The sequence below is a fragment of the Bufo bufo genome, chromosome 10 (assembly GCF_905171765.1).
Source record: "Bufo bufo chromosome 10, aBufBuf1.1, whole genome shotgun sequence".
Lineage (NCBI taxonomy): Eukaryota > Metazoa > Chordata > Amphibia > Anura > Bufonidae > Bufo > Bufo bufo.
This window is the reverse complement of record NC_053398.1, coordinates 121,267,771-121,339,859: the sequence shown is the minus strand read 5'-3', so window position 1 is coordinate 121,339,859 and position 72,089 is coordinate 121,267,771.

The window sequence follows — 72,089 nt, the reverse complement described above, 5'->3', positions numbered from 1 at the left end:
ATTTCATTGTAGCATATTGTTTGCATACTGGAAATGCAGAATATAATATATTTAAGGATCAGAAATCAGCCTGCAGAACATTGCAACATTTCCTACATAATCTAGTAAGTATTCCTTACAGCAGTAGAAGAGAAGCCTCGAAAATGTCATCAGGCAACATTTCCTCAGATATGAGATTCATAGCTTGTTCTCATTGCTTGGTGAGCACTAACCACTGAGCGACACCTGAATATTTACACTTAAAAACACAATAATTAACTCGGTTTGAGGTTTTTGTCACATGAGTTACGTGGGATATCAATTCCAGCTGCTTGGCGAATGACTGCAACAGGACTCCATTCTACAGGAAGACGTTCAGCTGATTGGGGATGCGCCGGAGAGTTGCATTTAGCTCTAAAAACATTTCCCTGTGAAAGAAAAGAAAACCATCTCTAACTACGAGTCATTACGTTCCCTCTTCTGTCAGGTTGTTTAATATTCTATTCAGCTGTTCCTCAGTCATAGCTTTTGCTGGGAACACTGTGAGGATCAATTTGGTTTTAGGTGTAGAAAATGGTCTAAATGTAAGCCAGCAATCCAGTGACACAGACTTAGGGCTCATGCACACGAATGTGTGCCGCCCGTTCAATGCATTGGGGACCGATACAGATCCATTGAACTTGAATTGGTCCTTGATCTATCCGCACCGCAGATTCTCATCATCCACTAAAATGTGGATAAGTCCAATTTGGAATGGTCCCCCTTTTCCCAATGGGTTCCATAGTAGCTGTGCTGGCTGCCTCTATGGTAGGTTTGTCTTTGTACATTGTACTGTAAATTAAGATCTTCTACTTAAAGGGGTTCTGCACTTTCATTTAACTGATGATCTATCCTCTGGATAGACCATCAGCTTCTGATGGGCGGGGGTCCGACACCCGAGACCCCCGCCGATCAGCTGTTTGAGAAGGCAGCGGCGCTCCAGCAGCGCCGCGGCCTTCTCACTGTTTACCGCAGGCCCAGTGACGTCACGACTAGTATCAACTACCATGGGCGGGGCTAAGCTCTGTTCACTTGAATGGAGCTTAGCCCCGCCTACACTAGTTGATACTAGTCGTGACGTCACTGGGCCTGCGGTAAACAGTGAGAAGGCCGCGGCGCTGCTGGAGCGCCGCTGCCTTCTCAAACAGCTGATTGGCGGAGGTCCCGGGTGTCGGACCCCCGCCCATCAGAAGCTGATGGTCTATCCAGAGGATAGATCATCAGTTAAATGAAAGTGCAGAACCCCTTTAAAGGACATCTGTCAGCAGATTTGTATCTACTGTATCAAACTGGCTGACCTGTTGTATGTGTGCTTGGAAGATGAAGGCATCTGTGTTGGTCCCATGTTCATATATGCCCGCATTGCTGAGAACAATGAAGTCTTAATAAATACAAATAAGCCTCTAGGAGCAACAGGGCACTTCGATTGACAGGCAGTATAAACATCATCACATCTTGCCCTGACTTCTCCCATAGTCAATTAAAGTGCAGGGTGGTGGCAGTTGCAGAGAAAGCAGAGCCGCTAGGTGTAATGGTAACGTCCTGTTGCTCCTAGAGGCTCATTGGCATATATTTAAACATAATTTTTCTCAGCAATGCGGGCACATATGGTGAAAACCTGCTGACAGATGTCCTTTAACTACTGTATGAACAATAAGAATCCCCTATGGACATCATGAGGATCAGGGTATTTATGACACACTAGACACTATCCATGTATCTATATATCACTGTTTTTGTTGTTTCTCTATCTTTCTGGTATTTGTTATATCCCATATCTATAGGGTTTTAACAGGGATACTCTAGGAGTAGGCACGTGGACAGGGAACCTCCACCACTAGGGGGCAACCCTGGGCTGAGGATAGACTAGGGTTTTACAGGGTAAGTATCCCCTGTGGTTCCCTGATCATCCTCTTTTTGATTTATCTTTTTCCCGTTGCCATTCCATTTTTTCTCCTCTGGAGGATTACATCACTTATTATTAGTTATTAGTTTATCATTAAAGGTATTTTTTAAGTCAAGTTCATTCTCTATACTTTACTTTATTTATGACATCCAAGGCTCCTGGTTGGGCATATAAATAACAGTGCCCCCTATAGCTGTGGTTACCGGTCAATAAAATATATCAAAGCTACATACAAAAATGAAAATATGATTGACTATGATGTGGTATTGCAAAGTATCATGGTCCCAAAGTGCAGAATAATGAATGTATAATTTGGACTCTTTTTATAGAATTGCAGGTAGAATTACTGTGGTTGTCCGACCTAGGCATCAACAACCCCAATGGTTCTAACCTGTGACCCATTAGACAATAAATCACCTGTCTACGGTCCTTCCATGCCCATATTGCTGCTCCTTTCTGGCCTTTTCTGGTCACTACAGGACTAGGGCCTGGCTTGGTCCAGTGACCACTGATTTGCCTCAGAGGTCATGGCACCAAGCCTTTTCCTGGCCATTTGGGGACCAGAACAGACAGCAGCAGCATGAGAACATTGGGATAAGTGAGTTTCTTTTTTATTTTTTTTTATAGGGAACAGGACTAGAGATGAGCAAATCGATTTGTCTCATCAAGCAGAATTCAACACCTGCGAGGTCTGTTCCTGCAGGTGAAGATGCTCCCACTGCCACTTGATTGACAGGACCATACATTTCATCCAGCCCAAAAAATCTTGCACCTGCATCACTGCTTCAAATAGCAGCACAAGCGCTGAGGCTCTACTACCACTACGGGAGCAGTGACTGCCAGGGGCGTAGCTATAGAAGGTGCAGAGGTAGCAGTCCCTACCGGGGTGAGGGCGCCCAAGGACCCTTGTGCGACATTAGCAGACACTGGTATTATAGAAAGTACATGCAGGTCAAGTTACACCTTTGGCTGGAGCGGAGGAGTTAGGTCATGGGGGTGGAGGTGCCGTTTGAATTTTTGCCTCAGACAGCAAAAAGGCTAGGAGCACCCCTGTCCCTGACCACTGAGGGAAGGAGGGTCCAAGATGAACTCTTGCACCAGGGCCCTTGAGCCATTAGCTACGCCCCTGGTGACTGTGCATGTGCTGCTACACTTCCAGGTAGTGGCGAATGAACAGTCACGGCTCCGGAAGCAGAAGCAGAGCTTCTCCACTTGTGCCGCTACTTGGAAGCATCTTCACCTGCAGGGAAAACCACTTGGAGATGTAGAGCTCTGCTTGATAAGACAAATCGATTTATATCTCTAGTTTGGATAATTAAAGGCCGGACAACCCCTTTAATGAACCTTTTAATAACCTTTGGTGCATATATCCAACCCCCTCTCTACAAAAAGTATTCACATCATGTTCTCCTTAAAAGAATAAACAATAGTCTATGACACAATGCAATAAAAAAATCAATTTCTAATACGGCTTCCGAAGCTCACACATTTCAGAGAAAGAGGATTTAGTCTCTACTTCATTACTCTAAGTTGCTCTGCGGATGCTGAAACTTTGGGGAACAAATAATTACTTCATATCCAGTTGCAAGGAGCAGGTCAATTTAAATGAAACACATTTTCCAAGTGACAAAGCAAAATTATTAGGTGCTTGATTAGAAATTCTCTCTGCCTAACGCACAGCTTTGATATGGGATCTCTCTTTAAAATTCCACATTAGCAGTTATTCTGCATTGTTCCCGAGACTCCACTAGGAACAAACAACAGGCTTGCCCTCTCGCGTGCCATCCTGCTCCACCACCTGAATTCTTATTAGCTCCAGAAAATGGCGGCATCCCATTATGCAGATTTGATTACTGATTTAATTCATTCATCCATTAATTACACAGGAAATGAGATTGAAGTAGGATACGAAGGCACCAAGCTGCTTGGAAATCAAAGGTTCTTGTTTTTTCTCTTCTAGTTTTCTTTTACTTCTTGTTTGTTTGTGTGGTGGGAGGAATACTACGGTATTGTGATTGGAATTACATAAACTCTCGTGAGGTGGGTGACAGGGTAATTAAAAAAAGGTCTACTCTTAACATCGAGGAAGCATGTACAGTAGAGGTAGCCCTTGTGACTGGCTTGGGGCCCATAGACTTGAGGATGGGTGATACGAAGCTTTTGGTCTTCTTGTCCTGATGTAGGATGTGGAGGAGACCCTGTGGATATTGTTTGGTCTGCTTTAAAAAGCATCAGTCAGAAGAATCAAATGTATATAACCGGGCAAATTTTTCGGTATGGTTGATTCTGCTGAGCATACTGTTTAACCTTATCATGCCTCCAAATAGAACTGCCGCTCGAGAAAGCCAGCTCTTCTGAGCTTACCCAGTGAGTGCCAGATGTCAGCTGATACCAACCCACATTGACCAGAATCGGGGATAACTCCAATCCCGGTCCGTTAATTTTACAGTCAATTGAAACCATGAGATCTGAAAGGTTAGTTAGAAGGAAGGGGCTTGTGGCCTGCCATGGTAAACTCATGGCAGGAGGTCTTAAAAGGCAAAATCACTATAGATTGCAATAGTACACCAACAATCGCATCTTCAAGTCCCCTAGGGGGACTATAAAAAAAAAATGTAATATAGTTTTTAAAACCCCAAAGCCCATCAATGGGTTACATGATGCAAGAGGGGCAAGTCACCACTGCGATGCGGCCAGCCATTGGCTTCAGGAGGTTTCAAACTGGATGTTGTCACAGGGGGAGGTGAGGTAAAGGAGCAGGAACCCAGAGGCAGGGAGAAGGTAACTATACTTCACTTCACAGGCCCAGCAACATGGGGACAATCTCATCTTGAAAGTATTTATCCTGTATGGTGTACTCCGCCCCAAGATCAAGAGAAAATCAAAATGGACAATTGTTTTTTCATTACCTCTCCCCTGAAAATCGTTGAAGAAAAAGTGATCAAAACGTTGTGTGTGCCTCAAAAGGATAAAAACTACAGGTCACCCTCACACAACTCTATAGGAAATATTTTAATAAAAGTTATGTGTTTCAAAATACTTTATGACAGGGCAAATTAAATTTAGATTTTTTCCAAGAATTTTTATGTTTATAAAAGTAGTAAAGCACAATTAAAACTATATTAATTTGGTATTGCTGTAATCACACTGACTCTCAGACTAAGGGCTTGTTCACACGACCATTGCCCCTCCGTGTCCGTGCTATGGACTGCAAATTGCGGTCCGCAATGCACGGGCACAAGCCGTGGGGCTGTCGCATGCAGATAGCGACCCCATTCACTTGAATGGGGTCTGCGATCCGTCCGCTTTTGTGGTGCGGAGGCATGGAACGGAACTCCATAGTGCTTCCGTAGGGTTCCGTTCCGTGGTTCCGTTCCGCTCCGCATCTTCAAGCGAATGGGTTCGCATCCGTAATGCGGAATGCACACGTCCGGTGCCCCGTGTATTGTGGACCCGCCGTATGCGGGCCGCAATACGGCAACGGAGGGGCAACGGTCGTGTGAACAAGCCCTAAGGGTAGCGTGTCATTTTAGCACACAAGGAATGCCATAATAAACAAAACCCTTAATACAGAATTGAGTTTTTTTTTTTTTATTGAACCTCACAAAGAATTTTTCCTAAACCAAACGTGTATGTGTATAGGAGAGTTGGGAGGGATTGTTGATGGCCGAATAATCGTTTTGCCAACAGCTATAATATGTGTATGGCCACCCTTAGGCCTCTTTCACACGGGCGTCATGGTTTTGGGCCGGATAAGATGCAGGTGCGTTGCGAGAAAATGCGCCATTTTTCCGCACGAGTGCAAAACATTGTAATGCGTTTTGCACGCGCGTGAGAAAAATTGGCATGTTTAGTACCCAGACCCGAACCCGGACTTCTTCACAGAAGTTCCGGTTTGGGTTAGGTGTTTTGTAGATTATATTATTTTCCCTTTTAACATAGTTATAAGGGAAAATAATAGCATTCTTAATACAGAATGCTTAGTACAATAGTGCTGGAGGGGTTAAAAAAAAATAAAAAATTATTTAACTCACCTTAATCCCCTTGTTCGCGCAGCTCGGCTTCTCTTCTGTCTTCATCTTTGCTGTGCAGTAGGGATTTTTTTTTTTAACCCCTCCAGCGCTATTGTACTATGCATTCTGTATTAAGAATGCTATTATTTTCCCTTATAACCATGTTATAAGGGAAAATAATAATGATAGGGTCCCTATCCCGATCGTCTCCTAGCAACCGTGCGTGAAAATCGCACCGCATCCGCACTTGCTTGCGGATGCTTGCGATTTTCATGCAGCCCCATTCACTTCTACGTGAAAAACGCACAATATAGAGCATGCTGCGATTTTCACGCAACGCACAAGAGATGCGTGAAAATCACCGCTCATGTGCACAGCCCCATAGAAATGAACGGGTCCGGATTCAGTGCGGGTGCAATGCGTTCACCTCACACATTGCACCCGCGCGGAAATCTTGCCCGTGTGAAAGAGGCCTTATAGTTATGTGTTCTTTGTCCGCTTGGAGAAGGGGTTGGGGATCTTTAGGTTTTTTGTCCTATTCAATCTTATATCTATGCTACATGATTGTGCTCCACATGGAGAACATAAAAATGTATCAAATGGAAACATGTCCTTTTGGAACAGTAATTTCTCCTGAAGGAATTTATTACTCCAGATACAATACTAGTCAATGAAAGAAAAAAAAAAACATCACCTAGGGCCTAACATTATGCAATTTTTCTCTAAATAATGTTTACTGGAAAAATAAAAAATAAAGCAATTATAACATCTACAAATGCTATAAAGGGATAGCTGTATCCACACCAGCCAGCAGCTAACTTGATGAATCCACAAGACTCCCCGTGTCAATCTGATTCCTGCTATACCCTTGCTAGTTTTCGGAAGTCTTTCGCATTCTGACTGTTGCAGTGCGAGAACTCTCAAGACTCCACAGAGGGACAAGATTAGCATGTAAGGAGAGAAGTAATTGGAGCAGTATACAATCTCCAGGGGCTACTGAGCTCAGCAAGGCTAGACCAAGTATCATCTGTTAGTAGATAGTAAAACACCAGACAGTGGATGAATCTGCAGGCCCTGGCCAGGTGCCAAAATCAACCCAGTGTAAATAAAACTGGAACCACGACTGGGTGGTTTTTTTTTTCGTAATGGCAATCAACAGAAGCCCTCCTGGTGGGATTAAAAAGTGAGACCCCTCCAGACTAGAACCTTATTGAACTTTTTTTTCTTTGTACCTGAGTAGATAAATAAAGTATGAACCAAATACAATACTTGGTCAAATATAGGTAATAACTTATTTATAATGTTTATATGCCTGGATAATAACTAAGTACGCATTTCATGCCTAAGACAGGGCATCGTAAATAGAATGCAAATGTCCAACCTGCAGAGCAAGACCATGTTTGCTGTTTACTGGTGGTGTAGCTTTCATAGAGACAGGTCACGCTGATGCTCCTCTTGGAGGTACTGTGGGATGAGCTACCAAAATGTACCTTTTCCTAGTGCAGAATTTGTGTACATTTCTTATTAAACTCTATAATTCTCCTTTAATTCTCACCTGTTATCATGATGTCTGTTTTCACTACTACAGGGAGTGCAGAATTATTAGGCAAGTTGTATTTTTGAGGATTAATTTTATTATTGAACAACAACCATGTTCTCAATGAACCCAAAAAACTCATTAATATCAAAGCTGAATATTTTTGGAAGTAGTTTTTAGTTTGTTTTTTGTTTTAGCAATTTTAGGGGGATATCTGTGTGTGCAGGTGACTATTACTGTGCATAATTATTAGGCAACTTAACAAAAAACAAATATATACCCATTTCAATTATTTATTTTTACCAGTAAAACCAATATAACATCTCAACATTCACAAATATACATTTCTGACATTCAAAAACAAAACAAAAGCAAATCAGTGACCAATATAGCCACCTTTCTTTGCAAGGACACTCAAAAGCCTGCCATCCATGGATTCTGTCAGTGTTTTGATCTGTTCACCATCAACATTGCGTGCAGCAGCAACCACAGCCTCCCAGACACTGTTCAGAGAGGTGTACTGTTTTCCCTCCTTGTAAATCTCACATTTGATGATGGACCACAGGTTCTCAATGGGGTTCAGATCAGGTGAACAAGGAGGCCATGTCATTAGATTTTCTTCTTTTATACCCTTTCTTGCCAGCCACGCTGTGGAGTACTTGGACGCGTGTGATGGAGCATTGTCCTGCATGAAAATCATGTTTTTCTTGAAGGATGCAGACTTCTTCCTGTACCACTGCTTGAAGAAGGTGTCTTCCAGAAACTGGCAGTAGGACTGGGAGTTGAGCTTGACTCCATCCTCAACCCGAAAAGGCCCCACAAGCTCATCTTTGATGATACCAGCCCAAACCAGTACTCCACCTCCACCTTGCTGGCGTCTGAGTCGGACTGGAGCTCTCTTCCCTTTACCAATCCAGCCACGGGCCCATCCATCTGGCCCATCAAGACTCACTCTCATTTCATCAGTCCATAAAACCTTAGAAAAATCAGTCTTGAGATATTTCTTGGCCCAGTCTTGACGTTTCAGCTTGTGTGTCTTGTTCAGTGGTGGTCGTCTTTCAGCCTTTCTTCCCTTGGCCATGTCTCTGAGTATTGCACACCTTGTGCTTTTGGGCACTCCAGTGATGTTGCAGCTCTGAAATATGGCCAAACTGGTGGCAAGTGGCATCTTGGCAGCTGCACGCTTGACTTTTCTCAGTTTATGGGCAGTTATTTTGCGCCTTGGTTTTTCCACACGCTTCTTGCGACCCTGTTGACTATTTTGAATGAAACGCTTGATTGTTCGATGATCACGCTTCAGAAGCTTTGCAATTTTAAGAGTGCTGCATCCCTCTGCAAGATATCTCACTATTTTTGACTTTTCTGAGCCTGTCAAGTCCTTCTTTTGACCCATTTTGCCAAAGGAAAGGAAGTTGCCTAATAATTATGCACACCTGATATAGGGTGTTGATGTCATTAGACCACACCCCTTCTCATTACAGAGATGCACATCACCTAATATGCTTAATTGGTAGTAGGCTTTCGAGCCTATACAGCTTGGAGTAAGACAACATGCATAAAGAGGATGATGTGGTCAAAATACTCATTTGCCTAATAATTCTGCACGCAGTGTAGTGTTGAGCGCGAATATTCGAAAAAGCTAATTTTTATCGAGAATATCGGCACTTCAAGAATTCACAAATATTTAGAATATAGTGCTAATTATTCGTAATGACTAATCGTTTTTTTTTTTGTTGTTGTTTTTTTTTAACACAGTACACATCAGGTGATCATCCCTCCCTTCTTCTAGCTTGTGGGCCAATGAAAAGGCTTTGTCTGAGCTTAGCAACATCCCTAGCAACCAATAGCAAAGTTGCCTACCCCTTACTATATAAGAACCTCCCCAGCAGCTATTTTCTAAAGTTTACTGCAGTTATGAAAGAGACAGCAGCGTCATTGCTGCGCTCTGTGCTTTGTTGTATTACATTAGACAGTTAACTTATATGTATAATTCCTATAGAGGGAGATAGTCAGTGTAGGTTAGATTGATCTATAGTGTAGCTGATAGGTTCCAGTGCAGGGTGTTAGGCAGTGTAATAGGTTCTGCTGTCTATACAGACATGCTACAGACATAGTGCTGTGATGTTACACAAGTTGCACGTATTGCGAAAAAATATGCGCATCATTAATTGCCGAAAATTTGCAAGCGCAAATATAAAGCTATTCTAATGTTCTGCCGTGCCAACCATTTTCTCCAGTCTCAGGAAACTTATACCAGCTTGAAAAATGTAGCCAAAGTGACCCGCGCCGGTATTTTGCGCGCATTACGCAAATAATACATTGCCCGTTTTCGCAATCAAGAATATAATCTCGAATTCGTGAATATACAGTCAGGTCCATAAATAGTGGGACATCGACACAATTCTAACATTTTTGGCTCTATACACCACCACAATGGATTTGAAATGAAACGAACAAGATGTGCTTTACCTGCAGACTGTCAGCTTTAATTTGAGGGTATTTACATCCAAATCAGGTGAACGGTGCAGGAATTAGAACAGTTTGCATATGTGCCTCCCACTTGTTAAGGGGCCAAAAGTAACGGGACAGAATAATAATCATAAATCAAACTTTCACTTTTTAATACTTGGTTGCAAATCCTTTGCAGTCAATTACAGTCTGAAGTCTGGAACGCATAGACATCACCAGACGCTGGGTTTCATCCCTGGTGATGCTCTGCCAGGCCTCTACTGCAACTGTCTTCAGTTCCTGCTTGTCCTTGGGGCATTTTCCCTTCAGTTTTGTCTTCAGCAAGTGAAATGCATGCTCAATCGGATTCAGGTCAGGTGATTGACTTGGCCATTGCAGAACATTCCACTTCTTTCCCTTAAAAAACTCTTTGGTTGCTTTTGCAGTATGCTTTGGGTCATTGTCCATCTGCACTGTGAAGCGCCGTCCAATGAGTTCTGAAGCATTTGGCTGAATATGAGCAGATAATATTGCCCGAAACACTTCAGAATTCATCCAGCTGCTTTTGTCAGCAGTCACATCATCAATAAATACAAGAGAACCAGTTCCATTGGCAGCCATACATTCCCACGCCATGACACTGCCACCACCATGCTTCACTGATGAGGTGGTATGCTTAGGATCATGAGCAGTTTCTTTCCTTCTCCATACTCTTCTCTTCCCATCACTCTGGTACAAGTTGATCTTGGTCTCATCTGTCTATAGGATGTTGTTCCAGAACTGTGAAGGCTTTTTAGATGTAGTTTGGCAAACCACTTCCTGTTTTTTGAGGCTCACCAATGGTTTACATCTTGTGGTGAACCCTCTGTATTCACTCTGGTGAAGACTTCTCTTGATTGTTGACTTTGACACACATACACCTACCTCCTGGAGAGTGTTCTTGATCTGGCCAACTGTTGTGAAGGGTGTTTTCTTCACCAGGGAAATAATTCTTCTGTCATCCACCACAGTTGTTTTCCACGGTCTTCCGGGTCTTTTGGTGTTGCTGAGCTCACCGGTGCGTTCCTTCTTTTTAAGAATCTTCCAAACAGTTGTTTTGGCAACGTATAATGTTTTTGCTATCTCTCTGATGGGTTTGTTTTTTCAGCCTAATGATGGCTTGCTTCACTGATAGTGACAGTATTTTGGATCTCATCTTGAGAGTTGACAGCAACAGATTCCAAATGCAAATAGCAGACTGGAAATGACCTCTGGACCTTTTATCTGCTCATTGTAATTGGGATAATGAGGGAATAACACACACCTGGCCATGGAACAGCTGAGAAGCCAATTGTCCCATTACTTTTGGTCCCTTAACAAGTGGGAGTAGGTTGTAATTCCTACACCGTTCACCTGATTTGGATGTAAATATCCTCAAATTAAAGCGGACAGTCTGCAGTTAAAACACATCTAGTTTGTTTCATTTTAAATCAATTGTGGTGGTGTATAGAGCCAAAAATGTTAGAATTGTGGTGATGTCCCAATATATTCATGGACCTAACTGTATGACAAATATTCTACAAAATATTCGTGAAATATCTCGAATGCGAATATTGCCCCTGCTGCTCATCACTAGTCACTACTGTCTCTTGTAGGTTTATGAATAATTGATGTGCCTAAGGTACTAAATAGGAACCATCCAAGAAATGGAAGAGTGACAATCTCAGATCCTCTTAGCACTATCTATACTATGATCACTGAACCTGTAGATGATGTACATTTGTTTATAATTCATCTCTTCTCTTCTTGAAACTTGTGTGCACATTGCCCATGAGGTACATGCTGCTGTGCAGGGCGCAGTCTGTAGCCTCTCTTGTCCTTTTCTCCTGTGCCTTAGGCTACTTTCACACTAGCGTTCTGCTGTCCGCTCGTGAGCTCCGTTTGAAGGGGCTCACGAGCGGAGCAGAACGCTTCCGTCCAGCCCTGATGCAGTCTGAATGGATGCGGATCCGCTCAGACTGCATCAGTCTGGCGGCGTTCAGCCTCCGCTCCGCTCGCCTCCGCACGGCCAGGCGGACAGCTGAACGCTGCTTGCAGCGTTCGGGTGTCCGCCTGGCCGTGCGGAGGCGAGCGGATCCGTCCACACTTACAATGTAAGTCAATGGGGACGGATCCGCTTGAAGATGACACAATGTGGCTCAATCTTCAAGCGGATCCGTTCCCCATTGACTTTCAATGTAAAGTCTGAACGGATCCGCTCAGGCTACTTTCACACTTAGAAAATTTTCTAAGTTTTAATGCAGACGGATCCGTTCTGAACGGATGCGAATGTCTGCATTATCGGAGCCGATCCGTCTGATGAAACATCAGACGGATCCGCTCCGAACGCTAGTGTGAAAGTAGCCTTAATCCTGTACTTGTTGCTTTTCAGCATCTTGCTTACAATTTTGAATGCTATATACCAGGGATGGCCAGTTATTGTAAAACTACAATTCCCACCATGCCCTACTGTAGGCTGATAGCTGTAGCCAGTCTAGGCATGTTGGGAGTTGTAGTTTTGCAACAACTGGAGACCCCCAGCAAGCACAATAATGGGGTTTTATGAGTCCCTTGTGTGAATGGATCAATGGTGCACGTGTGGCCACTGCTCCGTATGCTTCTTTGGTACTGTCACAGACATTCCCGTGACAGGAGATCGGTGAGACTGGCAGCACGTGGTTTGATCTGACATGTTTTCCGTTTGGATCAAATGACGTCTGTGTTGTTTCTGGTGCTTGCCGCACCTTCTTTCCCCAGGTGTGGCTATTAGGGTCATTTAACCTTCTCTATTTATAGTTGCTTCTCCCACGATGCTGTGCGGTTTATAGCTTCTGCTTGGACCTTTGGATAGATTGTGGTTGGATCTCGGCTGAGTTCCTGGTGCTTCCATTGCTCCTTTGAAGTTAAGTCTTTTTTTCCCTTTGGTATTTTGTTTGAGTTCTGTGTGTTGCAGTTCTCTATTGTTTGTATTAGGCCTGAAGAAGACTCCTGTTTGTCCTTCCTTTTGGAGGAACAGGTAGTCTCGTCCCTGCCATTAGTACCAGGGTCCTATAGGGATAGATAGGACTCTAGGTATTCCTGCGTATGAACTTGCCTACCTTTGGGGTCTGTTCATACTGGTAGTCAGTCAGGATTTTGGTTAGGGTTTTCACTAGGAGGTGTCCATTTTCCTTCCCTAGTTCTCAGGTCTGATTCCCTGTTCCCCCCCTTCCCTCCTATGCTCGGTGTGGTGATTCCCTCCCACACCGAAGCGTGACAGGTACTGACAGATAGCTGAGTGCTGTACCTGGCAATTCCATAGAAGTGGATGGAGTGGTAGTCGCGCATGTGCACTACACTACCACTGTATTCACACAGGGCACTCGGGGACCCCCATTGTCATGATCAGCAGGCACCCCAGTAGTCACCCACAAAGATCATTCATTTATCATCTAACCTGTACATAGGTGATAAATGTTATGGGAAAATTCCCTTAATGGGGTTTTGCCATCACATACAATGGGGGTATATCGCTAGTATATGCCCCCATTGTCTGATAGGTGCGGGTACCACCACTGGGACCTGCACCTGCAATGAGAACGGAGAGGTAATGTAATGCACTGCGCATGCGCTGCCGCCCATATTCATTTCAATGGGGCAGGGGAAAATAGCAGAGCGCTAGCTCAGCTATTTCCGTCTGCCCCATAGAAATGAATGGGAGCAGGGGCCGTGCGTGCGCGGTGCGTCCCCATTCACTTGTATAAGAGCAGCGGGGAGCAGCGATAGGTGGTGGACGGACTCCGGGAAACCAGCTCCACTCCACTCTTAGCGATATGCCCCTATTGTATGTGGTGGGAATACCCCTTTAAGTCTTCATTTTACATCAGTCACAGCAACATATGGGGGAGTATTACACTGCTACACTCCGGTGATAGTTCAGATCCCTTAAAAATTTCCATTAAACTAACACACATGTTCAGAACCCGGAGATACACCTAGATTGTAGGTCACAACGACTTTCAGCTGTTTTTCCATCGTGGATCCCTCACTGATCTAATCGGTATGTGATCCGTTACTTTATCAACTTTTTTTTCTATACTGATTGCATATCTACATGTCCCTTTTTATCATATTTTTGTTCCATTTTAAGCCCTGTCATTTTTTGGTATGTTAAATTTTAAATGTAGTAAGTCACTTCCTTGCTACCCACATCCTCTAAGTACCACTTTGCTATTCTACCATTGATGGCTGGTGCGATAGAGGTTTGCCTGTAATATGCTAGAACGCGGTGGGAGTGCTTGTGCGTTTATAACCAGGAGGTCCCATCAGTCTTAATGACAAGTGGTTGCTGTGTGTGAATGTGTTGACGTGTTTGTTTGTTTTTTTAACTCCTTGGTAGCCTAATGTGTTAGGCTAGTGTGAAAGCAAGAATGGAAGTTGAGGTGCAGTGAAGGCCAGAATGACCCCTCGTGGCCTTTCTTATTACGTGAGTGCCTATTGTGACACTTTAAATCTTGAAAATCCTTACCAATTTTACACAATTACAATTGTTTTTTATCTGTAGAAACAGAATGTCTACTTTGTAAATGTTTATTGATTGTCTACACATTTCACACAAGTATAAAAAAAATCCTCAGGTTCTTTGCATTGGTAACATTTTAGCAAAGTCATTTACACAGTTATTATTTGGCTTGAAAAAGCACAGACACAATAATATTAACCTAATTGAAATCCCATCTCTGGTGATTCCAGGTTGGAAACCAATTACCTCAGTAAATATAAGAAGCAAAGTGTGAGACGAATCCAGCGCTTCACCTGCTCCCTGTCAGGGCGCGCAACACGTGATTCACATAATACCATTGAACTTGTTGGAAAATGTACAACTAATCCTGTCTCCGTGACATCTACATTTACAGGGAAATGTGCCCATCTACAGTCAGGTCCATAAATATTGGGACGTCGACACAATTCTAACATTTTTGGGTCTATACACCACCACAATGGATTTGAAATGAAACGGACAAGAGGTGCTTTAACTGCAGACTGTCAGCTTTAATTTAAGGGTATTTACATCCAAATCAGGTGAACGGTGTAGGAATTACAACAGTTTGCATATGTGCCTCCCATTTGTTAAGGTCCCAAAAGTAATGGGACAATCGGCTTCTCAGCTGTTCCATGGCCCGGTGTGTGTTATTCCCTCATTATCCCAATTACAATGAGCAGATAAAAGGTCCAGAGTTAATTTCAAGTCTGCTATTTGCATTTGGAATCTGTTGCTGTCAACTCTCAAGATGAGATCCAAAGAGCTGTCACTATCAGTGAAGCAAGCCATCATTAGGCTGAAAAAACAAAACAAACCCATCAGAGAGATATTAAAAACATTAGGCGTGGCCAAAACAACTGTTTGGAACATTCTTAAAAAGAAGGAACACACCGGTAAGCTCAGCAATACCAAAAGACCGGGAAGACCACGGAAAACAACTGTGGTGGATGACCAAAGAATTCTTTCCCTGGTGAAGAAAACACCCTTCACAACAGTTGGCCAGATCAAGAACACTCTCCAGGAGGTAGGTGTATGTGTGTCAAAGTCAACAATCAAGAGAAGACTTCACCAGAGTGAATACAGAGGGTTCACCACAAGATGTAAACCATTGGTGAGCCTCAAAAACAAGAAGGCCAGATTAGAGTTTGCCAAACGACATCTAAAAAAGCCTTCACAGCTCTGGAATAACATCCTATGGACAGATGAGACCAAGATCAACTTGTACCAGAGTGATGGGAAGAGAAGAGTATGGAGAAGGTAAGGAACTGCTCATGATCCTAAGCATTCCACCTCATCAGTGAAGCATGGTGGTAGTAGTGTCATGGCGTGGGCATGTATGGCTGCCAATGGAACTGGTTCTCTTGTATTTATTGATGATGTGACTGCTGACAAAAGCAGCAGGATGAATTCTGAAGTGTTTCGGGCAATGTTATCTGCTCATATTCAGCCAAATGCTTCAGAACGCATTGGACGGCGCTTCACAGTGCAGATGGACAATGACCCAAAGCATACTGCAAAAGCAACCAAAGAGTTTTTTAAGGGAAAGAAGTAGAATGTTATGCAATGGCCAAGTCAATCACCTGACCTGAATCCGATTGAGCATGCATTTTACTTGCTGAAGACAAAACTGAAGGGAAAATGCCCCAAGAACAAGCAGGAACTGAAGACAGTTGCAGTAGAGGCCTGGTAGAGCATCATGAGGGATGAAACCCAGCGTCTGGTGATGTCTATGCGTTCCAGACTTCAGGCTGTAATTGACTGCAAAGGATTTGCAACCAAGTATTAAAAGATTAAAGTTTGATTTATGATTATTATTCTGTCCCATTACTTTTGGTCCCTTAACAAGTGGGAGGCAGATATGCAAACTGTTTTAATTCCTACACCGTTCACCTGATTAGGATGTAAATACCCTAAAATTAAAGCTGACAGTCTGCAGTTAAAGCACATCTTGTTCGTTTCATTTCAAAACCATTGTGGTGGTGTATAGAGCCAAAAATGTTAGAATTGTGTAGATGTCCCAATATTTATGGACCTGACTGTATGATGGTGATGACAGGGCTCTTCTGATCATGAGATGGCTTTTGGCTGTACATTATTGGGACAGTAAGAAAAAGAAGTGAACTCTGCTAACTGCTGAATTTTCCATATTAGAAGATTTGGGGTCTGCATTATTTTAAGGGTATGGCCTGGGATGTGAATTGATTTAGGGGTTTGGTTTGCTGCCTGAATTAATGCAGGTATCTTATTTGAACTCTAATAATTTAGGTGTCTGGTCTGGGGTCTAATTACCACTTCTCCTCTGTTGTTACTGTTGGTTTGTTCACCCTTTCACTACCAGCACTGTAGATGTATGGCGCTGGAGATACGGGCAAACATGGCACCTGCTTGTGGTCTTTAAAGCCTTTAGATGCCATGATCAAGTGTGATCAAAGTATCTAAAAGTTAAAAAAAAAAACTGAAGTTTGCGCTTCCGGGCTTTTTACCAGCATCTCCTGCGGCCAATAAGGATGCCAGTAATTAAATTCAATATGCTGGGTCTCCCTGAAGAGACCCAGGGTATTGGAGCTGCAATTCTTATTTTGGGCAGCAGGCCAACATAAGAAATTAGCAATTCTACTACCAATATGGATCTATAAGAAACATAATGGTACAGAATAAAAAAATAATAATTGAGAGTCTTGTAAACTCAAATATTTGCTACAAAACTATAAAAAAGTAAAAAAAATATAAAAAAAATGTTAAAAATATATAAATATTTAAATCACCCCCTTTTAGTACAATAAAAAAATGAATGCATAAATAACAAAAAATATAAATAGGGATGAGTGAATCAACTTCGGAGGAAACATAGAAGTCAATTTGCATAAAACTTTGTTTCTATACTGTACGGAGCCGGAGCTCCGTACAGTATTAGAATGTATTGGCTCTGATGAGCAGAAGTTATTACTTTGCGAAGTCTCGCGAGACTTCGCGAGACAAGTCCACTTGTTACCAAACCCGAGTTCGGGTAATTTTTTTTTGCAGTATAAATCAATTTCTGAAGTTATTATGCAAAGTCTCGTGAGCTCTGTACAGTATTGAAACAAAGTTTTATGCTCATCCCTAAATATAAACATCATGGGCATCATCATGTCCGAAAACGCTCATACTATTAAAATATAAAAATATTTTTCCATTGCTGTAACAGGAAAAAAGGGTAAAAATGGCCGATTCGCCATTTTTTCATTGCTTCTCTTACCCCAAAAAATGTAATAAAATGTGATCAAAAAGTCACCCACACTCCAAAATGGTATTAATAAAAACTTCAGTTTGTCCCAAAAAAAAATTTCCCCCACACAGCTCAGTAGATATATAAATATACACTATTTTGACATGAAAAAAAATATATACATAGGTATCATTGTAATTGTAATGATCCAGAGAATTAAGTACATGGGTCATTTTTGCCGCAAAGGGAATGCCGTAGGGAAAAAGCCATAATACGTGGAGGAAGAAAAATGAAAACGTAAAAACCAAAAAACCTATGGTATCCAAGGGGTTAATGTGATCTCGACGGCAGAGGCATAGATGGCCACCATATCAATGATGATGTATAGACTCTACATGCATTTACTGTATTGATGTCCTTTGACAAAGGAGCCTGTGTTCTCCCCATGAATAGGGAGTTGGGACCCAAACTTTTATTGCTATGCCACTGCCCTATGCCTTATAGCAACAGCTGTATGACAGTAAGGTAGATGGTTTAGATTTAGAGCTAGGAATGAGCGAAGCGACTTTCGGATCATAGTTCCGAAGTCGCTTCGCTCAAAACTTTGTTTTAATGCTGCACAGAGATCCTTCTCCGTACAGCATTAAAACGTATGGGCTCCAGCAGCGTGAAATGAGTTCAGCATTTCATTACTATACTTGAAAACATTTTAAAACAGGTATCCGAAGTCGGCTTCGGTATCGAAGATGACTTCGTAACCAAGTTTTGAAATGGTTTTCAAAATCATATCCCGATTCCCGAAGTTATTCACTGAAGTCCCGCTAGACAAATTTGCCTCGCTGGAGTCCAAACGTTTTAATGCTGTATGGAGACACAATTTTGAGCAAAACAACTTTTGATCTAGGATCTGAAGCTCACTTCTCTCATCCCTACTTAGAGCATACATTTTAAAATATCTTCTTAAGAAATTCAGAGTGGAGCAAAATCCAGGACCCCCTCTATTAGCCAAAGTAGCTATAAAGAGTGTCTTTCAAGAAAATCTTCTATGCCTTCTATGCCTTACACTTACGTTGATTTTAGTGGGGACTACAGTATATAATGCTTAAAGGCCAATTTAGTTTATTATGGCATTGTGCTGATTTTGAGCTAAAAATCTTTTTTTTTCAATTGCCCTTTATTAACTATTTTGAGCCCTTTTCTCTGTATAGGCTTGAGATTCTCTAGCAGCAGCCTCTGTATTTTTCTCTGTTCTGTCAGACAGCTCAGCTGATGACTCTTTATCTCTGATCTCTGACCTTATAAAAACTCATTAAAGCTCAGCTCTTATCTTACAGATAGGAATGTGGCTTAAATAAGTGTTTATGACCTTTTAGTCATTTAGAGAGGTTTATTAGGTGACAGAAAGAACCATTCCCACAGCTAGACAGTTAACCCTTTGTGACAGAATGGCTGAATATTTTTAATAAAGACCAATTGAAAAAAATGATTTTAGCCCAAAATTAATAAAATACAATCATAAAAAAGTTGCCCTTGAAAGTGTCTATTGCTGCTAAGCTTATCATACACAACCAATAGCTCTCGGACGAATTATTATTAGACCAACAGCTATCTCTCCTGACTCCCCCATACACATTCATGTTCGGTCTGACCTAGTGTGTAGGTGATGTCAATTGGGAGAGAGGAGAAAACTGCTGACCGACACTTCTGCCTCCTCAGATTACAACTGATCAGTGATGGTTCTGGCAGGATAAGAGTCGACCATTTGATTGTTGGAGATGGGGGGGGGGGGTAATAATTATACTATGCTGCAATTTTGTAATTCTTTACAAAAAAATTGTATGATACAACAAAGAACATGACAAGTGCAACAAGCACATTACCTAAATGTCTCTTAAAACTTCTATATTTGAACAGTTTCTAGAAACAATATTCAGTTGTCAGAGACAACCACAACAATCCAGTCAATATTCTTCTATGTGACACAGTTCTACAATCCTTACACCAGCTACCCTTTCAGTTTAATGACTTGGACTCATTGAGTTTTAATCCAGGGCTTGTACTGATATCACACTGCCCTCCACTTACAATCCACTGCTATAGGACTGGTAAACAGCTTGTGGTCTGGCTCTGTAATATGACTTCAGCTTGCAGCCTTCTGTACAATTCTTCCTCTCTGAATTGAGCAGGACACAGTTGGTGGCTGGCTTTGCCCATCTAGGTCTACAGACACCTCTGTTCCTGCTATTTTCCTGGCCAGAACACACAATGTAGGATCTTTCACTGTGCATGCTCAAAACCTCCCCAAGCAGAAACTGATTTTCCAAAAAGGACAGCCCCTTTAATAACTAACCTGTGGCCTATTTGAATAGACGTACTGCAGTTTCCACAAGAGAGAGGTGCCTTAATAAAACTGACACCGCAAATCTGTGTTATTTGTGACAGGCTTTTATTAGAGTGACCCACCACATACTTCACGCGTCATTGTTAAAATTGGAGTATCAACCTCTGATACAGCTCCCATGAGGGTTATCATCGAGCTTTGCCTTTCTTCAATATGACAGGTTCTCTATGAAAGGTTCAAGAGGGAGACATAAAAAGATTGTTTTTCAGTGACATAGATAGACGAGAAAAGATGAATAGATAGATAGTGTAGGAAGGCGCAAGGGTCTGTCGTTGACGGAAGGTATGTGTAAGAGCTGGTATTTTCAGGTGTCCGCGGCAGCTAATGCTGATTGACACTTTGGCATTTTAGTATGGCTGAAAAGCTGATCCGGGACGGCTCTTACTGGGAGTAGTCAAAGTGCTGGGTGTGTGACTACTCCCCACGTTCCAGGCCAGGTCTTGACTGGCCTATAAAAAACCCAGCCGGCAGTGTCAGCTGGGAGTGATTACCTCTCTCTGACAGAGGAGCTCTGGCAATCGCTGGTATGGGAACTGAGTCCTGTGCTAGGCTGAAAAGCTGAGACCTGTGTGTTGGGAGAGCAGGCCACCTAAAGCATACATTTGGACTGCTGGAGACAGAACCGCCGACAAGGTGAATTTTTTTGATATGCACAAACTTTCTACTCGGTGTGAACAAACACCAACCCTGCAAAGAGTGTTTTTTGTTTGACCTTATGTGTGAATAAACACGGACATTTGAACTACGAACTTGTACTTTGCCTCTGTACTGCACCCGCTTATCCCAACTACCAGAGAGAATCCCCACAATTGGTGGAGAATGCGGGCAATGCAGTGAGGCTGGCATAAAGGGAGAAATATTTAGGTTTTTCCGGGAACGGTTGTATTTCTTACATCAAACCAGCGAGATTACAACCCGTGTCCCTCGACAAAATGGAAGCTGTTGTGAAAGCCCTTGTGGAGGCTAACAGCAGGAAACAAACCAGCTGCTGTTACAACATTTGATGGCTTTACAAGCAGCAGTAGCATCCCAGAGCGTCCACGATGCGGTCCGTCCGGCGATCCCAAAGATGACCCCTGCAGACGACGTCGAGACCTATTTGGCGATCTTCGAGAAGGTAGCCATGAGAGAGAAGCTACTCCAGGAGCAATGGGCTGAGGTCGTCGCTCCGTTCCTGGCGTCTGGACCACAGCAAGTGTATTTTGACTTATCGGATGATTAAGCGGCTGATTACCCAACAGTAGAGGGTGAGATCCTGGTGGGACTGGGGGTGAATGTATTAGTCTGGCCTGGCAGGTGCTTCAGTGGGAGTTTAACGTGGCTTTGCCCGCGAGGCCCCAGTATTTTACCCTATTACACCTGTTGAAAAAATGGCTGCAACCTGACGTGCTGAGTCCCACTGCTATGTTGGACCATCTGTTGGCTGATGTGTTCTGGAGGGCTTTGCCGTACCCCCTCCAGCACTGGATCGGCCAGGTGTCTCCTGGTAAGGCCCTTGAGATGGTGGACCTGGTGGAACGCTATGATGCTACCAGGAATTTGAAAGGGGGTTGGTGGCTTTATAGTCACCTCACAGACACACCTGTCAGACCACAACCAACTGCTACTATACATTAAATCCACAAGTAAACCACCGGCACAAACATCACACCAGACCGGCCCTTTTAGCCTACCTCCATCTTTTAAATGGTCCAAGATGTCACCCCCAAAGTATATGGAGACCATAAAAACAGCACAGAGATCCAGGAGATGCTCCATAACTTCCATAGTAAAGTGTATCAGCTCAACTCAGAAGGAGTAAATTTCACAGTAAGGGACTTTAATAATATACTTTGCACCATGGCGGAAATATCTGACCTCAAAAGATGCAACAAAAGGCCAAAAAAGCAACAACCCAACAGTTGGTTCAACCCAACAGTGCTCAGAATGGCCTCAAATAGAAAACACCAAGATCCGAACAACCCCAGTCTGAGGGAAGCCTACAACAACATACAAAGGCAATACAAAAATACCCTCAGAAAGAAAAAGCAAGGCAACATCTCAACCAAGCTCCTCCAACTCCAAGATGCTCTCCAGGACAACTCCTTCAGGGAACTATGGAAGCACATATACAAAACCAGCAAGAACACCAACCTCCATATCCAAAACGGCAACATCTGGCTCCAGTACTTCAAGAATCTTTACAAAGCCATCTCGAGGGAGGACCAAAGCCCAGAACAAAAAGAAATCACGAAAAAGCTGAAGGATATGGAGGAAAAAATGAAAGATTTCCAAAACCCTGTAGACACACCGATCACACTGCAGGAGATAACAGAGAGGATCTCAGTGATAAAGAGTAAAAAAGCCAGCGGCCCAGATGGGATCCTTCCAGAAATGATCAAATACAGCCCGCTAGGTATCAAGGCCGCATTAGTAAAACTCTACAATGTTGTGCTGAGTGCTGGCTACTTCCCCCAGAGCTGGAACCAGGGCATCATCACCCCCATACACAGGGGTCAAGTCCTGGGAAAAAAAAGTGTGGGAACTCACCCAAGATCCACTGCCACCACCCCCCCCCGAAAAAAATAATAATATATATTTTGCAGAAAATTCAGTGCAACATAAAACTTAAACAAAAACTGGAATTTGCGCGATGTCTGTTCAGACATAATTTGTCTCTTTCATATTATAAGCTCCTCTATATTAATATATAATTGACTTACAGTTCTGAAGACTCAGGGGTGCTGGCAGGCTTGGCCTCAGGGGTGCTGGCTGGCTTAGCCTCAGGGGTGCTGACAGGCTTGGCCTCAGGGGTGCTGGCTGGCTAGGCCTCAGGGATGCTGACAGGCTTGGCCTCAGGGGTGCTGGCAGAAGGAGTGTGGGAGACTGTGAGGCCTTTTTTCTCCAAGCTGCCCCAGAAAAAAATATATTTTTCATTACACCTCAGGTCAGACCACCAATCAGACCCCCAATAATAATCAGACCTCAGCTAACAGCCCCAATAAGATCCCCAATGTTAATAAGACCCCAATAAGACATCAGATCACACCTCAGCTCATACCCCAATATGAATGACCCCCAATCAGACCTCAGATAAGAGCCCCATGCCTCATAGCGCCCTCCCCGGTATTAAAATATTTGGTGGGCAGTGTGCCCTCCCCCCTCCCCGGTATTAAAATAATTGGTGGGCAGTGCACCCCTCCCCGGTATTAAAATCATTGGTGGGCAGTGCACCCTCCCCGCTCCCAGGTATTAAAATCATTGGTGGGCAGTGCGCCCTCCCCGGTATTAAAATCATTGGTGGGCACTGTGCCCTCTTCCCCTCCCCGATATTAAAATCATTGGTGGGCAGTGTGCCCTCCCCTGTATTAAAATCATTGGTGGGCAGTGCGCCCTTCCCCTCTCCCCAGTATTAAAATCATTGGTGGGCAGTACGCCCTCCCCCATCATTTATGGCAGCGGCAGTTCCGATCGGAGTCCCAGCAGTGTAACGCTCGGGCTCCGATCGGTTACCATGGCAGCCAGTACGCTACTGAAGTCCTGTCTGGCTGCCATAGTCAGTTAGTCAGCAGCATATTTACATGCGCTGTGGCCGCCTGGCGCTCCTTCTTCTTGCAACTCACAGGTCTGTGCGGCGCATTACTTATGCTTATAGCAATGCGCCGCACAGACCTGTGAGTTACAAGTAGGAGCAACCGGGCGGCCACAGCGCAAGTAAGTATAATGCTGCAGAGTAACTGGCCATGGCAGACAGGACTTCAGTAGCAGACAGGACTTCAGATGGTGGGGGGGCGCACTGCCCACCAATGATTTTAATACTGGGAATGGCGGAGGGAGGGCGCACTGCCCACCAATGATTTTAATACCAGGAAGGAGGGGGAGGGCGCACTGCCCACCAATGATGCAGCGTTCCCATCACCATGCGAACGCCTCGGATTTAGAATATACCATCGGATCAGAGTTTTCTCCAATCTGATGGTATATTTTAACTTCAAGCATTACCTACAGAGGACCAGGAAGCAGTGAGTACAAAGCCTTCACTGCTTCCTGGTCCTTTTGCCCGGCGTTAAATACGGGTGGCCCTGAAAGGGAACAGCGTTCCTGCTATATAAAAAGTGCAGGAACGCCGTTCCAACCCGTTCCCGCAGGACTCGAGCCCTGCCCATACACAAGGGCAGAGACAGGTATGACCCAGCCAACTATAGAGGGATATGCATCAGCAGTAACCTGGGAAAACTCTTCAGCAATATCCTGAATAAGAGGATCCTCAGCTTCCTCACCCAGCACAACATCCTCAGCAGAAGCCATGCAGGCTTCTTACCAAACCACCGCACCATGGAGCACATCTACACCCTGAAGAGCCTCATCAAGAGCCATGTCTACAATATAAAGCATGGAAAGATCTATGCCTGCTTTGTGGACTTTAAGAAGGCCTTTGACTCAGTGTGGCATCCGGGCCTATTTCTGAAACTTCTTAAAAGCGGAATAGGAGGAAAAACATATGATGTCATCAGAAGTTCCTACACTGAGAACAGATGCAGAGTGAAAGTAAATGGCAGGAGAAAGGCTTATTTCTGGCAGAGCCGAGGAGTCAGACAGGGCTGCAGCCTCAGTCCAACCCTGTTTAACATCTACATCAATGAGCTGGTGGCGGCTCTGGAGTCCTCCATAGCACCTGGTCTCACCCTCCATGACACTGAGGTGAAATTTCTCCTTTATGCAGATGATCTTCTGCTACTATCGCCAACTGAGAAAGGTCTCCAAGATAACCTGAAAATTGTAGAGAAGTTCAGTAACACGTGGGCACTGCCCATCAATCCAAAGAAAACTAACATCATGGTGTTCCAGAAAAGTAACCGGAAAGCAGCCGGGCGTCCTTCCTTTCTGCTAAACAACTGTCCACTTTCATAAATCGACAGCTACACCTACCTGGGCCTAGAAATCAGCCAATCAGGGAGTTTTAAGAAAGCCATGGAAACACTGATAGACAAGGCGTGCAAAACCTTCTATGCCCTCAGAAGGCATCTGTATCTCCTTAAAGCACCAGTGACCCTCTGGCTTAAAATCCTTGACACCATCATGCCCTAATCCTCCTGCATGGCAGCGAAGTCTAGGGCCCAGACATATAACCAGACTGGGCAAAGTGGGACTCTGGGCCAACAGAACTATTCCACCTAGAACTTTGAAAACACTTTCTCCAGGTCCACAGGAGCACCTCAAACAGCGTTTGTCGAGCAAAACTAGGCAGATTCCCACTTTATTTTGCTGTCCAGAAGAGGGCGCTATCATTCAAAGCCCATCTGCATAGCAGCACTCCCAGCTCCTACCATCACAAAGCCTTGCTACACTAAGAAGCCCCAGAAGATCAAAGCACCCTGAACAAGTCACCCAAACCCAGCCTGCCCAAGCCACCAACCAATACAGCCTGTCAAAGGGGGAAATCCAGAGGACGATACACAAGAGCAAAGATGCGTATATTAGCGTCTGGAGGAACGACATACGAACATCACAGAAGCTGACAGTATACCAGAACCTGCAGAGGGAGTACAAACTGGCCCCATATCTGGAGAAACTCCCCAATCCAAAAGACCAACAGATCCTGAGCCGGTACAACTGAGTGCCCACAGCCTGCTCATTGAATCCGGGCGTCACCGACAGAGGTACATGTCCAGGGAGAGCAGACTGTGCCAGCAGTGCGAACAGGAGGCCGTGGAGGATGAGGCTCATTTCCTGCTGCGGTACCCCAAATACTCAGCGGTAAGGGACGCTGACTTCAGGAGACTGTCTGATCTCTGCCCAGACTTCACCTCCATGGAGGAGGAAGAGAGACTCTCCATACTGCTGGGGGAAGAGGAGAACACAGCGGCCATAGCAGCACAATATATTACTGCCTGCCATGGATTGAGAGGAGCCTGATATACCATGGACACCTATATCCCCACCCTGTATATGTCCCCATCCCCCAACCCTACCCAATTATTTCCCACTTGCTTTAGCAATGCTAAAATGTATTTAGTGCTGCCAATAAAGCTGATTTGATAGATAGATAGATAGATAGATAGATAGATAGATAGATAGATAGATAGAATAAAATAGATAAGATAGATAGATAGATAGATAGATAGATAGATAGATAGATAGATAGATATAATAAGATAGATAAGATAGATAATAGATAGATAATAAATAGATAGATAGATAGATAGATAGATAGATAGATAGATAGATAGATAGATAGATAGATAGATAGATAGATAGATAGATAGATAGATAGATAGATAGATAGATAGATATCCCATTCAGAAGTCTTCAAAATGAGAGCCTTCACTTGCAGGTCTAAAGGTGTGCATGTGAACTTGCCCTTTCAATGTGTTCTACATATTTTTCAAGACTATTAGAATATTTTTCATTTTGTTTTGCTGTGAATTTATAAATCTCGTTATTCGAATGGCTTGATTACTAGTCTTCCTGGCACTTAACTGGTTAATGCTGAAGGCAAACGCATTTACAATTCTGAGTGATTCATTTATCAGATTGGTTCACATTTTTTAAGGGAAATAAACAAATCAATTTCTGTGTCACCGCAGCGTTATCATCTCTTTCATCAACTATGTCCATAACAGTTAGGACTCGGAATTGCAACGTCTTGCCGGGCTGAATGCAAAGCCTTTTCTCCGCGCACTCTCCTTCTCTGCCCGAAACATTCAGAATGTGTAATGAGCTGCCTGCATATCTCAAGTCAATGAGGATGAGTTATCAGCATGCAGCGCCTATCGAGCAGCGAAATCGTATCATGTGATCCCGGCTTTGTGTACATGCGGCATGTCTGCCATCCCACCTCAATGTCTGCAAGATGTCACATCGTAGAATGCTGATGTTCTCATAGTATGTGATAATAAAGTGTAGGACTGCATTGCAAATCTCCATTAATCCAGCAGTTTGGGGACTTAACAGGGGTTTACTGATGACCTATCCTCAGGTCCACCACCTGGCACCACCACTGATCAGAGCTGGAAGCAGAAGGCTCCATCCACCCTAAAGGGCACTGAGCTGCAGTATCACAGACAGAGCCTGATGCTTCTTCTAGACTCGGGTTCATTGTTTTGTTCCTGGCACAGGTGGCTGCCAAAAACAACTGACGGGTGGGGATACCGAGAGTCAGACCCCCACCAATCTGGTATGGATGACCTATTCTGAAGATTAGTTGTCTACAAACTGGAAACCCCTTTAATACATGCTGAATAATGGGATAAACTTGTCTGTGTGGGCCCCATAGCAAGAATTTAGATTGGGCCCCCATGCCTGTTCCTAGTCCCTCCCACTATGCGCCCTGGCTCCTCTCCCTACCCTCCATAACTTCTCGACCTGCCCCACCTCGTGCAGCAGTATTTTGCTCTACAAAATGGCAGTACTCATGCCGGAACCCAACAGACCCATTATAGTTAATGGGATCTGGTAGGTTCTAGAAAAGTGTGAGGAAGTGAGCGCCCCCCTTCCCCCATCCTCTGTGTCATACAGGACAGCTGGGAGACAGAGACATTACTTGCTATCCTGCATAACACATGTGGAGAGACATGAGAATAGTCTGAGAAAGCTGAGTAACACAACTCCCACCTACCCTCATATCTTCTCATGCCTCTGCACTTGGGCCATGCAGGACATCGGGAAAGCTGAGTCACATAACGTAACGTAGTGACCAGTGGCGTACCTACCATGTAGGCAGACCACGCAGCTGCTATGGGGCCTGTGAGGAAGAGGGGCCCGCAGTGGAGGAGAATCCCCGCCCCGTCTATCTTTCTAACTGTCTCCCGTCTACTAGCCCCGCCTCCCGCCTGCTAGCTCCTCCTCCCGCCTGATTCCTCTGGACTCCGCCAGTAATGAAGTAAGTGAGGACTTGTAGGTGAGGACAGTGCAGAGGTGTATGTGTGAAGGGGGGTCACTCGGCTTTCCCAGGCTATTCCTCTGCACTTGGGCCATTTAGAACAGGAGGAAAGCTGAGTCACATTACATAATGTAGTGACAACCAGATTTCCTCCTGTTCTGAATGGCATATGTGCAGAGGAATAGCCTGGGAAAGCCGAGTGCCCCCCTTCCCCCATCCTCTGTGTCATACACAGGCCTTCACAGGCCCTATAGCAGCTGCGTGGTCTGCCTATATGGTAGGTACGCCACGGCTGTGAGGATAGAGGAGTTTTAGAGGGGTATTTTGGTTATCGCTGGGAGTCCCTATATCTCCTGTTATAATGGACTGGTGGCAGGGCCGGCGTTGGGGGGGGGGGGGGGCCCTTAAAGTCAGTGGCGGATGACGCTGGGGGGCCCAACACGGACCCGAACGCCCACATACTGCGGCGGGCCTGAGGACTATGCGGCAGTGAAATCCCGGCACAGGCGTGCATGATGATGTCATCGCGCACGCCTGTGCCGGGACGCAGCACAGTGAAGTGTGCGCGCCAGCCATTGCGCGCCTGGGCATAGGTGAGTATTTAGCTTTTAGTTTTTTGTTTTTTTTGTGCCAGCTTTGGTGGATATGGGGGGCACACACAGGAGAACATGTAAAGAGACAGTACATCGGAGGGAAATTGCAGTATGGGGGCAAATTACTATGCAGGGGAAAAATATTATGGTGGGATTACTATGTGGGGGCAAATTATTATGGGAGGATTACTATGTGGGGGCAAATTACTATATGGGGCAATCTGGGGGAAACTACTGTGGGGGGCAGTGTCGGGTAAACTACTGTGTGGGGGCAGTGTGGGCTCAATTACTCTGTGGGGCAGTGTGGGTTTAACTACTGTGTGGGGGCAGTGTGGGGTAACTACTGTGTGGGGGCAGTGTGGGGTAACTACTGTGTGTGGGCCGTGTGGGGTAACTACTGTGTGGGGGCAGTGTGGGGGAACTACTGTGTGGGGGCAGTGTGGGGTAACTACTGTGTGGGGGCAGTGTGTGGTAACTACTGTGTGGGGGCAGTGTGTGGTAACTACTGTGTGGGGGCAGTGTGGGGTCAACTACTGTGTGGGGGCAGTGTGGGGTAACTACTGTGTGGGGGAAATTACTGTGTTGGGGCAGTGTGGGATAAACTACTATATGGGGGCAGTGTGGTGGAAATTACTGTGTGGGGCAGTGTGGGGGAAATTACTATGTGGGGGAAATTACTGTATGGGGGGGCAAATTACTATGGGGGGATTATTATAAGGGGGCAGCGTGGTAGGCCTTGCTATTGGGGAGACACTGTAGGGGCAATTCTATTATTTTTGGGGACACTATACAGAGATTATTACCTGGAGCACAATATGGGGTGTTATTATTATTAATGGGGGCACTCTAGGGGACATTATAGCTGCTGTGGGCACTATAGAGACATTTGGGATCATTTATCAAACTGGTGTAAAGTAGAACTGGCTTAGTTGCCCATAGCAACCAATCAGATTCCACCTTTCATTTTTGACAGCTCTTTTGGAAATCCAGTTCTACTTTACACCAGTTTGATAAAGGACCCCAATTATGTCTATTAGGGTCACTATTTTTTCAGCAGGATAGTACCTGGAACTTGGGAAGCACAACGGGCACAGTATTGGGTGTGGCAGCAGGATGACACTGTGGGGACACCAAGATGGGGAGGTTGATGGAAAAATTGAGAAATCTAACATGTCTGTGTTACAAACTCTGTAGAGACAAGATGCGGCTGAAAGAATTTGTCATGGCGGTCTGGATCAAACGGAGGAGAAGAGGAAAGGGAATGCCTACATGACAGGAGATGTCCCTGGATGTAAGCGGTAGGTGGTCACTGTGACATGTAGAAAGTGTTTTTAAAGGAGAGTTAGACTTTAAAAACTATATTTGTTTGTCTTTCCAACCTGCTTCTTGTTTTTTTCAGTTAAAAGGTTTACCTGGGAATTTGATATGGATGGTCTATCCTCAGGTTAGGTCATCAGTATCAGATCAGTGGGGATCCGACTCCTGACACCCCTGCTGATCAGCTGTTTGAAGATGCCACGGCGCTCACCAGAGCTCCGGTGCGCACTGCGGTCTCTTTATAGTTCACCAAGCACAGCGCCGTACATTAGACAGCAGTGATACTTGGTATTGCAGCTCATCTCCTTTCACTTGAATGAGACTGAACTGCAACTAGGCCATGTGACTGATATACAGTGATATCACTGGCCTCCCAATAGTTGATCGGCAGGTGTTTCGGGAGAAGGACTCCAGCCGATCTGATATTGATGACCTATCCTAAAGATAATCTTTTACACCTTGCTGGTACTGTATTACACTTCAGTTTCTCTGCACGAGAATCTGCGTGGAAAAACCATGTGTAATCTCCAATCAGGGCAGGCAGGCTATGTGTGAATGTGTTGTCTGTGCAATATTTCTTTTGGGGCCCCACTTAAATTTTTTTCCCAGGGCCACACTTAGTCTAAAACCGGCCCTGACTGGTGGTTGGGCACGTGCACTGTCGACTCATTTCAGATTTTTTAGAACTGCTTGTAATCGGCTATCTCCGGCAGTCTCATAGAGATGAATGGATCAGCAGAGTGCATGATTGACCACAGCTCTATTCATACTGGGGACAAAGCCCCCTCAACCCCCATTCTTATGATGTTGGTTGTCCCAGCAGTCAGACTCATACCGAACTAACAGGTGTCTGTTATCCATTGGATAGGAAGTAACTTGTTAAAGCTGGAGAACCTCGTCAAAGTTCATCTATCAGCAGATTTGTACCTATGACACTGTCACGGCTGTGTCATGGTCTTGTTGTTTCCCGTGACACATTAGCCGTGCATGCTGGTTGCCTAGGGCAACGTATTGTTTATGCAGCATGTTTGTGCTTTACTCCTTTCTCCTGGTTCCTTCTCTGTCTGGTGTGTGTGGGGTTAAGTTCCTGGCTGGGTATGGTCACTTGGAGCTATTTAGCCTGTGGCTGGTAGTACAGGGGTTAGTTGTACTCCAGCATCTGTTGGTGCTGAAGCTATACTCCTTTCCTGGGTATTCCACCTTCCCAGTCATTGAGGGACACCTTGTGGGACATCAATGTCATCCCAATGTCTCCTCTATGTCTTCTACCCTACCTTCCCTATTCAACGTGTGGTGTGGGTTTTGGTTCAGGGTTAGTGTTGTATGTCTAGTTGTTGTTCCATGTATGGTCTGTCTTTGGTGTGTACGGTCCTGCATGGATGCTAGACATTCCCCTGTCTGTGCCTTCGGTGAGCGGGCTCCTGGGTTCCCCGGAGGGGAAACAACGAGTCAGTGAGCAGCTCTGCCTGGGACTGCCAGGCATCTTGTCCGCTTGGAGGTTCAGGCAGTTGCTGGTGAGTTGGTTCCTGTGTTTGTTGTTTTATACTGAGTCTGGTATGGTGTTCCGGTACCAGTACATTTGCATGGGTTCCAGTTCGTTGTGGTGTGGACTGCTCGTGTGCCTCCCAGCAGCCGCGGCAGGTAAGTTACCAAGTATTACGGTGTTCTTGGGTCAGTGGTTATTCTTGCCACTGGACTCTTACCTGCCAATCCAGATTTTGCTTCTCACTGTCTTCTCTCTATGTGAGCGTGGTGTCTTATTGTTGTGGTGTAATGTTCTAGGGGTCAGGTGGACCTGCTCTAGGACATGACAGTAAGTTTTGTTGTTTTCCCGTTGTTGCTGGTACTAGGCCTTAGAGAGACGCTTGTTTGTTCATCTGGGAATGAACAGATCGTCCCTAGTTCTGACATTACTTCCAGGGATCATTAGGGTTAGTAGGGCCCTAGATTCCTGTGTATGGGCCCTCCTACCATCTGAGTTCGCTCATACAGTTAGGAGTCAGGGCTAGGATTAGGGTGGCATTAGGAGATGACCTGCTCTCTTTCCTTCTATCTGTCGCTGTGTCATGTCAATGTACACTATATGCCAAATGTATGTAAGGGCTCATGCCCATGAACGTTGGATGTTTTGTGGTCCACAAATTGCAAATCTGCAAAACACGGATACTAGCTGTGTGCATTCTGCATGGAACAGCCGGGTCCTAATAGAACAATCCTATCCTTTAGGCTTGAGTGAATCGAGCTTTGGATCATAGATTCAAAGTCGATTTGTTCAAAAACGTTGTTTTTAATGCTGTTTCCATACAGCATTGAAATGTATTGGCTCCGTGTAGATCAGCTTCGTATCGCCTGAAGTTGTGCAAGACTTCAGTGAATTAGTCTGGTATTTCTATCTGTGTATTTAAAAACATTTTAAATTAGGAAGTGAAAGTGGGCTTTGGTATCGGATGGTACCTCCATTAAATTCAGGGAACACAGATTCCACATAGAAGAGGATTCTTTACGGTAAGAGCAGTGAGACTATGGAACTCTCTGCCTGAGGAGGTGGTGATGGTGAATTCACTAAAAGAGTTCAAGAGGAGCCTGGATGTATTTCTGGAGTATTTATTACAGGTTATAGTTACTAGAGATGGGTCGTTCATCCAGGGAATTATTCTGATTGCCTGATCGGAGTCGAGAATGTCTTAAAATGAGGAAAATTGGCTTTGGGCGTCCAGATTTTTTTCTACCTTCCTCTGGATCAATTTGCTGAACTCAATGAATCTTTTTACAGCCTTACAAACTATGTTACTATGGTATGAATGAAGCTTTCTATGTGTGAATGTAATGATGATATATGTAAGTGATTACAATATTAGAGCAAAAGGAGACGTTTATTGGGGAAAACTGTACAATTGAAAGGAGGCTCGAGGACCCTGTTTGGCCGCCTGTAGCCTGGAGAGAAGATGAGATTTGGTTGGAGATGGAGGTATATATGTTCTGTATGGTATCCTGCAGCACATTTGCCCACAGATGTTGCAGCTGAGCCTGTAGATCTTGCACATTCGTAGGATGCTGAAACTGGCATACTAGCTGGTCCCATAAATACTTGATTGGTGATAAATCTGGTAACTGGGCAGCCCAGGAAGTGTTGCAATCTGACAAAGACATTCCTGGGAAAGCCTTGCAGCGTTTGGGAGAGTATTATCCTGCTAAAAAAAAGCCAGTTTGAAGCCCTGCCATTAGAAGCAACACATGTGGCCACAGGATGTCCTGGACATAGCGCTGAGTTGTTAGTGTCCCTCATATCCCTGTCGTATGTGATTGCTCCCCAGATCATCATACCAACAGTTGGGGCAATGTGCCCCTCCACTGCAAAGGCAGGTTTGAAGAACTCACCATGAGGCCTCTATACTCAAACCCAACCTTTGTCAGATCCCAAACAGAACTTGGATTCTTCACTAAAGAGGATACGGTTCCAGTCAGTAGAGTCCAGGTTTCTTGATCATGACACTACTACAAACAAAGGTGACAGTGGCTGGCTATCAATTACAGGACACTTAATGGGTGCCATGACACCTAATTTCCTTCTGCTAGGCACCTGGAAATGGTCCAGGGTGTGTAATGAAGGCGCCACCTGTGTCTGGTGGACAACAAAACTGTGGGTGTTGCTTGTGCTTGTTGGGAGGTCAAACAATCCTATCTACTGGTGATCTCTCTGGCTCATCCAGAGCCTGCTCACTATGTGTGCGTGCCCTCGTAACCATTGCTCCGAACACCTCCGAACACTTAGGTTAGAACATCCTAGAAAGTGGGCAATTTTTCGAACCATTCTGCTTCTCTCCGTCCAATGATGTCCCCCTCTCAAAGTATGTATACAAGGCAAAATGTCTTTGAGTGCATTGTAGAAACATGTCTAGCAGTCAACAATCTCTCAGCAAGAGGTATACTACACCAAAGAAGCCTCTGAGAGCTTTTTCAAAGGGCAGCAGAGGAAGCACTCTCATGACCTCTTGTGGCAAGACCCAGTGCCTAATCAGACCACACTTGTAATCATTTACATATATGCCTGACACAGGTCAAGTTTTGCAGCAATCTAACATTTTTATCTGGGTGAGCTATTTTTTTGTCAATGAGTGTACATTGCCAAAGATGCTGAAGAACCTCATAATTTGAGCTCTAGTTCCAGTAGCTAAGGCAGTTTGCTATACACTGTAATACATAAATAAATTGCTGTTTATACAGAGGAAAAGGCTGCATGCCAATCAGTCAACATCAATTTCCTTTTCAAAGGGAAGTTCTGCAGCAGCTTGGGCTTTGAACCATTCTATAAATCTGCCACTTCGTAAAATCCTTCAGTCGAAAATAATTATGTGAGAAACTGAATTGGAACAAAGTCTTAGGAGAGAACTAAACAATTTCTTGTAGAGAGCTCCTTGTTTTTTAACGTGTGGCACCTGCATTATGCAAAGCTTTTGGGTCATCTATCAAAAACATACATATTGATGAATTATTTCACTTTATAGACATTTCACTTAATTTACGAGTTTCTTGAAAAGCTGCTGGAAGTTTCCAGATAATTAGATTCTTTTTTTCCCCTTTTTTATTTCCATAGTATTTAAATGTACTTGAAATATACCATTCGTCACCAGGTAAAACCTTTCAAGAATGGCGCCACCCGTCAGCAAACGGCTCCAGAGAATTTAACTCTGATTGATGGCAGGTCAAGTAGAATTGGCTGGCAGAATTTCCAATTTTCTTTTGGGAAATTGCTCATTTCTCGAAGTCTATTCCTATTTTTACAAGTGGACAGCAGGCTGAGATTATACATTACTATGTGTCCAACTATAAAATTGTGATGGATGGCTCAGCGGCGAGAGAAAGAGTTAAATGCTTAATTTAGACTTCTTTCCGCAGAAATAAAAATATCAAATGGTAGAACTTACATGGATATGTTTGTATGCCTGCTTGAAGAAGTTAGGATAGAGGAAAAATAGGCTTACCTAGGAAATAAAACCTGTCCTGGAGCATGTAATAATGTGGGCAATGCAATGTGTTGATTTTAAAGTGGACGTGTCGCCTACAGGCTGTAAAGGCAGATGCTGTATGAGCCATACCTATATGTATGAGATTACAGAATATAGACATGGAAATAAAGCTGAAAACCTTCTCCTGTTGATTTATTTTTGTGATATGTCAGTGTAAGGGAGATCATTTTGCCTAATTTGATAAATTATATAATTCTTGGTGCATTAATTAAAGGAAGAATAGCTTCTGTTGGATGTTTGCCACATTACATGCTGGGCAAGAGTGTAGTCTATGTGTAGCGACCCCTTGAAGAGTTGGTGTAGAGGACCTTTGGCCTGTTTACCAGATTTAACAAACAAACTCTACCCACCCTAACCATGGTTTGCTCATTGACTACGATTTTTCCTGTGTTCTTGAAGCCACACACTGGTGTCTCTTGGCCCGTCTGGGTCCGCTGTCATTTAATGGAGACTATTCCAAAAGGTAGCAACCTGGTGGTTCCCCTGCAACAAAGTCCAGATCCCTGAACAGGGGTAAAATGCTGAAAACCAGGGGAGTATTAGGACTTAAATTTTATTCCCTGTCACCTATGCATAACAGGTGTTTATTCACGTCTAAAATTGTATAATGTCAACCCAAGAATGTAACAGAAAAATTATTGAAATTTATTAAGCTGTCAGCAATATAGCAATGGTACTATACACCCAAAAGATTTTTAATTTCACCATAAAATGTAACTGACAATTATTTTTTTTTTTACCGTTGCACTAGGTATAGCAGTGGTACTATACACACCAAAATTGGTGAATTTCCCCCTAAAATGTAAATGACAAAGTAGTGAAATGATATAAGATAATACGTACAAATAAACACGTACAAAAAAAATATAAATGATTTATGAGGTGGAGTTCCATATGGAGTAGGAGTTTGAGGAGGCGGTGGACGTAGCGGAGTAGGTGGAAGCGGCGGTGGAGGAGGACGAGATAGCCAACACAGGTTTTCGGTTTTAATTTAATTTAGTAAAATTAAGGTACACTCCAAAAGAGTGTGAAATATCCAAAATACAAACATGAGCAATTGCGCTGCAATATATCAATGGCTGTTAGTGCCGGTATACTGTACATGTCTATTCTGCATAAGGTAAGTCCTGAGGGATCCATGCCTGGTTCATTTTAATGAACGTGAGCTTGTCCACATTGGCTGTGGACAGGCGGCTGCGCTTGTCTGTGATGATCCCCCCTGCCGTGCTAAACACAAGTTCAGATAATACACTGGCTGCAGGGCAGGCCAGCACCTCCAAGGCGTAAAGGGCAAGCTCAGGCCATGTGCTCAATTTGGAGACCCAGAAGTTGAAGGGGGCTGCCTCCTGCTAAGACGTTCCATATCAGCTGGTGGTGCTGGTTGTTGTGGTGTGCTGACAAAGCTTTTCCACATTTCAGCCATGCTAACGCTGCCTTCTGAGGTGCTGGCGGTGCCCCAGCTGCGTTGGCGACCTCTTCCTCTGCCTTCGCCTTGTGCTTCCACTGTGCCCCCGCTGTCAGGTGGGAATGCCACCAGCAGCGCGTCTACCAGCGTGCGCTTGTACTCGTGCATCTTATGATCACGCTCCAGTGACGGAATTAAGGACGGTACGTTGTCCTTGTAACGGGGATCCAGCAGCGTGGCCACCCAGTAATCAGCACAAGTTAGAATGTGGGCAACTCGGCGGTCGTTGCGGAGACACTGCAGCATGTAATCGCTCATGTGTGCCAGGCTGTCCAGTGGCAACGTAAAGCTGTCCTCTGTGGGAGGTGTATCGTCTGTGTCTTCTGTATCCCCCCATCCACACACTAGTGATGGCCATGAGCGGGTCTGGGTGCCACCCTGCTGTGAACATGGTTCCTCCTCCTCATCCACCACCTCCTCATCCTCCAGAACTGTGCCCTGGCTGGACAATTGTGTACCTTGGGTTTGTGGGTGCAGAAACCCACCCTCGGAGCTTCTTGGGAATGACTGGCCGGAAACCCTACGAAATGATCCCTCTTCCTCCTCCTGTGCCACATCCTCTTCCATCATCGCCAGGAGCGTTTTTTCAAGGAGGCATAGAAGTGGGATAGTAACGATGAGAACGGCGTTATCGGCACTGGCCATGTTGGTGGAGTACTCGAAACAGCACAACAAGGAACACAGGTCTCGCATGGAGGCCCAGTCATTGGTGGTGAAGTGGTGCTGTTCCGTCGAGTGACTCACCCGTGCGTGCTGCAGCTGAAGCTCCACTAACGCCTGCTGCTGCTCGCACAGTCTCTCCAGCATATGCAAGGTGGAGTTCCACCTTGTGGGCTCGTCGCATATAAGGGGGTGAGCGGGAAGGCCGAAGTTACGCTGCAGTGCTGACAGGCGAGCAGCAGCAGGGTGAGAACGCCGAAAGCGCGCACAGACAGCCCGTACTTTATGCAGCAGCTCTGACATATCGGGGTAATTTTTAAGGAATCTCTGCACCACCAAATTCAGCACATGCGCCAGGCAAGGGATGTGCGTCAAACCGGCTAGTCCCAGAGCTGCTACGAGATTTCGCCCATTATCGCACACCACCAGGCCGGGCTTGAGGCTGAGTGCCACAAACCACTCATCGCTCTGTTGTTCAAGGCCCGTCCATAGCTCCTGCGCGGTGTGGGGTTTGTCCCCCAAACAGATACGTTTTTAAACTGCCTGCTGTCGTTTACCCCTGGCTGTGCTGAAGTTGGTGGTGAAGGTGTTACGCTGACCGGATGAGGAGCTGGTAGAGGATGAGGAAGCAGAGTAGGAGGAGGAAGCAACAGGAGGCAAACTGAAGCGCCCTGCAATCCTCAGTGGTGGAAGTACATGCGCCAAATTGCTATCCGCCTCAGACCCATCCGCCACTGCATTTACCCAATGTGCTCTTATGGAGATATAACGGCCCTGACCATGCTTACTGGTCCACGTATCCGTAGTCAGGTGCACCTTGCCACAGATGGCGTTGCGCAGTGCACACCTGATTTTGTCCCCTACTTGGTTGTGAAGGGAAGGGATGGCTCGCCTTGAAAAGTAGTGGCGGCTGGGCACAACGTACTGTGGGACAGCCACCGCCATAAGTCCTTTAAAACTATCCGTCTCCACCAGACGGAATGACAGCATTTCAAAGGCCAGTAATTTAGAAATGCTGGCATTCAGGGGTAGGGATCGCGGGTGGGTAGAGGGGTACTTCCTCTTCCTCTCCAGCGTTTGAGAGATGGAGAGCTGAACGCTTCCGTGGGACATTGTGGAGATGCTTGGTGACCCAGGTGTTGGTGTTGCTGGCAGATCCTCTGTTTGCGGTGTGGCAAGTGGCACTGTCACTCCAGAAGTGGATGAAGAGGCCGCGACTGCAGCAGAAGAGGAAGCAGGAGGAGCCAGAGACCTTTCTTGGTTTTTGAGGTGTCTACTCCACTGCAGCTCGTTCTTTGCACTTAAATGCCTAGTCATGCAGGTTGTGCTCAGGTTGAGAACGTTTATGCCTCGCTTCAGGCTCTGATTGCACAGCGTGCAAACCACTCGTGTCTTGTCGTTAGCACATTGTCTGAAGAACTGCCACGCCAGGGAACTCCTTGGAGCTGGCTTTGGTATGCTCGGTCCCTTGCTGCGGTGGGCAGTAGGAGGCGTACTGTCTAGTGGACAGCCGCTCCGCTTTTGCACCCTGCTCCCTCTTCTGCTGTGCTGGTGGCTCTGTGCGACCACCGCCTCTTCCTCGGAAACTACATAGGTCATTCACATGACCTTGATTCCATGTGGGGTCGAGGACCTCATCGTCCTCCACATCATCTTCCACCCAGTCTTCACCCCTGCCTTCCTTGTCGGTCTGCACACTTTCGAAAGCCCCAGCAGTTGGCACCTGTGTTTCGTCATCATCCAAGACGTGCTGCGATGGTCCTCCCATGTACTCCTCTTGAAAGATAAGTGGTTGGGCATTGGTGCACTCAATCTCTTCCACTTCTGGGGCAGGGCTAGGTGGATGGCCCTGGGAAACCCTGCTAACAGAGTAATCAAAAAGCAGAAGAGACTGCTGCATGACTTGGGGCTCAGACTGCTTGGCTGATTTGCAAGAGGGTGAGGTGAAAGACTGATGGACATCCGCTGCAGGTGCCAACTGTGGTCTTTCAGCAGGAGACTGGGTGGGAGACAATGTGAAGGAACTGGATCCACTGTCAGCAACCCAATCTACTATTGCCTGTACTTCACCATTCGTAGAGCAGCATTAGGCCCGACCAAATACCGCTGCAGGTTTTGTCGCCTACTCGCACCTGAGGAAGGGGTTTCACTTGTGCGTGTAGCTGGCACAGATCGACCACGTCCTCTCCCTGCAACAGGAGCTCCACCAGCAGCACCACGACCTGGGCCATGTCCCTTATTTGACGCTCTCCTCATATTTTTTGAATTTAGGATCTTGCCCTAAATGGGTGTTAAATTAATAGTAGAATAGTACGACAGTATGTAAAGGGAGTATCTCACAGGGCCTGAACCAGTGTAGGCCTGAAGTAAATATATCTTTGCCCAAAATGGCTGTATTTCAAATGGCTGTATTTCAAATCCCTGATTCAAACCCCTGTATGTAGAGGGTGTATCTCACATGGTCTGAACCACTGTAGGCCTGAAGTAAATATTTATTTGCCCAAAATTGCTGTATTTTAAATGGCTGTATTTCAAATGCCTGATTCAAACCCCTGTATGTAGAGGGAGTATCCCACAGGGCCTGAACCACTGTAGGCCTGAAGTAAATATATCTTTGCCCAAAATGGCTGTATTTCAAATGGCTGTATTTCAAATGCCTGATTCAAACCCCTGTATGTAGAGGGGTATCTCACAGGGCCTGAACCAGTGTAGGCCTGAAGTAAATATATCTTTGCCCAAAATGGCTGTATTTCAAATGGCTGTATTTCAAATCCCTGATTCAAACCCCTGTATGTAGAGGGTGTATCTCACATGGTCTGAACCACTGTAGGCCTGAAGTAAATATTTATTTGCCCAAAATTGCTGTATTTTAAATGGCTGTATTTCAAATGCCTGATTCAAACCCCTGTATGTAGAGGGAGTATCCCACAGGGCCTGAACCACTGTAGGCCTGAAGTAAATATATCTTTGCCCAAAATGGCTGTATTTCAAATGGCTGTATTTCAAATGCCTGATTCAAACCCCTGTATGTAGAGGGGTATCTCACACGGTCTGAACCACTGTAGGCCTGAAGTAAATATATCTTTGCCCAAAATGGCTGTATTTCAAATGGCTGTATTTCAAATGCCTGATTCAAACCCCTGTATGTAGAGGGTGTATCTTACACGGTCTGAACCACTGTAGGCCTGAAGTAAATATTTATTTGCACAAAATGGCTGTATTTTAAATGGCTGTATTTCAAATGCCTGATTTAAACCCCTGTATGTAGAGGGAGTATCCCACAGGGCCTGAACCACTGTAGGCCTGAAGTAAATATATCTTTGCCCAAAATGGCTGTATTTCAAATGCCTGATTCAAACCCCTGTATGTAGAGGGGTATCTCACACGGTCTGAACCACTGTAGGCCTGAAGTAAATATTTCTTTGCCCAAAATGGCTGTATTTTAAATGGCTGTATTTCAAATGCCTGATTCAAACCACTGTATGTAGAGGGTGTATCTCACACGGTCTGAACCACTGTAGGCCTGAAGTAAATATTTATTTGCCCAAAATGGCTGTGTTTTAAATGGCTGTATTTCAAATCCCTGATTCAAATCCCTGTATGTAGAGGGTGCAGGGATCTCAAGTCTCCCTGAAGTTCAGGGAGTCTCCCGCTATTAGATAGCGGCTCCCTGACACCCTCATGTGAGACAATATCTCCCGAAAGGTTTACTGATAGCAGAGCAGAGAGATAAGAGAAGAGACAGGACAGAGTTTAGATTACAGGTTGAATTAACCCTTTAGGGTCAAATTGGCTTCTCAAGGAGATATATATGTTAAAGGCACCTTCTTCTGTCTCATTCAGTAGCTATATAACTATTGAGAGAGATGTATTTTTTTTAAATACATTTACACATTTAACCCTCCATTTTAATTATATATTATTTACCCCAGTGTTAAATCCCCCCCCCCCCCTGATGCTTGTTTTTTTTCCTACAGTGGGGTAGATAATTACACACAGGGTTCACTTGCTTCTTGTCAGCTCAGCGAATGAACCGAAGATTCGATTCATGAATCGGTTCATTTGAATGAACTTATTCAAATGAACCGATTCATGTGAAAGATCCGAACTTCCCATCTCTAGTTTACGCAGTAAACCTTTCCGGCAACCTGTAGCAGTGTCCCCTTCTCGGCGCGTGCGCACAGTGCAAGAAGAAGCCGATGCCAGCAGTCCGCAACGGCGCATCAGGCTGAGCCTGTGCGCACGCGTGGAATCTCAAAGCGGGAGGAGGGGGAGGGAGGGAGAGGCGGCACTGAGTAGTAGAAGGCACCACTGGGCACGAACGGCGATGCGTGCGGCCGGGCACCATGCATCCACAGACCTCCCCTGCTTGGGCACCTTAATTCAATGATTGACAGGTTAGTAAAACCTGTTTTTCCACAGAATAAAGCCACAAATAGCTTTTATAAGGCCACCTTAGAAATCAGAATGCTACCCTGGACATGAGCATAGGTTTAGCTCACAGGGCTTATAGGTGGTGACAGAATCCCTTTAATCATATACATAAATATGATAATTTGGGGCAGGGTGATGAGCCCAGTCCTCCACACCATAGAGCAAAGTGTGCAGATACTGCATATGTCTGGAAAATGTAATAAAAAGTTTGTGAAAGAAAAAAAAATGAAAACCTCCCTGAAATGAGAAGTGCACCTCCCTGAAATGAGTTTTTGCAGGTTGGGATGTCTGAGGGTGTATCTCACACGGTCTTAACCACTGTAGGCCTGAATTCAATATTGGTGCACCAAATGGAGGGAGCCGTAGCCGGGATCATGCTGTGGCAGGACACGCACGACGCATGCGCGAGAAGAGCGCGGTCACGGCTACAGGGAAAAATGTCCATCAATAGGAGCGGCATAGGGGCGGGCTTATCCGACGGTTGAGTGAAGGAGGCCGCTGCCCCCGTGACTTCAGCACGACTTCAAAAAGGTGATAAACACAGTTTTATAAGTCCATTTTATTATTTTTTGCGTTCCAGTATCTGTAGGGGGCGGCGCCCGTTCTCAGCACTTAGCCCTGCCTTAAGGATGCGGGACTTCCGGTTGTTGGAACGCATATGCGTTCCAACGGCAGGATATTGGATCTAGGTGGAAGGCAATCATCTCATCAGCGGCAGAATGCGGCGGTCTTTTTAAATACAGCCTGCACACTTGTATGTGAATCGCCTACCAGGGGGATATAGAACATAGGGGGAGACTCCAACATGTGAGTATAGCATCTTTCTTCTCTGATCAGAGGCTGTATCATTGCCTATATCTGATGATATACCTTATTCACAGTTTGGGTTCTGTTGAATAATCATGACAGGGGACTGACAGAGAACTGACTAACTGGGTCCACCCCATTCACAGAACCGTAAGTTTGCAATCATTAGTAATTGTATATACATCTAGATGTCTGGATATCGACACTCATTGCGGTTTATGATTGTCTTTTGCCTGATACAGGACGTGGATGATATTGCCTGTACTGGATGGAGTCTGAATCAGGCATAAGTATTCTCAAATATACCCCCACTATTGATTTATCTATATATGTGTAGAGCGTTGATCTCCAGTGTGCGTGCTTGCGAACTGACATTTCAGCCGGCATATATCTTGGAGCACTGTTCCTGTGTGACCCGGTTTTGTACCGGTATTCATTGAGTCACTAATTAAATATTGTATAGACTCACTATATAACTACACCTCCTGATGATCCCACAGTATCTACGTGGGTGAAACGCGTCGAGGTGACAGAGGTGTATGACTATATCGTCATCCCTGATTAAGTGTATTTTTGTGTCTGTCTGTACTATGTTCTGTGTCTCTTTTTTGTTTCTTTTCCCATCCAGTCCACCTTTATAGCTGGTAATTTAATATCCATATCTCATACCTGGTTTGAACTGTCTGCCATCTCTGCGACACCCCTTTAGGGTACAGTTAGGGGTAGCAGTATAGGTACGCGGACAGGGGGCCTCCACCATCAGGAGCCCTCCCTGGGCTGAGGTTTATAGGATAGGGGTAGATTTAGGGATATAATTTCCCATACCCCAGGTATATTTTCTTTTCTGGATGTGGCTATTGGTCAATTTTTTCTTGTGTGTACACCTACTAGTAATTATCTAGTGGACCCTTATGGGATCCTTTTAACGCATACCAATAAAGTACTTGTATTTTTAAGGGGTTTTTGTTTCAACGCTGGATATTCCATTTTATGAGACAGCACAACGCAGAAAGAAGATATGAATACATCTTTGGGCACACTATCAGAGATACTTTAAGGTACTGTGATTAGTGTAAATTGTCTTTTCCAGGTGACAGGTTCCCTTTAAATTGCACACTGACTAATATAGATGTTGTAGATTGCCAAAAAAGTCTTTTTTTGGTAACAGAATATAAAAGCTGTATATATTAAACTTGAATTTAACACTTGCAGATCTGGAAAATACAGTTTTTTGAGAGAAAAAAAGTGTGTTTTTCAAACCCCAGAAAATGATGGGTGTATTTCTACCTTAAATTGCACACTGACTAATCCAGATGTTGTAGTTTGCCCCCAAAAAATTGTGATTTGCAATGTCCCAAAAGATCAGATGCAGTGCTGGTGCCCTGAGCATGCATAAAATGGCCGCCACCGCCACCCACCTAACTAACAGAATTCTAAAAGTTATTTTTTTTTTGGTCAATGGCCTCAGGGCAGGGTAAAATGATTGTGTCCTGCACCCACACAAACTATTTGTCTGTAGATCGCTGAGTTAGATTCTCTCCAATTCTCTCCCTGAAATCACAAGTCCAGCAGCATCCTCTCACTACACTTGTAACAGCAGAGTGACGTGCAGCGCTACTTGAGTCAAGCTTATATAGAGCCTGGGTCACATGCTGCTCTGGCCAATCACAGCGATGCCATTAGTAGGCATGGCTGTGATGGCCTCTTGGGGCAAGTAGTATGACGCTTGTTGATTGGCTGCTTTGCAGCCTTTCAAAAAGCGCCAAGAAAGCGCCGAACACCGAACCCGAACTTTTACGGAAATGTTCGGGTTCGGGTCCGGGGTCCAAAAATCCTAAAGTTCGGTACGAAGCCGAACTTTACAGTTCGGGTTCGCTCAACCCTAATTAGGACAATGCACTCAGGAGCATTACACATTGACTGAGCGGCATAGAGATGTAGACTTGTGGTCAGACAGTGTAATCCAGCCAATGCACAGTTACAGTACTATCCAATCAGTACTGATCGGGTTTAAATGATTTTAGGTTTGCCACCTAATGCAGAATGTTAGTGTTCACTCAAACAAACAGATTGCAAAAGATTAGAAATGATTTTCATACTAAGGCAACTTAGCTAAAAACTGCATCCTGTGAATCCTACACAGGGTCATATCTATAGGGGTGCCTTGTTGTCTACGGGTGCCCAGAGGTCTCCCATGAGTAGAAGATTTGGTGACTGCACTCCTCCCAATCTCACAGGATCCAGTGAGACAGTCTAGGTTTTCAGGTGCTGTCCATCTATCCCGGGAATGTCTGTGTATGCTCTGCTATTCTCCATTGAAGTTTTGGCTCGGCACTGCTGTGTCATTTTACATGGTCACTGGCTAGACATGGCGCTTGTAGGGAGCTAAGCTCACAGCTGTGGAATTTTTATGGCTCCCTCATCTCCTTGCTATCATCGTGCCCCACCTCGCTGGTGAGGGATTCAAGTCAAGAGGATGGAAATGTGTAAGCCATTAACACAGGATACCTTCCGATTCATGGTGGTTTCTGAGGGAAAAGGCCAAGCAGAGTAGTGTCCTCAAATATACAAAGGCTTGAACCATGGCGTGCTTTGCTCAAGAACCTGTAGCCTTCCATTGATTATTTGGGGAAACCACAACTCTCAACATGCAATGACAGCCGCTTAGTTTCAAGATACGCAAAATGTTGTGAACTCTTTGAAACACACAGAGCGGATCAGGCACGGACTATATTCTAATTCACAGGGCCTGTGCACAATACTGTATGGGTGTTGTATGATTGTCACAGCAACTGTAAGCCCTTGTAGGCAGTAGGATGGATGGCATTAACGGTGCGGCTTTACAGAACAAATTGCTAAGGTGTTTTGAATGTTCTGCATGGTTTTTGAATGGGAGCTACAGAATGCGCTGTACAAACGTCTGGCTGCCACATCCAGGTGGGATGGGATTGGGATGGTTAGATCCTCAAGATGGTTGTGCAGTACCCCAGAATAGAGTACTTGCAAACTGTTCTTGTTATGTAATGTTTTATACTGCTATTTATTTTGTTAATGCCTTGTGATGTTCCAGAATACTATATGTCTTTATGGATCAGTCAGGATAATGATCCTAACTCTGCCCCTCTAGAAAATTAGATGTTGGACTTAGGTCCACCCCTGCCTCACAGTGAGTAGTGAGTTGGCTGAGGAAATGAGAGAAAGCTACATGTGCTCACTCCTCAGAGAATGAGGCCTGGACTGCAGAGACAATTTACAGAGAAATGTACAGAGAGAAAACAATTTCTACTTCACAGCAATCCAGAAAAAGCACGAGAAAGAAATTACTAGAAGGTCCAAAATCTTTATGATCAACGATTGGAGTCAGTCAGTAAGGTATTTGCTGTTTAAGGCTGATAGAGACTTTACTGCAGTGAGAGGGACATTTATAAGAAATTTGTTCATGGCCTATACCACCGTATTTTAACCCCTTACTTTTCAGCTGGGAATTACAGCTGCCATTGCAAGAGTAATATTGCAGGTCTTAGAATCTGCAGAGCAAAGGAGTAGTGATGACCGAGCACCAAAGTATTCGTGTGCTCGGCCGAGCACCCAAGTATAATGGAAGTCAATGGGAGACAACCAGGCACCCCCTACTCAGAAGAGAAGAGAGTGTCTGGTTCATAAAAAAAGGTTAGAAATTGATGGAAACCCCATGGAAATGGTTTTGAAACAGCATTAAGAGGATAGCTGGTTGCGTCTTAGACTCTTATTATGTACGACATACAACAGACAAACACACAAAGGATATATGCCAAAAGCCAGTTATGTACAAGCCATCAATCTATCCAAGCGACAGATAACAGCCAGCATACCTTACAATAGCAGCCTTGTGCACTATGAGATATTCCAAACCAGCTCTCATCTGACTGAGAACCAGTAAACCTCAAAGTTTTTTTGCATCTGTTGGATGGCTTGGGTGGACCTGCACACCTGGATCAATATCACTAGGGCGAAAAAAAGTTTTCCGATTGTCCTTACATAATATTCAATAACCTTTCTATACAGTTTTGTCTTGTAAAAACTCATTTGCATAAACATTGGCATATGGGAAAGACCTGCAAATGAGCAGAATCTGCCTTGTTTTTCAGCTGTCATAAGACTATGAAAACCAATAGATGGCGCTATTGAGTTATGAACAGCGCCCTCTATTGGTTTCACAGTCTTATGACAAGACTAATATTCTTGTCAGAAGACTATGAAACCAATAGAGGGCGCTGTTCATAACTCAATAGCGCCATCTATTGGTTTCATAGTCCTCTGACAAGAATATTTATCTGAGTCTTATGACAAGCTTATTAGTGTAGCCTTTTGCATGTAAAATTCGCAATAAAAATTTGCGATCTACACTAGGATGATATCTGACACTGGGAAAGCTGGGTAATAACTCAGTGATAAAATCTGACACTCGGGAAGCTGGGTAATAACTCAGTGATAAAATCTGACACTTGGAAAGCTGGGTAATAACTCGCGATCTACTGTCACCGCCAGATCTCTGAGAAGTTCTGACAGATGTTCTTCAGTACCTCCTGCATGATGTTGTTTTGTTTTGGTTTCGTTTTGTCATCTCTTCTCCCTCACCCAGCTGTCATCTATTAGCAGTGATCGCCTCCCTTTATATCCCCTCCCATACTGCTTCACTTTGCGGTTTATATTACTTCCTGGATTGTGCTCACTGCTAGATGCTACAACTGCTGGTTCCTCAGATAAGTCTATTCCTTTATTTGTGTTTTCCTGTTGGCTTGATTCTAGGTGACCCTGACTCCCTCCGTATTGAGTGCAGGGAGCCGGTGGTCGTGTCCCCTCACTATTATAGGGTTTTCAGGTGTCACTCAGTCTAGGTACGGGGACATGCCATTTTCTATTATGAAGATCTTTGCATGGGCTGAGCAGTCAGGGAGAGCTCTAGGGCTTTTATAGGGCTCACCCATATGTTCCTTAGTTTGGGATCAAGTCAGTCGGATCTTTATTTGTGACTTCTAGTTTTCTGCAACACCAGTCCGTGACATCTACAATGAGTTATTACCCAGCTTTTTCAGTGTCAGATATTATCACTGACTTACTACATAATTATTACATAATATTCGCTATATTGTTATATATTCATTTTTTTTATTACGAATATTCTAAAAAACAAATATAGAGCAATATAGCGAATATGATCTCAGCTAATAGTCTTGTCATAACACTATGCAACTAATAGAGGGCGCTGTTCATGAGAGATTCTGCTCATTTGCATGTCTTTCCCATATGCCCATGTTTATGCAAATGAGTTTTTACATGAGAAAACTGTATAGAAAGGTTATTGAATATTATGTTAGGAGAATCAGAAAACTTTTTGTCGCCCTAATGATATTGATCTAGGTATGCAGGTCCACCCAAGCCATCCAAAAGATGCAAAATAACTTTGAGGTTTACGGGTTCTCAGTCAGATGATAGCTGGTTCATAATATCTCATAGTGCACAAGGCTGCCATTGTAAGGTATGCTGGCTGTTATCTGTCTCATGGATAGATGGATGGCTTTTGGCATATAGCCTTTGTGTGGTTGTCTATTGTATGTCATACATAATATGAGACTAAGATGCATCCAGCTTTCCTCTTAATGCTGTTGCCAAACGATTTTGATGTTGTTTCCATCAATTTCAAAAAAATTTTATGAACCAGACACCCTCTTTTCTTCCGAGCAGGAGGTGCCTGGGGTTTTTACATTGACTTCCACTGTATTAAATTGTATCAGAGCACCCGAATCTGCCGAGCATAGCGATGCTCGAGCGATCAGCAGTTCGGCCGATCATGCTCGCTGATCACTAGAAAGGAGTACTACAATCTGCATCCTGACCTATATCCATACATCTGGGGAGATCTGCACTAAGAATAGCTTGGAACTGTGTCTTTATAATATTGGATGTACTACAACTCCCATTCTGCACTTTAATAAAGAGACATCTATATTCTACAACAGGCCCGGTTACTGACTCCAGCACCATTCACCAGTCACAGCAGCTACATCTCCTGCCTTGCACCCGGACCAAACCCACAACACCAAGGGATCCCCAACTACCATCAGTAAGAACCCCAACATTAAGCTGTGCATCAAGAGGAAAAATGGTATGTGTCCTCTTATCACTGCCCTGGCCTTAGGGAACATTGTTGTGAGGATTGCCACTGTCAATAATTATTGAAGCCAGAGCCACTACCACTTCCATCTTCTGGTCCCCTCTGCTCCTTTGGGGCTTGCAGCAAGAACAGGCACCAGCAACAATGCCATAAATGTCTGAAATGAGAATCTCTTATCCCTTTAACACTCAAATCCTCTGCCATTGTAGCTCGCTATAAACTCAACGGCAATTGAGACACGAAGAACAACTGATACTTAATAAAAGTTTTGCAAGCGCAAAACCAGATTGGATATTTATGCCGGAGTGAAGTTCTTGTAAGACATTAATAAATCCCATCCAATTTCTTTATTATCCTCTAGCATCTGAAGCCGTACGAGCGTCACAGGGGACGGCATCCAATGCTGCGGGCCAGGAGTTAGAACAATTCTGAGAGTCTTATAATAGCACCCGTTGTTTCTTATCAGTGAATATTACATTGGATATTGTCTGAGATGCCGCAATAAATTTACTACAGGTGCAGCATAAGCTTTGGAGGAAATAAACAAGATCTATGGCTCGCACACACGAGAATGTCACTGCGTAGGATTATTCCCAAGCAGAACCTCAATAAAATTAGGTTCCTTACTCTGCAGCTTTCGTGTTTAAATTTTAATTAGCCCTGTTTATCAAATTTTGCACAAAATGAGTTTATGGCGTTAAATCTTTGGCGCTTAAGACGTCCCAGTAGAACAAGAAAATAATGTGAATTTGTGACCCCCGCTGTTTCTTTTGATATCCTTTCCCAATCTGTTATAGATATTATGACACTACATGGTCGAGCCTTCCATTAATATTGCTTCTTTCTCGCTGCTATCATCTATTATCTAATACATTTTATGGGAGGGTTAATTAATCTTTCACTCTGTGTTTTGCGAAAGCCATTTTCCTACTTACTTGGGATATTGATTTTGGATGTTTCAAAGCCACTTTTAGGGTCATATATTATATCGGATGCTTCATGGAATCTCAATCCGTACATGGCCAGCAAAGTCATAGTGAGCTGCTGTATGATAAGTAAATTCAATATCTAAGGAGCTAAATGCTAAGTAATCTAGGTGGGGGCCAAAGGTTTTGAATGGTGCAAGGCAACCAACTAGGTGTAGCACAAATGGAGCAAAAACATGGAGTTCATGGGCTCCAGTGCAAACATTATAACATTATCCCCTAGTTTGTTCACTGAATCCAAGACTCATAGGGGGTCCTTTACAAAGAATTTTAACAAAGAAGTCAGAAGACCACTTTTGGGGAAATTTTTTAAAGGCTTCTACAGCAATATTTTGATGCACAGGAATTTTTAAGAGGTCCTTGCCACTTGGGAGTGGCAGAAGCCGGAAAGTCGACCGCTGGAAACAGGTTTAAATGTTGGCCGGGAGTGGAGTTGTTTTTCACTCTGTTGTAGATGCACCTAATTTATGACGAAGCGCCTGCCTCGTCATAAATTATGTGCATCCTCTGGCAGTGGAGGGAGGAATCAAAGACCAGCATAACTGTAACATTTAGAGTGCTGTTTATATAATTACATGTAAGCCTTGCAATGTGCAGTATTTGGGGGGCACCACAGGGCTACCCAAGGTCAGAATCTGCAGGCATTTATCTGACGCTGTTCACACTGACAACAGAAATGAGTAAACATTGTGACATATTTCTGCACCAACACAATGAAGATGCCTCACACTTAGGCTTCGTTCACATCACCGTTTAGCCTTTCCGTTCTCCTGCCCCGTTTGAAGGGCAGGAAAACGGAAAGGACGGATTCGGCACATAACTGAGACGAACGGAGCCCACGGGCCCCATAGACTATAATGGGGTCCGTTAGGTTTCCGCTCAGAAGAAGATTTTTGAAGTGGAGACAAAAGTCCTGCATGCACAACTTTTGTCTCTGCTCCAAAATCTTCTTCTGAGCGGAAACCTAACGGACCCCATCATAGTCTATGGGGCCCGTGGGCTCTGTTCGTCTCAGTTATGAGCCGAATCCATCCTTTCCGTTTTCCTGCCCCTAAACGGAGCAGGAGAACGGAAAGGCTGAACTGTGATGTGAATAAAGCCTTAGCGTTACAGGGTCTCGAAAAAGTAAGGCCTCATGCACACGACCGTATTTTGTGGTCCGCAAAAAACAGATCCGCAAGAATACGGTTGACATTCGTGTGCATTCCGTATTTTGCAGAACGGAACAGCTGGCCCCTAATAGAACAATACTATCCTTGTCCATAATGCGGACAATAATAGGATATGTGATAAAAGAACTGGGCACTCTCAGGAAATAGGGATCATACATATATTTATTATGTATAAGACAATAAGAAAGGACAATAAAAGAGAGAATATGGCCCTCCTATTGTACTAAACAGCACTTCCTCACGATAACTAGCACTATGAATCTAGATAAGTACTAATAGCTTGTATGGCATATTCCTAAAATAAAACGGCAATAAGATGGTACAATCGATCGCTAAATCACAAATTATTCACACAATAAAAAAAAAATTTCACTCAATAAAAAACGCATAAATAGCGTGGACGCTGAATGTTCACTGGGAAAACTCCAAATGTCACTGTTGCGAGTTATTCCCAAACTCACTGATAAAATACTGAAGCTCCAAAGTAACAATTATTAAAGGCACCGTGGCGTGATAGTCCCACAACAAACAGGTATAGCGGCGTCCCGCTCTAGATTCCTCCAGTAGCATCCCACTGGGCGAATAACATTCAAGTCTTGTTAAATCTCCTGCCAGCAATTAATCGATGAAAAAGATAGTCTTACCGGAAAAAATTTTCCTCACCACTTCGCTGCACACCGTCGCTCTGCTGGGTCGCGTTTTATAAATTACCTCCAGACTTTTTTGAGCGGTCAGGTTGTTGAAATCCCACGTAGGTAAAAGCTTGGCATGTGCAGCCTGGTCTCTGCTGTAGGCCGTCACAAATTTCTTATACTTTAACCTTATCGTGGTGTTGAGCGGTGTGGTACGCAGTTCCGGCACTATCTGTTGGTCCTCACTCTTTCAAAGTTTGGGGTCCTGTTAAAGCTAGATGCGTTTTGGGGCTTAAGATTGCCCCTTCCTCAGTGGAAGGGGCAATATTAAAGGAAAATAGAGATGAAATTTCTAAATTTCACTTTTTTAGCAGATTTTCTATTTTATAATTTTTTTTTCTTTAACACATTAAGGGTTAACAGCCAAACAAAACTCAATATTTATTACTCTGATTCTGCGGTTTACAGAAACATCCCACATGTGGTCGTAAACTGATGTAAGGGCGCACGGCAGGGCGCAGAAGGAAAGGAACACCGTATGGTTTTTGGAAGGCAGATTTTGCTGGATTGGTTTTCTGAACGCCATATGTTTTTTATTTTTCTACCGATCGTCTTGTGCAGGAGCTTGTTTTTTGCAGAAAGAGTTGAGGTTTTTATTGGTACCATTTTTGGGTACATATGATTTTTTGATCATTCATTATTACACTTTATGGGGCAAGGTGGCCAAAAAATTGGCTGTTTTGGAACAGTTTTTTTTTTTATTTTTTTTACAGCGTTCATCTGAGGGGTTAGATCATGTGACAGTTTTATAGAGTAGATCGTTACGGACGTGGCAATACTCAATATGTATACTTTCTCTTATTTATTTAAGTTTTACACAATAATAGCATTTCTGAAACCAAAAAAATGATGTTTTAGTGTCTCCATAGTCTGAGAGCCATAGCTTTTTTATTTTTTGGGTGATTGTCTTAAATATGAGCTAATTTTTTGCGGGATGAGGTAACGGTTTGATTGGTACTATTTTGGGGTATATACGCCTTTTTGATCGCTTGGTGTTGCACTTTTTGTGATGTAAGGTGACAAAAATGGCTTATTTTTTTACACCGTTTTTATATTAAATTTTTTATGGTGTTTATTGGACAGGGTTGATGATGTGATATATATATAGAAATGGCTGTTACGGACGCGGTGACACCTAATATGTGTGGTTTTTGTTTGTTTTTTATATGAAAAGGCAATTTATTTTTTACATTTTTATTTATTTATTTTTACTTTTATTATTTTCACTTTTTTTTTTTATCAGTTCCCTCTTGGATCTTGAAGATCCAGTGGGGCTGATGGTTGTACTATACTTTGCAATGCTCTTGCATTGCAAAGTATAATACAATCAGATGCCCTGTAGGTGGCAGCACCGGACGCCTATGCCATGGCAACCGGATGCCTTTGCAAAGCGTCCGGTTGCCATGGGAACCATCGGGTGCTGCAATCGCAGCAGCCCTGATGGTTGAGAGAGGGAGCCCCCTCCCTCTATTAACCCCATGGATGCCGCTACTGCGGCATCTATGGGGTTACAGCAGTGTCAGCATAGAGCTGACACACGCTGCTGATGTCGGCGGCTCAGGAATGGAGCCACCGCCATCACACACAGAAGGGGGACCGATCGGGGGCAGCGCTGGAAAGGGGGGAGGGGGGGCAGCATTTTACAAATTACAGATCAGGGCAGGAGGGGGCAGACCGCATCGGGGCAGGATAAGAAGAAGGACAAGGACAAGAAGGGGGCACAGATCTGGGGCTTCAAAAAGGGGGCACACATCGGGGGCTTCAAGAAGGGGGCACAGATCGGGGGCTTCAAGAAGGGGGCACAGATCGGGGGCTTCAGGACACATTACCTGATTTCAGGCTCTGATGTGCAGAGCGCAGATCAGAGCCTGAAACCGGCATTTTAACACTGCCTCGATCCGATTGGTTAGTCTGCACAGACTAACCAATCGGATCGATTGCTGGCAAGGGGCCACTTCGTGACAGCAGCAGGGCAGGGGCAGAAGCTTTAATCCAAGCGCTTTGCAGCGCTTGGATTAAAGAGCTGCCAGAACGTTTATATACGTGGTAGCTGCACGGGGCATGTGCAACTATCACGTATATATACAGATTGCAGTCGTGAAGGGGTTAACGTGTCAGCTGCTGACAATAGTGTTGCCATCTGCAGCCTGTGCTGTCAATGCATAAGTCGCGGTAAGCCCAACACTCACCTAGGGATGACCGCCTTAAGAAGGCACCTGGCCTCCCATCACTGAGCCCAGTCAGAACCCACAAAGCCACACTCCCGGCGCTCAACATCCTGCCTCTTCTCCTTTTCCTCTCTCCTCCCATTTGTCCTCCACACCACCTTCCACCTTGCCATCGTTGCGTTCATCTAGCAAAAGGCAGGCTTCCGTGGCCCAAATGTTCGAACGTAAAAAGTTAATGATGCCGGATAACCCTCTTGCCCAACGGCTGACTGCCGGCTTGTCGGAACTGCAGCCCGCCAACTACTGCCATATAAACTGGTGGACTCAGAGGCCTTTAGAAAATTTGTGGCCATTGGCACACCGCAATGGAAGGTCCCCAGAAGTAAATATTTCTCCCAAAACTATATGGCCATGTTCAGCGGCAAGTCGATGTATCTCTGGAACACATTGTAGGTGCCAAGATACATCTGACTACAGACACGCGGTCTAGCAAACACAGGCAGGGAACTTTTACTGCCCAATGGGTGAACCTTCTGATGGCCATCAAGCATGTAACCCGTGGCACCCGTGTGGATTTGGTGTTGCCGCCACGGATTACATGCAGGCCTGTCTCTTCTTTTCCTCCTCCTACTCCATCCTCCGTCTCCTCCTCGGCTGACTCCTTCTTTTCCACTGCTACCGCCTCTTCCGCTGCACCCTCCCAGGTCCCCAGAACCTATTCGACGTGCCAGGTGAGATGTTGCCATGCTGTGCTGCGGCTGTTGTGCCTGGAAGCCAAGAGCCACACCGGTCCTACACTGCTTTCAGCTCTGCGGTCACAGGCCAATCAGTGGCTAACCCTGCTCAATTTGACAGTTGGTAAAGTGGTGTGCGACAATGGTGCCAATCTGCTGAGCGCACTGAAGCAATGCAAAATGACACATGTGCTGTGCATGGCACACGTCCTGAACTTAGTCAAGCAGTGATTCGTTGCCAAATACCCCGGGGTCTAGGACGTCTTGCTGCAGGCCAATAAAATCTCTGGAAATTTTAGATCTTACACAGCCGTGGCCCGTCCGATGTCTGATTTGTGACTGCCCGACGCGCTGGAACTCCACCTTGTATATGCTTGATAGGCTGCTCCAGCAAAAACGTGCCGTCAACGACTACCTGTACAAACTCCGTGGCAGGACAGGTTTCAGTGGAGCTTGTTTTTTTTTCACCGCGACAGTGGCTGCTCATGTGCAATGCATGCAGACTTTTGGGGCCATTTGATGAGATCACCAAGCTGGTTAGTCGCAGCCAGGGCGCCATCAGTGACATCATACCTTACGTCTTCTTTCTGGAGCGTGCATTGCATCGTGTCATTGATCAAGTCGTCGAGGAGCAGGAGCAGGAAAATGAGGAAGTCGCAATGCTGAATGAATTCCCAAGGGGGGATACTCCATCTGAGACAAGTCAGCAGGAGTCTGAAGAGGAGTCAGAGGATGATGGTTCCTGGAGGAAGGAGAAGGAGCAGGAGCAAGAAGTGCAGGCTTTAAACTTTTCTTGTTGTCCGTGGATGGGGGAGACAGAGGACGACATTCTCCTGGGCGATGAGCAGGAGCCAGGCCGCTCCACCGCTTCCAATTTTGTGCAAATGGGGGCCTTTATGCTCCATTGTTTGAAAAGGGACCCCCGTATAAAAAGCATAAAGGGCAAGGACCAATACTGGGTGACAATGTACTTAGGCCCCCGGTACAAACACAGAATTGCAGACATATTACCAGCATGAAAGAGGGCTGTCATAATACAGCATTTCCAGGCATTGCTTCGAGAGATGCTGCATTCTGCTGTTCCGGGCGCTGGCAGAGGAATTTCCACCCACAGAGAAACAGTTGTGAGTACCAATCCTACAGCGCATGCAAGAAGAGGGCGGTTTGAAGATGTGTTGGTCACTTCGGATATGAGATCATTCTTGCAGCCAACCCATCAACAGCCGCCCTCCGGATCCAGCCTCAGGGAACACTAGTTGCCCGACTACATTATGTTAACGGCCGATGTGGACGCTCTGAGAAGCGAGCAACCCCTTGACTACTGGGTGTGCAGGCTTGACATGTGACTAGAGCTGGCAAAATTTGCCATGGAACTCTTGGCTTGCCCCTCGTTGAGTGTCCTATCCTAAAGGATTTTCAGCGCAGCAGGGGGGATCGTGACCGATAAGCGGATTCGCCTAGCTCTCGACAGTGTGGACTACCTCACATTTATAAAGATGAGGCATGGATCTCAGAGTAATTCAACACCTGTGACGACCATGTTTAATTGAATTTCTTCATGCCAGCCTACAGATATCCGCCATCATTCAGAACAAATAATGGTCCCTGTCTTATGTAATTACAGCGGCATAAAAGGCCTTTTCTGTCCGGTGAATGTCAAATGTTTGGGACCTTGGAGGAATTCAACACCTCTGTGACAACCACCACGTGTTATCGAATTTCAACTATTATCATTTGTTTTTTTTTCAAGAGGAGGGATTTCGTTAGCCATGATTTTAATCCAATTTTATATTTTTTGTACTGTTAAACATATGTATTTGACATATGTTTGTACCGGCCTGCAATAAAATTGATATCCAATGTTGATATCCAATGTCCGTCTAATATACCTCCAGCCACATAATTATTTGATGTTTTTTGTCCGGTGAATGAATAATTTTTGTGGCCTATAGTCTACTGGCCTGCAGTAAAATTAATATCCAATGACTGTCTAATATACCTCCAGCCACATAATCACTTGATGTTTTCTGTCCAGTGAATGAATAATTTTTGGGGCCTGTACTCCACTGGCCTGCAGTAAAATTGATATCCATTGACCATCTAATATACCTCCAGCCACATAATCATTTGATTTTTTATGTACGGTCAGTGCATAATTTTTTGAGGCCTGTAATCTAACTGGCCAACAGTAAAATTGTTTTACAGTGACCGCCTAATGTATCTCCAGCCACATTATCAATTGTTCTTTTCTGTACAGCAAATTAATAATTTTTGAAGCCTGTAGTCCACTGGCCTGCAATAAAATTGATATGCATTGACCGGCAAATATACCTCCGGCCACATAATCACTTGATCTTTTATGTACGGTGAATGCATAATTTTTGGGGCCTGTAATCTAACTAGCCAACAGTAAAATTGTTATACGGTGACCGCCTAATGTACCTCAAGCTACATTATCAATTGTTCTTGTCTGTACGCTGAATGAATAATTTTTGGGGCCTGTAGGCCACTGGCCTGCAGTAAAATTTACATCAATTGACCGTCTAATATGTCTCCAGCTACATAATCACTTGATCTTTTATGTACGGTGAATGCCTAATTGTTGTGGCCTCGGAGGAATCCAATACCTGTGACGACCACGTGTTATCGAATTTCACCTATTATCATTTGGGGTTTATTCAAGAGGGGGGATTTCGTTAGTTATGTTTTTAATTAAATTTTATATTTTTAGTTCTTTTAAACATATGTATTTGACCACTGGCCTGCAGTAAAATTGATATCCAACGACCGTCTAATATACCTCCAGCCACATAATCACTTGTTCTTTTCTGTACATTGAATGAATAATGTTTGGGCCTGTACTCCACTGGCCTGAAGTAAAATTGTTATCCATTGATCGTCTAATATACCTCCAGCCACATAATCACATTTATGTCCAGGGAATGCCTAATGTTTTGGGCCTGTACTCCCGTGGCCTAAAATAATTTTTTTCTAGGCTCCAGCAGGCCACATTTTTGACAGTGTCCCTTTAAGACACATAAAAATGGCCCCTGATTAAAATACATATTTTTTGTAGGAATTTTTGCCATTGATCCCCCTCTGGTATGTCACTGTCCATGTTGTGGGACGATTTGTGCACTTCTAAGTATTTGGTGGCTGCAAATATGACCTGAAGGTTTTTCAGGTTCGCCTGCCATTAAAGTGAATATGGCCCGCGGTGAAATTGCGGTCCACATAATCACTTGTTCTTTTCTTTCAGGTAAATGCCTAATTTTCTGGGCCTGTACTCCACTGGCCTACAGTAAAATTGTTAGCCACTGACCGCCTAATGTACCTCCAGCAACATAATCACTTGTTCTTTTCTGTCAGGTGAATGCCTTATTTTTGGGGCCTGTACTCCCGTAGCCTAAAATAAAAATTTTCTAGGCTCTAGCAGGGCACATTTTTGAGAGTTTCCCTTTAAAATGCATAAAAATTACCCCTGATTAAAATACATATTTTTTTGTGGGAATTTTTGCCATTGAACCCCCTCTGATATGTCACTGTCCATGTTGTGGGACTATTTGCGCACTTCTTGTAAGTATTTGGTGGCTGCAAACATGACCTGAAGGTATTTCAGGTTCGTCTGCCATTAAAGTCTATGGGGTCCGCCGCAAACACGCGGTTCGCGAATATTTGATCGCGAGCGCACGTTACTTGAATCGTCTCAGCCGATGTTCGTCCTTCACTACTCTTCTGGTCTATAGAAGTAGCATGGGTTTAGTTTGCCATTACGCTGCGACAAAAAGTGTGCTGTGCACTCGAAACATGTCAGTGGATTCATTGTCTGTACATTGTGTGTCTTATACCTATGGATCTTAAGAAGAATCAATAATAGAGTCTGTGTTTTTAATCCGGTGGCTAGAACTTGTATTCCTTCACCAATGAAATATATGTGAGGTTTTTTGACCCCCATTAAGCACCAGGACTTGAGTATGATTGCTCTCTTTTTAGCACAAAATCTTCTAGACATACATGTAAAATATTTGTTGGCAAATCAATCGGATTTCTGTAATACTGTGGGAAGCTTATGTGTGCAAAATCATAGGAGGTGAAAGTGCAGGTAGAAGGAACTTACCTGGTTTCAGTGTTATAGGGGGTGTAAGAGAAGCAGTCACAGATGTTCCTATTCCATATGTCAAGACACCAGTATTATAAATGGTAGATGGGGGCCGTCATTGATTTAGTATCAAAGCCCAACCAGTCAGGTTTTGCCTTTACCTAGTTGTGTTAGAAATAAGGATGTAAGAAATAACAGCTCTGCATGATGTAAGGCAGCTATCCTATGAGTCAATGTTTGACCTGACGTGACTCAAGAGGCAGAGCTTGCTAAGAGCTCATTTGCATCCTTTCTTCCCAGAATTCCAGAGGAGCATGTATGGCCTATAAGTCTCCTCATGCCAATTGAGGATCTCTGCCCAAGGAGAGATAGTACCCCCCAAATCCAGGAAACCCATCATCTCAAGGAGAATTCTGTGAAGTAGGGTCAAAACCCTCTTGAGAGAGATTTAGCATTGGAGCACTTTAGATTCGAGTAGTATTGATTCGGACCTGAATGGAATCGTTGATTTGGGGCAAAGGTAATAAAACATTAAAAAAGGATAGGTTGAAGATCCATCTGCAGATCAGGGGAAGTTGGGAAATCCCCATAAACATTAGACGGTAAGCCAATCTAGCAAGGTTTGACTAACATGTGTCTAATGTGTATGCAAAATTGTAACTTAACCATTTTTTTGCTTTCCCTTTTGTACTGAATTGCAATGACTGTTTTTACTCACGTTTCTACTTTCAGAACTCTTTTGCTCTATGGAAGTGTAAGCAACTGAAAATGAAGAGCCCCTTTAATAGGTCTACATTATGTTCTGTGACATAATTTTTGTCCTTTGTATAACTCTTATTACTAGGGGCAATAATCATGTAGTCACTTCTATCCCACACTGAAAGACTATATAATGAATGTGTGAAAATCCGTAAAAAACGTAATTGTATACACGCTAACATCTTTTCTTGGAGCGCTTGAAAATAATGTGCTTCTGATTAACATTCTTCATTCATGACTTGAGTTGGTTTCCCGTCTTCTTTACATTATATCAGTGTGTAGATATAATTTTTTGCGTCTGACGGGGGCATGGAAGTAAGCAAAGAATACAAAGGGCTGTTATGACCTGCTGATTTCAAGTATAGTCATTATCAATTGGTGTAATTTTCCAGCACATAGAAAGCGGATTTCAATAATACGTGATGGGTGAATCATAAACTGACTAAAAGGAATTCAACCCACAGAACCAGAAACGAACAGCGTGCTTCAGTGATTTCCTTTGTTTGTGGCTACTAATGAATTGCGGCTGTACAACAGACAAATACTATCCCGCCATTCTTAAAGTGCATGAGCTCTTCATAACAATTTCCACGTATTGTCAGTTTTGCATCTAATAAACAGTATTGTAATGTATGTTATTTCCTGTTTATGCTTAGATAATTCCATTCATTCCATTTCTTTTTCAGATGGCATAAAGATGAAACTATCTTCCATGGATACAGGTAGCCCTTACCAAAGATGGAAGTCTGACTGATTATTGTGCTGGTGATAATTTTTGAGGAGTTAGCGTGAACATCTGTGGGCCATGCAGTGACCCAGTAGATCACTGCTAAAAGGGTTAAAAATGTGTAGGAATTATTGTATTTTATGTTTCCTGTCTACAGGCTGCAAAAGAGTTAAGTGGCCCTGGAAGATGTAGTTGCTAGGTGGGCTGCTACGAGTGGCTTCGATTGGCTGATGTACTCAGTTTAAGTTGAGACAGTGAGGAGAATGGAAGCAGAGAAGCAGCCCCTGGGAAAATTATCCAGCCAGCTTGGAAGACAGATCCTTATATTGCCTGCCTCTGAGGAAGCAAATGAGGATTTATTCTTTAGGTAGAGCAACCTGTGCGAGGAAGAATACCTAATCGGTCATAAAGGGGGGCCACCAATGGTTGAATTGGAGAGATTGTATTTTAACACCAGGCAGGAGACCCCAAAGTATGCCCCTAGGAAACCAGGGTGTGTCCTCCCATCACTGCACGGCCAAGGAAGTATCAGGATGAGGACTGCCATCATGAGTACTACTGCTCCTAACATTGCTGATGCAAACACTTTCATCCTCCTCTGCCCCCTCCTGGGCTAGCTGTCAGTGTAAGATAAATGGCATCAAAGGTTGAGACTTAAAGGCTGATCTTGAGGACAATGGCTAAGAGGGGGCACTAGATGACTTCTCAGTCACACAGAAGCTGACTTAGGATACTTTCACACTAAGGTTATTCTTTTCCGGTATTGAGTTCTGCTCAATACCGGAAAAAAACTGTCAGTTTTATCCTAATGCATTCTGAATAGAGAGCAATACATTCAGTATGCATAAGGATGTCTTCAGTTCAGTCACTCTTACGGTATTTGGCTGGAGAAAATACCGCAGCATGCTGTGGTATTTACTCCAGCCAAAATTCCAGAACACTTGCCGGAATGCCGGATCTGGAATAATTTTGCATTGAAATGCATCAATGCCGGATCCGGCACCAAGTGTTCCGCAAAAAAGGATCAGTTTTTCCGGATGACAACGCAGAGACGGATCCGGTGTTTCAATGCATTTGTTAGACGGATCCCCATCCGGATCCTTCTACAAATGCTATCCATTTGCACACGGATTTCTGGATCTGGCAGGTAGTTCCGGCGACGGAACTGCCTTCCGGATCTTCACAATTCAAGTGTGAAAGTACCCTTAACCATTAATGCATTAACTGCATCTGTAGTACAGTGTCAGTCTACTCTACAGCACCATAGTCTAAATTCAGACTGCCATAGGTGATGGGCTGCATAATGTTGATGGTTTTGCAGGAAAATGTTGAAGAAGTGCCCTACTCTGTTAATTATTAAGGTATTCCTTAGCAGTAAAGTTCATCATGAGGATAATTTTTATATAAGTCCATTTTGAGTTTTTTAATAAATTGGATGCATCTTCAAATAAAACTTCTATTTTGTGATGTTATACCACTTTCTACATCACGCCTTTACTGGACTAAGAGTAAATTTTTGAAACTTTTAAAAAAGTTGTAGTTGATAAATCTGTCTTACATCAGCTCAATAGGCAAACCACGTCAATGTTCCCATCCAGTTTTCAAAACTTGAGTGAGTGGCGAAAAATACAAAATATATAGACAAATATCTCACACGACATCATGTGGAAAATAAAGGGTCAGATCATTTGTAAGAAGATTGTACAATATTTTGGAAAACCTACTTGCATGATAATTAGTGTTGAGCAAATCGAAGCATCCGAAGTGGAATTCGATCCAAAGTTTAGGAAAAATTAGATTTATAATTTGTTTTAGTTTTTTCATGGTAAATTGTTTTTCCCCCCTAGAATGGTGGCTACACGTGTTTCAAAGTGAAAGTAAGAAGCCCGAGAACATGAGATCACCCACAATGCTTTGCAGATAGCCAATCAGCAGCTAGCCAGCCCCTGTGGTGTCACAGCCCTTTAAAAGCCTCATCCTGCCCGGTCTCCACCATTCACTGTGAACTGAGCATAGGGAGAGACATAAAAAGCCCTAAGTACAGTGCTGCTAAAAGCTTTTAATTTTGGAATATTGGATAGGGATAGTGCAGGGACAGTGCAGGGACAGTGCAGGGACAGTGCAGGGACAGTGCAGGGACAGTGCAGGGACAGTGAAGGAACAGTGTAGAGGGATCATAGGGAGAGCATAGGGAGACTGCAGGGACAGTGGCGGGACTGTAATCTGAAGCTGAAGGGATCCATAGGTGACAGCATAGTTTGCATCAATCCCTGTGTAGGGCACAAAGCTATCTAATTAAACAGTGCCTGCCTTGTTTAATAGATAAGCAATTCTATTATGCCTTGATTCTCAAATTGGGGTGAATAATCTGTGTAATTTTACTGTTATTGAGGTGTCCACCTTGTTAAATAGATAAGCTATTCTATTAGGCCTTGATTCTCAAATTGGGGCGAATAACCTGTCTACTTTTACTGTTAGTGGGGTGTCCACATTAACATTGAATAACTTATTTTACATATACAGTTAATCTTACTGTACAGTATGTCAAACAAAGAGGTGCCAGGGACCTCCAAAGGAATGGGCAGTAGCAAAAATGTTGCTGTGGCCGGCAGAAGTAGCAGCAGAAAAAGGTGTGGGGGGGGGGGGTGGTAGCGGTGGTAGCTATGGTCATCCAGCGGTCATGTTTTATTTTGGTTTAGCTAGGGGTTAGCTAGGACTGTTGGTGGCCAGCATAACGCTGCGCTCGCCCATATACTGTATGAGACCTGTCTGTCATACTGACGCACAGTAACGGTTTCACTCAATTCTGCTAATCCAATTCTCAATTCAATATGATTCTCCATAGGATTGGACTGGCCCGCCTGATTGCCAGATAATCCTTTGGTGGGTCCAGACACGATAAGGCTCTGTTCATATTATTTTCATAGACTTTATTTAGCGTATATGCAAGGAAAATCCCCCAATGTATATTTTTAATGTATGTTCACAATGATAAAAATGAAACAAAAATGAACAAGTACATGTTTGGTCTTGATAGATGGTGGACCCCATGAATGATTTCATTTGGCGGACTCAAGGAACCTCCGCCCAACGTCTCTTCATATACTTTTTCAATTTGCAGCCTTGAATTCAGGCCTGAAACTCATCTTAGGCTGAGAAATTATTATGTAAATGGAAGGCATGTGGTTGTCTTATGTTGACTCATTGCTTTGCTGGGACAGATTTTAAAAAAAAAAGGATCATAATCGTATGAATCACTCAAAAAAAAATCAATCATTTCAACAAGTGTCCTGCAAAATATTGCACTCCTTACCCACTGTATCCACAATGACTACAGCTAACGGTGCCACGCTCGACACATAAATGCACTCGAATCAGATCCCAGCATGAGGATCATATCGCTTTATGTCATTAACCCTCGCACACCGAGGGATCATAATTACATTGCATCTGTTCCCCATGTATCATTGAAAAAGATAATATTTGTCACGTTTAATGCATTCCAAAAAAAATATAAAAAATACATTTAGATTACAAATGTATTTTTAATAAGGCCTGGAAGACGCCAATAGTAATTAGGCATTGTCCTACCGAACTTTCCGTTTCCATACTCATTTTCATAACTTATTGATGCATACAATTAGCAAAGTTTTTACAGTAGACATTATTAGGATGGCTGTGCCAAACGAGCGATCAATTAACATCCCTAATCCCATTATGTTAACATTTAATTGATATCTAATTAACTTGCATGGGGATTTCAATACATGGCAATTTAAAAATGTACACTTCCTTTCAAGGTTAATGTACTAATTGGAATCAAATTGAACATTGCTTGCTATAGTAGTTTCAAAGTAATTACGCGACTACTTGATATATCCCTCAAATGCTCAGTAAGTTATCATTTAACAATTCATTTATGCAATTAAAAGGAGGGATTTTGTCGCCATTACCCAACCCCCCCCCCCCCCAAAAAAAAAAAGTTTTAAAGGGATTATCAAACTTTTACTAATGACACGGAGGATGTGCCTTAGATGTTACAAATCAAACATAAAGTCAATTTAATTACTGAGGAAATAACATTTTTGTAAGATTCATCAATATTCCCCCGTTAAATGATGTCATATATTTAGTGGTAAATTGATTGTTCTAATAAATATTTTAAAATTACAATTGCAATAGCGGTAATATTTTAGTAGAACGAATCGTCCAAGCAATAAACAACACCCATTAAAACATAATTGCAAATAAAATGGAAATAATTAAGAAAGTCACATGGTGCCGCAAGTCTGGCGCCGTGCACTATGTGGAATTGGATCTGGATTTAAAATCCTAATTATTTCTATCAGGGATAAGATCTTATTAGAAAATAACAAATTTATGAAGGACGTATTGTTATCAATTAAAAAAATAAAAAACGATTTCAATCAATTAGAACTTGTTAATCATTTATATCATTATAGACTGTGGTTTGACTATAAAAATATATATTTGTGAGAGTTGAGCTGTTTTTATCCGTACGTTACGATTTAATAGTGAAATATTCTTTCAATGTTCATGCTTAATGTTTATGAATTAAACATGTATTTATAGGGATGTTATTATTACAAATATTAATGTTTTATAATTTTATTTTTATTCATTTACTTGATTTTATTTTGCAGATAGATTATGTGGGCTGTAGAGAAACAGAAGTTAACTTAAAGGGGTTATCCCATAGTTCATGTAAAATGAATGTGTCCTTTCTCAAGGGGTCCTTTCTGCTGCAGCTGTTTCCCTGTAACTGGCACAAGATATAACAAAATATCCAGCTGGTGGCCGTTGGAAGATGGAACTGAGCATGTGAGACCATCTCAGCAAGGTGGACAGAAAAATGAGGAAAAGAGCAAACAGCAGGTGGTGCAATAAAGATACATTTTATTGTATGACTTGCATGTACAAAAATTTTAATTGCATGCAATTCAAAAAGTTTTCAGATCTAGATTTTAAAAAAAGTTGAATTTTATGAGAGACATCCCCTTTAATATTTGGTAATCATTGGAAGTAGAGATGAGTGAAGTTTTGGAAAATTGGATTCGGCTGCTTCCACTAATTTTACAAAAAAAGCACATTTTTTTGTAAGCAGTGGGTGCAATGACACCCATCATTGTACCCCTCAGATGCTGTGTACATACATGATCTCAGCATCTGAGGGTAAAAATAGTGTAATATTTACAGAAAACAAATCTAAATCATACTTACTGCCTCCATTTTCTCGTGACGAGCCAGCTGCCGCCATCTTACTTGAAGATCTGGCGCAAGATCTCGCACGGTCTGAGATGATGTTGTCACGCCAAACAGTGTGGTGATGTCATACGTCACCACGCATGGGATTTTGACAGAGATCTTTAATCAAGATGGTGGCGGCCGCCCTGTCGCAAGCAAATAGAGGGGGTAAGTATGATCTTTTTTTTTGTTTTTTACACTGTTTCAGGTTAAATTAATTTGCTACCATTTATCCTGCAATTCGGATCAACACTTCATTGGATTCGATTTGCTTATCTCAAATTAGAAGTTTTTTTTTATTTATTTGTTTTATTTTTTTATTTTTTAAATTAAGAATGCAAATTAAACTTGTAAAATCAGAAAATGGTGTAATTTCATTTTGCAATGTAACCTGGTTATGCACATGAAGTAAATGTTGGCTGAACCTATTAATTTCAGCAAGACCAGCAGACTTTTTAATATATATTTGGCCATTCACTTGAATAGGACTGAGCTGCGTCTAGGCCATGTGACTAATGATTTTGACATCACATGGCCTAGAAAGACGCCTAAGCGCTCACAGAGTGCTGTGGCCTCTTCATACAACTGATCAGCGGAGTTCCCCCCATTGATCAGATATTGATGACCTAGCCTGAGGGTAAGCCATTAGTATCAAAATCCCATAGAACTATGTAAAGATAACTTGCATTTTGGACTGGAGGGTTACGTCAAGCCTTCACTACCGTATCTAATATTTTCTTCACGTAATTCCTTTTGTCCAAAATAGTGTCCGTCCACGCATTTTTTGTAGTAATTTGTTTTTGTGTTTTTGTGTTTCTTTGTGCTTTAATATTATGGAAACAGCTTGTGTTTCTCTGGGATAATTTTGACTTGAAATGTATTCAGAGGCAAGCAAGGCAGGAAGAAGTTAACAAATGACAACTCAGGAGCAATGTTTTTCTTTGAAAGTGACATTAGTGTCATTAGTACCTGTCCGTTCATTTGCAAAACATATTTGATATAAAGTACGGGTGGCAGGTTGGCAGGTAACAAGAAATAGATCACGGTAAAGCTTCCCGACAAACCGTAGTCATGATTATGTGAACACAGAGGACATTATGGAAACAATTTCATCAAACAAACCAATTTCTGTCTTTCTTTGTTTTATATTGGATAGATGTGAACACAAAATAGTGTTGCTTTGAATAAAATGTTTCATTGTGTTGTCAAGGCGATTTACGGTTTGTTTCTGGACATAAAAACTAAAATAAATAAGTAAATAAATAAATAAAAGAGAAGAAAATGTAAATATTTTATACAGGACACTTATTTGGAAAGAAATATATACACAACATGGAGGTAGGTACTTAACTATAACACAGTGTCGGGAGACAGTGCGATCTGTAGGTGCCGGGTGGCATTAGATAGCTGTGGTACAGTAAGGATCTTTGAGACACGGCAAAGAGCTATCGCAGTGTAAAGTGTAAAATCCAGCATAGATGAGAGCGCCTTACTGGCTGTAAAATTAACTGTGAGCCTGCAGTTTATGAATTTATCCCTTCCTGCCATAACAGCGGGAGGAAAGGGTTAATTCACTTTTTTTAAGAAAATAAAAAATAAAAATAAAATTGCAAGACAAAATAATAAAAAATACTAAAAAGTTAAAATTTTAAAATTTAAAAGTTATAGCTATAGTTAATAGTTTTTGCAATAGTATAACAGACTTATGCATAAACACATGCCCACATTTCCCAACCTTTTACGTTCTTAAAAATAAAATAAAAAAGTATTAGTTTTAGCAATAGTATAGCAGGCAAATGTACACACTTTTTTTTTCATTTTGATTAAAAAAATAATAATTTAGAAATGCTTTGTCTTGAAATCTTTTGTAACAGAAAAAGGTTGTTTCATCGTTGTTCCTTAAATATTTATTTTTAAAGCTGCTTTGTCACCAGATCAACCCTATTAAACCAGACATATACGGCCTGCTAGGGCTCCTCATGCTGATTAAAGCTATACCTTACTTTTGTCTCTATGTTAAATAGCTGCAGAGATATCTGTGATTGTATTCATATGCGAATGAGAAGTTTGAGCACCAGGAAGCGGGGCTTAATACTTTGAGCACTGCTTTGTAACACCCCCTGTGCTCTGCACACTCCCCCCTCTCTCATTTACAGGGATAGACATGCTGAGGGCAGAGCTGTGCCTAGCATCTACATATCATATACTCTATGTACTATAGCTTCACCACAACTGAGATCTGTTCAGAAAGTGAATCTACATATTAGTGCTGTATTCACAAGCACAATATAGGATTATAAAGACATCAATAATATGTGTTAGCTTATAAACATAGAAAAAACAGGCTTCTCTTGGTGGTAATGCTATAGTTTGATGGTAAGTTGTCTGCAATGTACGTGGGAATCCTAAGTTCAAGTCACATGAGAGACTTACATAGCCTTTCTGTTCAGTTATTTTTTTCTCTCTCTCATTTAACCCATAATAAAAGGCTATACTACAATAAATGATATATAATCATATAATAGCAATGAAAGGCCTTACTATATTGAGAATAGTGATTTTTTTTATTATTTATTATTGCATAGAAACCGGAAAACTATTACTAGTTTATTCACAGATACAATATATGATTATAAGATAATAAACGTTTATTATGGGTTACATGTGAAAGGAGAAAAAAAATATCTGAAGAAAAAAAAAATGGACGTTTCTCCCGGATTTAAACCTGGGATCTCTACATGGAAAACCAAACTATAGCATTTTTTCTATGCTTAAAAGCTAACACATATTACTGTTGTCTTTATAATCATATATTGTGCTTGTGAATAAAGCAGTAATATGTACGTATATTATCTTTCTGGGCAGATCTCAGTGTGGTTAGGCTATAGTACATAGAGTATATGATATGTACATGCTAGGACACAGCTCTGCCCTCAGCATGCCTAGCCCTGCCAATCAAGTGGAAGGGGCATGTGCAGAGCACAGGGGGTGTTACAAAGCAGTGCTCAAAGGATTCAGCCCCGCTTCCTGGTGCTCGAAGTTCTCATTTGCATATGTATAAAAACACAGATTTATATGCAGCTGTACAGAAAAATAAAGAACAAGAAAGGCATTGTTTTGTTCAGCATAATGAGCCCTACCAGGCAATATACCTGGTTTAATAGGGTAAATCCTGGTGACAAAGAAGTTTTTAATGGTCTAAGATGTCCCATGAAAAATAATACGAAATACATGTAGTTTTGCTCCAAAAATTAATTAGTTATTTTCAGTTAGATAGGTCCATTGCTAAAACTGAAAAACTTCCCTAGTAAGGAAGGGGGGGGGGGGTAAACGTTTCCGTAATGAAGCCGTTAAAAAAGTCTTGTTAAAAGACAAAGGGACAGATGAATTTATTTGCTGCAAAAAATACTTGATCACAATATTTTCACCCAGACCATGAAAGGCAGCCCAACAGTCATGACATCTACCATCTGAACTGCCTAGGTCCAATTGATTGAGTTGTAATAGGATTAAAATTTGTGGCATAACCAACTACCTACTGATGGAATGCAGGGGGTCTGCACTGTATTGTCACCCCACACCCATACACCCTATCCCGATCTGTCAAATCACCTGCATAGAAGTACACACATTTTTTTTTACTACTTGCAGTAACCACTAGGGGGAGCTTAAGCACCCACTTAAATGGAAACAGCATTCATATGAACATTAATTGCTCTGATCCTACATAACATGTAAATTCTGTTTATTTAAAATATATGCAAGCAATTAGTAGCATCATAAATCAAAATATAGTTGAGTTACACAACTCAAATTGATACAAAAATAATGTTGTAATAAAAATAAAAATTCTAAAATGTTCAATGTATAAATCATACATTTTTCAATCGGAGCACCCTAAAGCTCTTTGTAAACTGGACAGGGGTTTCCCACAAGGAGGTAGCAAGCACTGACACTTTTACAGTAAGGATTGAAAATGTACCTGGCATGGGGCAGGCAAAGCAGGCAACAATTCTCATCCAGGATATAAAGTTCTACCATGCTTTACCTGCTCATACACCAAACTTTTATGAGATAGAAATGTGAAGATGAAATCCCTGGCAATTCAATAATTTTTTCTGAGTTCTCCCAGGGGTAATAGAGTTAGTATGAAGTAATCGCCAAGGTTCCTCCTAGTGGCTATAAACGCATCATAAGCTCACTATGTTCAGGCAGGAGATCTAGAGATCTGTATCAACAAAAGATAAATTAAAAAATGAATACACAGATTTTGGATCTAATCAGATAACTTCTATAGAATTTAGGAAGAAATATTCTTCTAAAGCTGTCCATACTCTTTAGTTTAAAGTTTAAAGTCAGCTGAACCAAACCATCTAATGGGGTTGGAGCCTCCTGACTCGGGTTAGAGAAGGATCAGGCAGTTGGATTTCAGTTGCCTGATCCATTTGCCCTTCGAGAGGTAACCTGCCATCAGAGGTATCTGGCAACCTGACTCCCTATTGGAAGTCAGGATAGATAGCTGTCAGCTGAACCTCAGCTGAAAAAGCATGTCCATGCATGTCTAAAATGTATTGCCTGAACTCTTTTTATTCCTGGAAACTGCTGGGACACTGTTCGAAAATAATAATTAAATATTAATAATAAATATAATAATAATCATCATCAATAAAAACATTATTTTACTTCCTTGAATCCCCTCCAATTCCGCACCACCGCTCTGTACTCACCTGCTGCAGCCTTGTTATCATGGCTGCAGCAGTAACATCTTGTTTACCACTGTAGCTATTCACTGGCGTCAGCACTGCATGAACCAACACCGCTGAGACCAGTCATTAGCTGCAGAGTCACGTGTGGTATATGGCATGTCACTGATGTACCCAAAACATTATGTCACGGCTTCAGCTCTAGGAGCTATGGAGCTGGACTGGAGGGGAAGCAGAAAGGTAACATTACGTTTTTCATTATTTTAAACAGACTTCGGACAGTTTGTAACATTAAAAAAACTTCAGACAACTCCTTTAAAGAGGTTAAATGAGGTTAGAAGCAGGGTCTCCTCTGCTTTTGCTTCAGAAAAAGATCTCCTATTGACAATATCTGTGCACGGTAAAGCAGTTCAACCTTAAAGGGTTTCTACCACCAGAGTTTGAAATTTTTCGCTGACTGACACTAGTGATCTGCTAGTGCCTGCACTACCTAACAGTGCTTTTGTATCACCTTTGTCTGCTGCCGTTAAGCTTAAAAACATACTTTTATTGATATGCAAATGAGCCTCTAGGTGCTATGGGGGCGTCTTTTCAGCACCTAGAGGCTCCGTCTACTCACTATTTCTGCCGTCCACCGCGTCCCTCCAGCCCGCCTCGCTCCTCTTGATTGACAGCCAACCTCGCTCCAGCTCGAATTCCAGCGCCTGCGCCATGCGCTTCTGTATTCGGCGCAGGCGCAGTGACTGTCGGACTGCTCCTGGGCCGAATACAGAAGTGCACGCCGCAGGCGCGGGAATTCGAGCTGGAGCGAGGTTGTCTGTCAATCAAGAGGAGCGGGACGGGCTGGAGGGACACAGTGGACGGCAGAAATAGTGAGTAGACGGAGCCTCTAGGTCAGGGATGGCCAACCTGCGGCTCTCCAGCTGTTGCAAAACTACAACTCCCAGCATGCCCAGTCTGCCTACAGCTATCAACCTACAGCAGGGCATGGTGGGAGTTGTAGTTTTACAACAGCTGGAGAGCCACAGGTTGGCCATCCCTGCTCTAGGTGCTGAAAAGACGCCCCCATAGCACCTAGAGGCTCATTTGCATATCAATAGAAGTAAGTTTTTAAGCTTAACGGCAGCAGACAGATGTGATACAAAAGCACTGTTAGGTAGTGCAGACACTAGCAGATCGCTAGTGTCAGTCAGCGAAAAATGTCAAACTCTGGTGGTAGAAACCCTTTAAACCGGTATACACCTAAAGCACTCCAGTCATTATTCCTAAGTGTTGCCATCAGTGTACGGCATGCAGTATCTACTGGATGCGACACATGACTGCTAGTGTCAGAATTAGTGCTAATTAAGCCTTTGACTCTTTATGACTACCATTATAGGAATTTAACATTTAAAGTGCACCTATCGGAAGAGTCAACACCATTAATCCATGAATACCTGTCTTGTACAAATTGGTTGTGGCATTCCCAAGAAAAAAATTAAAAAAAAGACTTATTTTTATGCAAATTAGGTCTTCGGTGCACGCAGCAATGGCAAACTGAGGAGCTGAAGTGCACCGAGGGACTAAAGCACTGAACCTTTTATTTGCATAAAGATTAAAAGTTTTTTTAAATTTTTTTATTGGGAACACTGCAACCTATTTTCACAAAACGGGTGTTATTTTAATTGACAGGGTCAACCCGACCATGCAGTATGCCTGGTTTATTAGGGTTAATCCTGCCAAAAATAAAAAAAAGAATCCATGAAGCAGTGTCCACTAATATGGCCTCAATCCCTGACTCATAAACAACAACTATGCTGTTTGAAAACATTATCTCCAAAGTGGCATCACCCAAGCACGTGATCTCAATTTATGTGTCACCGTCATTTGCCGCATTAAGTCGTTCATAACATCTTCAACTTCACTTTCCGCCTCCTAATGTGTTTTTGATACAGTTTTACGAGCCACTTTAGTGCCGTCTTCCTAGCGCCAGGATCTGTTGTGATTATGCTCACAAATCATACGAGACGTATTGAGAGAGAACGCAATGCTCCAGATTCACTTGCAACAATATCAACTGAGAAACGTGCACATTTTTAAATGGCTTTTCTAATAGGATGCTTGTTGTATCGGTTCTAGACTTAATAACCAACATTTTGGATTTTGCTTCGAGCAAACACAATAGCGTATTAAGTGTTCATCATATTTTTGTTCATTTTTTTTTTATTTGTGTCTTGTTTACGATCACCCGCCGTCTTCGAAGCCTAATCGCAATATCTAACCGACTACAATTATTGCTTAATTTGAAGGAAACGTCATTGCAATTTTGCCGGCTTAAGTAAAAAAGTTCTTTCAAGCGTAATAAACATCTGAGATGGATGGAACAGCACTGAAAACATAAATTAAATCAAACAAC